Source organism: Gigantopelta aegis, chromosome 5, assembly GCF_016097555.1.
Source record: "Gigantopelta aegis isolate Gae_Host chromosome 5, Gae_host_genome, whole genome shotgun sequence".
Classification (NCBI taxonomy): Eukaryota; Metazoa; Mollusca; class Gastropoda; order Neomphalida; family Peltospiridae; genus Gigantopelta; species Gigantopelta aegis.
The window spans coordinates 16882960-16955048 of NC_054703.1; the positions used below are offsets into that span (position 1 = coordinate 16882960).

The 72089-nt window shown below is 40.7% G+C and overlaps 4 protein-coding genes across 5 annotated transcripts; 3 read left to right on the plus strand and 1 right to left on the minus strand.

Annotated features, from left to right (window-relative positions):
- Positions 1 to 4059: 4059 nt before the first annotated feature.
- Positions 4060 to 8956, minus strand: LOC121373854. The gene is made up of 3 exons (XM_041500635.1): positions 8878 to 8956; positions 7492 to 7744; positions 4060 to 5619 (listed from the first exon to the last, which is right to left on the minus strand). The coding sequence occupies exons 2-3, from the start codon at positions 7513 to 7515 to the stop codon at positions 4444 to 4446; spliced, it is 1200 nt and encodes a 399-aa protein (XP_041356569.1). The 5' UTR covers positions 7516 to 7744; positions 8878 to 8956; the 3' UTR covers positions 4060 to 4443.
- A 16526-nt stretch (positions 8957 to 25482) lies between these two features.
- LOC121372855 lies at positions 25483 to 36326 on the plus strand. 2 transcript variants are annotated; one of them, XM_041499293.1, is made up of 2 exons: positions 25483 to 25613; positions 33381 to 36326. In XM_041499293.1, exons 1-2 carry the CDS (start codon positions 25605 to 25607, stop codon positions 34551 to 34553), a joined length of 1182 nt encoding a protein of 393 aa, XP_041355227.1. In that variant the 5' UTR covers positions 25483 to 25604; the 3' UTR covers positions 34554 to 36326. The 2 variants fall into 2 exon arrangements, with proteins under 2 accessions (XP_041355227.1, XP_041355228.1); XM_041499294.1 differs by lacking the exon at positions 25483 to 25613 and adding an exon at positions 27202 to 27275.
- Positions 36327 to 42236: 5910 nt separating this feature from the next.
- LOC121373308 lies at positions 42237 to 53811 on the plus strand. Its single transcript, XM_041499864.1, has 2 exons — positions 42237 to 42387; positions 53121 to 53811. The coding sequence occupies exons 1-2, from the start codon at positions 42374 to 42376 to the stop codon at positions 53701 to 53703; spliced, it is 597 nt and encodes a 198-aa protein (XP_041355798.1). The 5' UTR covers positions 42237 to 42373; the 3' UTR covers positions 53704 to 53811.
- A 7229-nt stretch (positions 53812 to 61040) lies between these two features.
- LOC121373811 (gastrula zinc finger protein XlCGF71.1-like) lies at positions 61041 to 62500 on the plus strand. Its single transcript, XM_041500587.1, has one exon. It carries the CDS (start codon positions 61488 to 61490, stop codon positions 62229 to 62231), a length of 744 nt encoding a protein of 247 aa, XP_041356521.1. The 5' UTR covers positions 61041 to 61487; the 3' UTR covers positions 62232 to 62500.
- The last annotated feature ends 9589 nt before the right edge of the window (positions 62501 to 72089 follow it).

Genomic DNA, 72089 nt, shown 5'->3' on the forward strand with positions numbered 1-72089 from the left:
CGTGTGAATTACGAATGCCTTAAAACATGTTTTATTTTATAAAATAAATAATTTGTAATGTAAAACTGAAGACTGATTTAGTTGGAGTTTTTTTTTTATAAATAAATAAATAATTTGTAATGTAAAATTGAAGACTGATAACCCACCCCGTACGTATTGGTATGGTTCGCCTTACTGCGGCCACTAAAATAGACTCGCCCGATATTTTTAGAATTTGTATGCTCCCAAATAACGTTATAAAAGGCGAAGTGTGATTGGTCAATATTTAAATTATTATTTACAGACGAAATGTTACCTGGACATTGGGGACTACGCAGTGTTGTTAGTTTTAAATCACTGGCAGGATTCTGCAAGTAAGGTTTTGATTGGTGGACATGAGCTCCAACGGGCTGGTGTTAGATCCACATGTAATAGTGGTGCTAATTTTAATTAGATTGGTATTTGTCTTTTGCATCAGTTAATGATGTTGTAATATGGTGAGGCTTCGTTGTGCTTTTATTAAAACTAGTAGTTTTTCTTTCTTTGTTCGTTTGCTTGTTTTTTTTCCACTAATGAATGACGTCATTATATAATGAAAGAAAAAAAAAGAAAGAAATGTTTTATTTAACGACGCACTCAACACATTTTATTTACGGTTATATGGCGTCAGACATGGTTAAGGACCATACAGATTTTGAGAGGAAACTCGCTATCGCCCCTACATGGGCTACTCTTTCCAATTAGCAGCAAAGAATCTTTTATTTGCGCTTCCCACAGGCAGGATAGCACAAACCATGGCCTTTGCTGAACCAGTTATGGATCACTGGTCGGTGCAAATGGTTTACACCTACCCATTGAGCCTTGCGGAGCACTCACTCAGGGTTTGGAGTCGGTATCTGGATTAAAAATCCCATGCCTCGACTGGGATCCGAACCCAGTACCTACCAGCCTGTTGACCGATGGCCTAACCACGACGCCACGGAGGCCGGTCACATCATTATATAATGAGACGAGATTAACACTTTAAAAACATCTTCGGTCCTTAACACTTTAGTTAAGGTAGTTTGTTCAAATAAACATCGATACATCGATGTTTCGAAGCTTGTTTTAATGAATTATTCAATAAAACTGTTTGTTACTTTGTATTTTGAATATTAATCATAATTTATATTATTCATCCACATAACCAGTTCAAATATTCTTTAGTTAAAAACTGCCAGTATATACAAGCATTCTGGGGCCTAATTCACAAAGACCTCTTAGGCTCTGCTAGACAACAACGTATCAAGTCTTTTAGCACTGCACTGCGAGATCGCAAAGTTACGAGAGTTTAGTCAATTAGGCCCCTGGCTCCGTATTCATAAACGTACTTAAGTCAATGTATGATACCTAAATACATACCTAAAGTACATTAAGTCAATGTATGATACCTAAATACATACCTAAAGTACACAACTAAGTATCATACATTGACTTATGAATACGGAGCCAGGGGCCTAATTCACTAAACTCTCGTAACTTTGCGATCTCGCAGTGCAGTGCTAAAAGACTTGATACGTTGTTGTAAGACTTACGTAACGGGCAACGGGCAACTCTATTAACGTGCCCCTATCCACAAGGGTTCAGGCACGCCCGCCCCGGATCTAGCCTCTGACTTCGCCAGTGACCACCTCCGGGGCGGGAGACTTAAGTACGTTTATGAATACGGAGCCTGGTTAATAAATCGTTACTATCATCCCATTACAACAAGGGAAATAAATCTATATAGCAAGAAGCGTTTACCGAATAGAGTGGTCTACCTTAGTTGATTTTTGTAATGAAGGAAAATAATAACATCTCGGCAAATGTGGTTGTTTAGTGTCTAACATATTAGGGTTATTTTGACATATGGTTGATAGATATAGAGAGGAACCCACTGTCGCCCCACAAGGCTACTCCTACCGGTAACTGATCTTATTAATATATACTTTTGCACAAACAGGACAGTACATACCACTGTCTTTTAATACACAAGTGCTGGAGCATGTGGACTGGATTGGATAACATATTAAGGTTCAAGCACGTCTCTCCCGGGCACAATATCTGACTTCGCCAGTGACTGGGTCCGGGACAGAAGGGATGGGAGGGGTAGAGCTGAAAATGGCCAGCATTTTGAAAATAGCAATTAGTAAAAAAGTTAATAGAATTTAAAGGAAAATAAAAATAAAAAGTTACAAGCCAAAAATAAAAAGAATTGACTGCTCGGCCGAATATTTATATAATTTGGAGCATTTTAGAAGAACAGTTAAAAAAAATAAGGCCAAAAAAACAGAAAGAAGAGAGTTGGTGATCGTCCTTTTGATCACACAAATCAGAGGGGGGGGGGGGGAGGTTTTTTTGTTTTGTTTTTTCTGTAAAAAAACCTTTATAAAACCCTGGAGACCATTTTGTTTGCGGGAGTAGCAGCCAACAGCGCATGCGCCTGGATGTTGTAGTTCCTTCACTGGCTGCCAGATGGACCTGGTGATGGTTTAACCCGTTACGGTGCTTACGAAAGTTGAATTGCTGCTATCTCGGCGCATTTTTAAAAGTTTTTAACAAAATAAAAAATAAAATAAATTCAGGGGCGGGCGCATATTTCAGGTACGGGCGGGGACGATCACCAACTCTTCTTTTTTTATTTGGCCTAAATAAGAGAAAGAAGAGAGGATCGGAACACTTAAGGCCGTTAAGGTGCACAACTTGTAGGGACGAGATGGGTTGCATCCCGTCAAGAAAACCCCTAGATTGACAGTCATTAGACGTTGAAGGTGTAGTGCTGTGCTGAAATACAAATCTTGAGAAGCCGGATCCGTCTGCGGTTAATCTTCCAGTGCTGCTAGGACAGGCGCGAACAACCGTGGCGTTCTGCAGAATGGCCGTCATACGAGTCACGAAAAAAACAAGTCGACAGTGAGACGGAGAAATGACGAGGAGGCAAGGAATATCGGTAAAAAAGAATCCAACCTGGTGGTGCAGACTGTCGAAACGAGAAGCGTTCCAGCGTTCAATCAGTTCCAATGGCCGCATACATCCCAGTAGAAAACTTCATTTAGCTGACAAAAACAACGAAATGAAAGACCCCCAAGTCGAGCACACGAAAGCACGTGCAGTGTGCACAAGCGAAACAAACACGTCTTACCGCGTGGAGCTCCAGACTGGGAATGGACATGTAGAGACTAATAACCTTGGTGTTCTGCAGAATGGCGGGGACGGGACATTGGATCAATCCCCGTCGGTGGGCCCATTGGCTATTTCTCGTTTCAGCCAGTGCACCACAACTGGTATATCAAAGGCCGTGGTATGTACTACCCTGTCTGTGAGATGGTGCATATAAAAGATCCCTTGCTGCTAATCGAAAAGACTAGCCCATGACGTGGCGACAGCGGGTTTCCTCTCTGAATATGTGTGGTCCTTAACCATATGTCTGACGCCATATAACCGTAATTAAAATGTGTTGAGTGTGTCGTTAAACAAAACATTTCTTTCTTTCTTCAGAATGGCCGTCATACGAGTCACTGAAAAACAAGTCGACATAAGTCAGCCGGAGAAATGATGTGGAGGCAAGGAATCTCGCTAAAAAAGAATCCGACCTGGTGGTGCAGGCTGTCGAAACGAGAAGCGTTCCAGCGTTCAATCAGTTCCAATGGCCGCATACATCCCAGTAGAAAACTCCATTTCTCTGACAAAAACAAAACAAAATGAAGGATTCCCAAGTCGAGCACACGAAAGCACGCGCAGTGTGTACAAGTGAAACAAACACGTCTTGCCGCGTCGAGCTCCAGACTGGGAATGAAGCATGGTAAAAAACCCGATATCAGCGAAGGTGATCGATCCTGCGACTCACAGCACCCCAGGCAAGCGCTCTACCACAGAGGTGCTCACCGCCCCTAAATGTGTGGAGTGAATAACTTGTTTGGCTACTGGTTTAATTAATACGTAAAGATCCACACATCCCACACGTATTCACGAGTTGTGTTTATCAAGAACATAGGCGTTCAGGATCCCATTTATGTAGGGGGGAAGGCTGGTTTTTGCCTGAATTAAACAAAAATGCCGGAATCTGGATAACAACATTTATTCACATTAGCATTACTACTAACGAGCTATGTAGGGTTGCACACGAATCACTGCGCATTTTTAGGGTAGAATCATAGAAATACAGGATAAAAAGATATCAGGTTAGATAATTTTAACCGAATATCTGTATAATTTTTGCCCGATTTTGTCTTTTTTCCCAGGACTGGGGGTGGGGGTGGGGGTGTGTGTGTGGGGGGGGGGGGAGCAGTTGCGCTTTTGATCAAGAACATGGTAAGTCGAATAACAAAACTGTCATTAACAGTTATTTCTGTTTGACCCTCGGATGAATGCTGTTCGAATGCTCGATCTACTTCCCGATACCCTCAACCATGAGGTTGATAACCCATTCCAAACCCGCAGGGATGTCTACGGTAAGACAAAAGGCGACACTTTGCCGTTCTTGAATATAAACAAATTTCTGTTCGACCCTCTGATGAATGCTGCCCGGATGCTGAAGTTACTTCCCGACACGACCAACAGATGGCACTTCGTTAAGATCGTTTGGTCAAGAATCGCGCATTCGAATCCCTCACACGAGTCAACCCTCTTCCTCTGTCTGTCAATATGGAGAATTTTTCCTCCAGTATCGAGCGATTTCTTTCCAAAGCGCATGCGCGCCATGTCTCTAACGGATGTCGAATCTGTCGCTACAAAAATGTTTTTAGCATCGTCAACATATGGCTGCAAGAATTCCCACAGCTTAGGAACAGACGATATTCCGTTTCTGTTTGGTGAATCGTTCGGCATATCCGGGTTCTTTCCTATTCGTATATGGGCACAGACAAGGGAATTGTTGCTCGAAGATGTTACACCAACTAGTAACTTACGAATTTGGGTTTTCAGACTCGTCGATGGCTTAAATAAAATGTTCCAACCTATTCTGAACGCTACATATCTCTTGCCGACTACCCATGGAGGGAGTTTGTCTTTGTACAGCTTATTGCTTCTGATGATGTTCACAAGATCAGCGTTAGATCTTAGAAAAATAACGTCTTCTGGAAAAAGTAGGTTAAAGTCTTCAAACCTAATCTTCTTCTGATAATCTCTCCTTCTCACTCCACCAATAGTCTTAGACGTCTTTCCACTCAGTTTGAAATTAGCCATATCCCATCTATATTTATTTGGAACCAGAAATCGGTTCAGGTTACACGGTGACGTCATGTTAATCAAAAACATCCGGTTTGTCACATTGGCCAATAGAAAAGCAGATACAATTCCCTTCTGCCTGTCTCCCCACCCTCCGCATGCGTGCTGCCCATCGCATTGAAAAATAATATATTTATTACTTCCTGTTCCGGTCATCGATTTGTTTTTAACATTTGAAATTACGCTTGGATAATTCTTTACAATCGTCCTTGTTGACCTGGCAGACGATTTCGCAGTCTTGTAGTGATGCCCATACTTCCCTTTAAATGTCGAATCTACTAAAATTTTATCCAAATTAGAAACCGTGTTCCGCTTCACATGCGTCTGGTACACGAACACTAACAATGCCGATCCAAAACACATCAAAGGTAATAGCTTTCGCAGAGTTAGATTCATCTGAAACAAAATGTAAAGACATCAGTTGAATAATATTGATACCTATTTCTTATGTAAATAAACTGTACAAAGAAAGCTATTTGTTGAATGATGTTATACCTATTTCTTATGTAAATAAACTGTACAAAGAAAGCTATTTGTTGAATGATATTGATACCTATTTCTTATGTAAATAAACTATACAAAGAAAGCTATTTGTTGAATGATGTTATACCTATTTCGTATATAAATAAACTGTACAAAGAAAGCTATTTGTTGAATGATGTTATACCTATTTCTTATGTAAATAAACTATATACCTATTTCTTATGTAAATAAACTGTACAAAGAAAGCTATTTGTTGAATGATGTTATGCCTATTTCTTGTGTAAATAAACTATACAAAGAAAGCTATTTGTTGAATGATGTTATACCTATTTCTTATGTAAATAAACTGTACAAAGAAAGCTATTTGTTGAATGATGTTATACCTATTTCTTATGTAAATAAACTGTACAAGGAAAGATATCTGTTGAATGATGTTATGCCTATTTCTTATGTAAATAAACTGTACAAAGAAATACATTTGTTGAATGATGTTATGCCTATTTTTATGCAAGTAAACTGTACAAGGAAAGATATCTGTTGAATGATGTTATGCCTATTTCTTATGTAAATAAACTGTACCAAGAAAGATGCTTGTGAATGATGTTATGCCTATTTCTTATGTACAAACATGTAAATGTTCAAGAATAGCTCTGATTTATTACGAAACAGAGAGAGAGAGAGAGAGAGAGAGAGAGAGAGAGAGAGAGAGAGAGAGAGAGAGAGAGAGAGAGAGAGAGAGAGAGAGAGAAAGAAATGTTTTATTTAACGACGCACTCAACACATTTTATTTACGGTTATATGGCGTCAGACATATGGTTAAGGACCATACAGATTTTGAGAGGAAACCCGCTGTCGCCACTTCATGGGCTACTCTTTCCGATTAGCAGCAAGGGATCTTTTATTTGCGCTTCCCACAGGCAGGATAGCACAAACCATGGCCTTTGTTGAACCAGTTATGGATCACTGGTCGGTGCAAGTGGTTTACACCTACCCACTGAGCCTTGCGGAGCACTCACTCAGGGTTTGGAGTCGGTATCTGGATTAAAAATCCCATGCCTCGACTGGGATCCGAACCCAGTACCTACCAGCCTGTTGACCGATGGCCTAACCACGATGCCACCGAGGCCGGTCAAGAGAGAGACAGAGACAGAGACAGTGAGAGACAGACATCACACCTTTTCTCCCCCCCACCACCTTTTATACATGCAAGTATCTCCATAACATCAATAAAACAGATTAATAGTGTGGTTACCACCACCCCAACACCTCCAATGTGAGTCTCCCCCAATATAAATCATGAATACGCAAAGGCCGGTCTTTCATTTTTCGAGCACAAACCTCAATTAGACCGGTGGGTAAACCACGTGACTCCGTGACCTTACCTTGTTTGACACCAATAGCCAATCTGTATTTTTGTGCTGGGGTGTCGTTAAACATTCATTCATTCATTCATTCCACATTCATGGTAGAAATAGTAAGCATCAATACAGGCCTCATAGTTAGACCATCGACCTTAAATCTCATAGGTACTGGGTTCTCATCCCAATACCGGCTCCCACCCAGTCCGAACTTTAAAAGCCCAGTGGCAAGGCACCAAGTACTAACCATTACCAGTAATAACCCCAGTCCTGGACAGACAGACAGACAGACAGACCAGATAATTAAAGAGTGGGCACAGTACCGGGTGCTTGGACTTTAATTGAATATAAGCACAGAAATAAATTAAAATGAATGAATGAAACCGTTATGAATCACAAGTTAAGAGAATTGACGTTAAAACATTACCTTGTCGTACGCCAGAATAGTCATGAAGTCAAAACTATCTTTACATCGGGTCGACAGATTTCTGTAATACCGGAGAAACTGGTTTCAAAGTGGTCTTTGTTTTCCATACAAAGAGAAAACAATTGTTGGCCAGTTTAGCATGCTATTTTGCAGGTCTGTTGAAATGTAAATGGGTTTTAAGGTCTTGAGACTGGCCGTGTTGACCAGCTTGGATGAACTTCGTCGTCAAACACCGGAAATAGCCGAATTTGATCTGGGGGAGCAAGACAGAAAACATTGCAGAAGGTGAAGGAGTTTTGCATTTTAGTCGAAGGTTGTTGGGTGTCGCTAATTTTGATACTTTCTAAATATAGTAAGAGAGAGAGAGAGAGAGAGAGAGAGAGAGAGAGAGAGAGAGAGAGAGAGAGAGAGAGAGAGAGAGAGAGAGAGAGAGAGAGAGAGACAGAGAGAGACAGAGACAGAGAGAGAGAGAGAGAGAGAGACAGACAGAGACAGAGACAGAGAGAGAGAGAGAGAGAGAGAAACAGACAGACAGACAGACAGAGAAAGTAAAGCAAAAAAGTGAAAAGGAAAGAAAATCGATTTTTATAAAGTAATTATCTGCAGTTTACATTAACTGTTCTTGTTTTGTGTAGCATCTGATTATAGCCCGGCTTAGAAAATGATTAGTTATTAGTAAAGTGTAGCGAAACCACTATCTACCAGTCTTTCGTCAGATGGCTTAACTACTTACCGGCATAGCTGAGAGGGGTGGTGGGAGGGTGTACCCATCACACCTCTCTCCCCACCACCTTTTATGCATACACGTATCTCCACAACATCTATGAAACAGATTAATAGTGTGGTTGCCACCACCACAACACCCCAAATGTGAGTCTCCCCCAGTATAAATTAATTAATTAATTAATAAACATTTTGTGCTTTTTGTCGAGCACAAACCTCAATTCGACCTGTGGGTAAACCACATGACTCCGTGTCCTTACCTTGTTTGACACCAATAGCCAATTTCTGTTTTTGTGCTGGGGTGTCGTTAAACATTCATTCATTCATTCCACATTCATGGTAGAAATAGTAAGCATCAATACAGGCCTCATAGTTAGACCATCGACCTTAAATCTCATAGGTACTGGGTTCTCATCCCGATACCGGCTCCCACCCAGTCCGAACTTTAAAAGCCCAGTGGCAAGGCACCAAGTACTAACCATTACCGGTAATAAACCCAGTCCTGGACAGACAGACAGACAGACAGACCGACCAGATAATTAAAGAGTGGCCACAGTATCGGGTGCTTGGACCTTAATTGAGTATAAGCACAGAAATAAATTACAATGAATGAATGAAACCGTTATGCATCACAAGTTAAGAGAATTGACGTTAAAACATTACCTTGTTGTACGCCAGAACATCGGGTCGACAGACTTCTGTAATACCGAAGAAACTGGTTTCAAAGTGGTCTTTGTTTTCCATACAAAGAGAAAACAATTGTTAGCCAGTTTAGCATGCTATTTTGCAGGTCTGTTCAGATGTGAATAGGTTGGAAAGTTTTGAATCTGGCCGTGTTGACCAGCTTGGATGCACTTTATCGTCAAAAACGGGAAATAGCTGGCTGGCTAAGTTTTAACATGCATATATGCCACGAAGGCTTCATGCACGCCTGTCACGGGCTTAAACTCTGACTTTCGCCAGTGACTAAGTCCGGGCCAGGAGGGAAGGGGGGGGGGGGGGGAGTTTGAGGTGGGCGGAATTTGCAATAAAAAAAATTAGAAGTAGGTACTGAAACCTAAGTCAAAAGTAGCTGCCATATCCTGCTCATGTCTGGAAAGAAATTAAGCCAAAAATAAATTAGAATACTCGGCCGAAAAGGTTTTGAGGTGATTTGAGCATTTGAACGGACGACAAAGTAAAGTGCGTTGGACTGTTTACAAAAAAAATAAACATAAGAATTGTGATCCGCAGCCAAACAGTTTAAAGTCCAACTAAGCCCAAAAAAGGAGGTTACCTGTCCTAGGTGACGGTTGGCTACGGTGAACTGATGAGCGGAGTCGCAGCAAATCGGGGGATGAAGCGCTTCCATTTCTGGTGTTGTAGATGGCTGATGACGCTTCGGTAGTCGTCGTCGAAGAGAGCCTTGATGATCCGATGAATGGTGTGACTATCCACTTCGCTGATCAGGATCGCTTGGCGGTAGACATCTCCTCGGCGTTGGGTAACAACTAACCCCGATTTGCCGGTTGGGGACTTGATGGAATGGAACTCGAAGTCCCTTCCACCAGAGAGGTGCTGTAATTCCTCGTCCACTACTCCACCCAGCAGCGTTGCCTTGTCCTTGGTGTCACCCTGAATAAACTTGTGGAAGCCGGACCTGATCTTCCCGATCTGTATTTTCCAGACGGCTTCTAAGTCCACAGGGGCAGGAGCTGGCGGTGTCTTGGGTGTTGGAGGAGGCCGGGCCTTGTCAGGTTGGTCGCTCGGCTGAGCGACGGCCTTCCTCTTTCCAACGGCGGCTGAGGACTGGCAGTATCGGGGATACCGGCCAGTTCTGTCTGGGCCACGTAGTGGTCGGCGACGTAGGGCCTTCACGAGGCATCTCTCACACCGCGGTGTTGAGTATGTCCCTCTCGGTGGTCGACGGTTCCGGCGTAGCTGGTTTCCTCGACTCAGGCTGGGCTGGGGGCGGCGTCGCAGAAGGGACCGCCGCTGGCGGTTCATCCGCCAGTTTTGCCCCCCACCCCCAACCCCACCCCGTGCCGTCCCTGGCGCGCTTTTCCTCTTCCTCCATCTCCTCCTCTTCTTCTGTACGACCGCGTCGCCGTACACCAAAGTCACGGAAGCCCGTGACTGAACTGAAATGAACGTTATTTACACTCAGGCCGTAGTCTACGGCATATGAGGATATATATACATACAGCAGTCAATTGTAATTGTAACAAGATGGTGGGTGTACATAAATGTACATAAATACAATAAATACAAACTAATAAATACAAAACATACACAGAATATCAGCCAGAGGATTTGAAAGTATTCATAATTTGATTACAAAATATAGAAAGTTTTCTAAGGACACCAGCTTTCAAAGAGTTGAATAATTTATAAAATTTATATATATTTGGTTTAGACTGACAGAAAGATGGTAAGTAACGCTTTCTTTCATTCTTAAAAAACAAACATGTAAATATATAATGAAACTCATCTCCGATATCGTAATTATTACACAATGGACATATTCTATTTTGTAGTGGTACATTTTTCCATCTGCCCGTTTCAATTGGAAGATTATGGTTTGATAATCTGAAGCGTAATAATGGACACCAATGTTTTCTCTCTATAATTGTGATGTATGTCTCAAATTCAACAGTATTTTTAAATAAGTTATAATTTGAAGCTTTCGATGAATTGTCAGTATAAGTATACCATGATTGTAAGTATTGATCCGTAAGCTTTGTATTAATATACGTTTTCAACATGGAAGCACTAGTAATAGCATTGCATTGTGATAACCATATATATGTACAACCAATATCATCTAAAACAGATTTAACCTACATAATCCATTTGTGATTATAAAAGTTATTATTAACAGCATTCAGTAATAATGTGTACAAATGTGACCCGGTGTACGTGACGCGATACTCAAGCAGCTTCCCGTAACTCGGTAAGAGTCCCCCCAGGTGGGGGGTAACTCGAGAGTGCATGGCGAGACGTCTGTCCTCATAGCAAGTTAGCAAGTGGCGACGGGAAATAGCCGAATTTGATCTGGGGAAGCAAGACAGAAAACATTGCAGAAGGTGAAGGCGTTTTGCATTTTAGTCGAAGGTTGTTGGGTGTCGCTAATTTTGATACTTTCTAAATATAGTAATAGAAAGACAGAGAGAGAGAGAGAGAGAGAGAGAGAGAGAGAGAGAGAGAGAGAGAGAGAGAGAGAGAGAGAGAGAGAGAGAGAGAGAGAGAGAGAGAGAGAGAGGTGGGGGGGGGGGGGAGAGGGAGGAATATTAGTTATCAGTATCTTAGCACGTCAAACTACGGCTATTTTGTGTCTTAGAAACGATTATTTTGACACTGGGTCTAGAATACAAGGAGAGAAACACGCTCGTACCATACCTACCTACCTACCTGCATGCCTACCTACATATATATATATATATACACACAGTGAAACTTCTCTAAACCGAACACCCTTGGGACCGAATAAAATGTTCGGTTTAGAGGGGTGTTCGGTTTACTGAGGTTTTAAGAAACAGCCTTGATAACCATTTTTTTAATTTTTACTATTAATATTACCAAGGTACAAACGTGTGTTAACTTACATTTATAAACCAACAATAACCAAATTAAAGTGGAAACTCTTTATGTAGATTGTTGAGCTTTTGTGAACAAACGTTCGGACATGTTGACAATCGATATGGAAATGAAATGCTGTTGACGTACCTACGAAACATATCGGAAACAGAAGCCGACTTATTTGTCTAAATAAACAGTGGAACAGAAACAATGAGAATGCAATGAATTAAATTTATGGTTGCTTTGTCGGGTCCTCGTGTAAAATAATCAGATATAACCAGCGATAAATTTGTTCGGAAGAGGTAATAATCTCATTCCCAATAAACAAAGTGCACATGATTATTCCCGTTACAAACTTAAAGGAGTTAATTGAATGACAAGGCTTAACCGAAATCTAGGTAACAGAGACTAAGTAGAGCATTGTTCGACAAACGCCCAAACACGTCCCGGACACGCTACACCGAGCATGCGCATACCATCTGGTATAGTTAGTAACACCGCGACTTTGACAACGCAAGTAAATGTTATAAGAAATATATATTTAAATCTTATTCTCATTACAAATTTAAAACAGAGCAGAACCTGAGGCTATTAAAAACAAATGACCCCAAAGAATTCTATAAAATATTTAAAGAGACAAAAAGCAGGACAGAAAGTGTACCACCGGTTGAAAACTTCTTTAATTATTTCAGCGAATTAAATAAGGACCTATCGGCCGATACAGTGCCCGACATAAATATTGATGATCTCGTAGACCAAGTAAGCAACGATGATATCATAAATGGAAGATTCAGCGAGGACTAAATACTAAAATCAATAAAACAACTAAAAAACAATAAAGCAGCAGGTGTAGATAAAATAATTAACGAATATATTAAATCGACAGCCCACTTATTGCTCCCATTCTATGTTAAACTCTTTAATATACTTTTAGACCATAGTGTGTATCCAGGAGAATGGCTGACTGGAATAATTATACCAATCTTTAAAAATAAAGGTAGTAGTTCATCCCCTGAAAACTATCGACCAATTACATTACTATGTTGCTGTTCAAAGTTATTTACAACAGTATTAAATAACCGGTTAACTACTTTTATTGAAGAAAACGATGTTATGAGCGAAGCCCAGGCTGCTTTCCGCAGAGGTTATTCGACTATAGATCACTTATTTACACTTCATTCACTAATTGATATCTTGAAAAAAAGAAAAAAGAAACTATATATATTGCGCATTTGTGGATTTTGAAAAAGCTTTCGATATGATCCCAAGAGCACATCTATGGCACAAGTTACTAGAAAATAACATAAATGGTAAATTCTTTAGAATCATATATCAAATGTATCAAGGTATAAAATCATTAGTATTTGTAAATAACAAGAAATCACCATTATTCGCATGCCATAATGGTGTACGTCAAGGTGAAAATTTATCCCCGATTTTATTTTCCCTGTATCTAAATGATCTAGAAAACTATTTACTTAACCACGGTTGTGAAGGTGTTTCTTCCATCGCAGATAATAAAAATAACACACTAGACATTGGAATACATCTTATTTGCTTATTGTACGCTGACGATACTGCTTTACTAGCAACAAGTGCGGTCAATTTACAACACACGTTAAATATATTCGATCAATATTGTAATATTTGGAAACTTAAAATAAATACTACAAAAACAAAAGTCTTAATTTTTAATGGAAGTTCTAAAGATTATAAATATACTTTTAAGTTTGGAAAAACTACTCTCAAAAATGTCAAAGAATACAAATATTTAGGTGCCATTTTTACTAAACTAAATAAATTCAAAAATACTAAGATTAGACTTAAACAACAGGCGACAAAGGCTATGTATTTCGTTCTGGCAAAAGCAAAAGATCGTCATCTATCAATAGAATGTAAACTCAAAATGTTTGACTCGATGGTTCTGCCAATATTATTATATGGATGTGAAATATGGGGATTCGAAAACAACGACATCTATAACTGTTCAAATCAATTTTATTAGACATATTCTCCCTGTGAAAAAAGCTATCCCAATTTGCATGTTATATGGTGAACTTGGTAGAATGCCAGTCGAGTTGACTATCCACAAAAGATTAATTTGTTATTGGGCACGAGTTATCTCGGGGAAACAATCTAAACTATCTCTATTATTATACAAATCAATGATGAGAGACCATATTAGCAATGGAACTAACTATAACTGGATTACTGCTGTTAAAAATATTTTAGATTATCTAGGAATGAGTAATATATGGCTATCACAAACCTTTCTATCGGTAAAATGGCTATCACAACAAATTAGCATACGACAAAACGACCAGTATTTACAAACATGGAAAAATAATATTTCAGAATCATCGAGAGGTAAAACCTACGAATATTTCAAAGACCAACTAAATTTTGAAAATTATCTTAATATTATTCCTGAAATATTATGGACTGTTATGATAAAATTTAGGACTTCTAACCATTATTTACCTGTTGAGACTGGACGTTGGAATACAGTTCTATTAAAAGATAGACTTTGTACTATTTGTGATGAAAACGACATAGGAGACGAATTTCATTATTTATTTGTATGTAGTTTTTTCAATAATACCCGGAAAGAATGTTTACGTCCATATTATTATATACGACCAAATATATATAAATTTAGAGAACGTATGAGCAGTAAAAGAATAAGCACACTAAAAAAATTAGCCAAATTCATGAATATAATTTTTCAAGTTTTTAAACGCCCGTAACAACAACAATACCCAACAACAACCAAAATTACCATACACTAACCAGTTAATGAAACTAAAGGTCAACATAGAACTATACTTGATATATTTTAAATCGTATTACATTATTTTATGTCTTATTGTTATTTTATGAAAATTTAATTTTTATTATTATTATTATTTATTTATTTTATTTATATCTATATATTGTAATACCAATAATTATAAAGTACACAGTTGTAACTGAAATTTTCTGAATAATTATATTTTACAATATACCTCTACTTTGTTACATCGCAGAATGCATCTATATGGTTAATACACATATCTCTATAATGTAATATCATGTATTTATATTATTAATAGACATATCTTTATAATGTAATGTAATGTCATGTATTTGTATTGGTATTCATATATGTACCAAGCAATGTATTCCTATTATTTGTATCCTCCTGTTAACCATCTTGTCAAAATCAGAATATGCATGTTCCTCTTACGCCGTTGCATAACGGCCTGAGTTTAATAAAGTTCTGTTCTGTTCTGTTCTGTCGAGACAGGCGACGCTCCTTCAGAGTTTTTAATTGTTCGGTCTTCAGAGGTAAAATTTGTATTGAATAAACAAAACGGGACCCAGAAATTTGTTCGGTATTTAGAGTAGAGGGGTTTCCGGTTTCCAGGGGTTGTTAAAGCTGCGTAAAACGCAGGACCATGAAAAAAGTTCGGTGTTGAGGGAATTCCGGTTTACTGAGGGTCCGGTTTAGAGAAGTTTCACTGTATATACACACACACAGGAGTAACGTTAAGATGCGTCCATGCGTCCCTGAACGTATGGCAAACAGACCTGGACGCCTGCTCATCACCACAAGTGATAATAAAACCGTCCCAGTTTATTTTCAAAGACGCATTCCAGACGCATGTTTATTCCATTATTTCATCATCACCACGTCCTAAGTGATCTGGACGCATGGACTAAGTTAGCCAAGTCAAACTATCCGTCACTCATAATCCCGCCATGATCCCCGCTATCGTTCCCACTATAGACCTATTGTAAAAAATGAATGAAAATCACTTTCTTCTCTTGATCGTCTGGTGGAATTGTGAGAATGGCAAGACGAGTCTATATTTTGAAAGGTATACAGGACGCTCCGGTTGATTACGGTATATTCTCTCGGGCCGAAACGCCATCGGAAATCCTTAATGTACGTCATAACATTTAACGTCTGTCGATTAGTACAGCGCCTGTGATTAATTCGTAAAATTCATTAAATATGTTTGGAATGAACATTAAAAAGAATTGCCCAGGAAGGGGTGGCTAGCCACCCTATCCCCACCCCCCTGGATCTGGCACTGAAATGTCACAATAACTTAATAATTGCGGCCACCATATCAGCAAACTACATCGGGCAACGGGCAACTCTTTTTACGTGCCCCTATCCACGAAGGTTCAGGCACGCCCACCACGGATTTAGCCTCTGACTTCGCCAGTGACTAACTCCGGAGCAGGAGGGGGGGGGGGAGGGGTAAGTTTGAGGTGGGCGGAATTTGCAATAAAGCCATTTAGTAAGGTCAACGCGAGCGCGGACCAAATAGCAGACACTTCGTAAACTTGAAGTACACCGAGTGGGAGCCGTGCTCTGATTGGCTGAATTTCGATTCCTCGGTGAAGCCTGTATTTTACCTAAGTCTACAAAGAGTAACTGCATCCAAAACATGTCCGGACTCTAAAATTTAACCTAAAATAGTTAAGACTGCTCAGCCAAAAGGTTTTTAAGGTGATTTTGAGCAATTGAACGGGCGCCAAAATAAAATGCGTTAGACTACTTATAAAAAAATAAACATAAGAATTTTGAACTGCTTCCAAAACGTTTAAAGTCTAACTAGCCCAAAAAAGAGGTTGGTACTCACGGAGGTAAAGGTTGGTATCTAGAGGGTTCCGATGTAGTCGTGGATGTCAAGGTGCGGGAGGAACTGCCGGTAATCGGAGTCTGCTAGCGACTTGGTGATTGGACGGTAATGCGGACCCGCGACGGTTTTTAGGACACGATGTAATGTCGGGTTGTCCATCTCCGGTAGTAGCAGACCTTGGTTAAACTTTCCATTCCGGCGGATGGTTACACACACTGCGTTCTGTCCCTCCCGCATCTTGAGCCGGTGCACCGCGAATTCCCCCTCGTTGAGTCCGTCGGGTAAAGGTTGATATGACTGCTCCTTAGGGCGGCTAATCAGGTGGCGTACATCTGAGAGATTAGTCTTCACCAGCTGCTGGTAACGCTGTTGGAGACGGCCGGCCTGCAGTGACCACCATCCCTCTGGTTCTGTCCTCGGCACACGTCTCCTCTTCCTCCACCTTCCTTTCTTCTGAATCCGGTCTCCGTACACCAAGGTCACGGTTGCCCGTGACCCGGTGTACGAGACCCGGTATTCAAGCAGCATTCCATGGGTTTTCATCAGTCCCCCCAGGTGGGGGGGGGGGGGGGGCAGATCGAGAGAGCAAGGGCTAACGTCCGTCATCATCGCGAAACTACATCAGTATAGCACTATGCGTCTGGACATTGATATAGTTTAGATATTGTGTGGATTTGCTTAAACGCGCTCTGTCACGGATGGTTGACCTAATTACTGACCCAACAAAATATTATATGACAATATATACATTTGATTTGTACCTAAAAGTACTTTATTGAACCATCTACATAACCACCATATCACACTTATTATTGATATTTTATAAAAATAATTGAATTATGGGTACGGTCCATAATTCTGAGAAAAATAACGGCTATTTGGAGAGCAGAGGTGTGACATATTATTTTGAGTCACGTGACGGACATTCCCCGAATAACCGCAGTGCCAAAACGATTTACCAAGCTCGTGTAACGAGAACGCTTGACCGTCCTCTGCGACGTAGGGTAAATAGAAAGAAAAAAAAGCCCAATGAAAATAATTTATTAAAAATTAATAAAAACATGTACTGAATGATAATAAGCTTATACATTAATTTATTTTAGTAACAGAAGCATGTTAAACGTCGACAATCCCGACTAGTTAGGCCTTTGCATCTATAGGTAAATTTATCATTAGTCGTACGCGAAAAACTCTAAACATGTGGATCACAAACACCGTCATTTTCCACCTTGACAAATTCATTATTATACAAAATATGCCATAACAGCTGACTTGGGATAGGAATTGTTACATTTTTAAAGAATACTCTGAACTAGACGGTGTTTATATACGATGTGACTATATATACGAAGGCCGTGTCTATAGCCTCCATTAACGAAGGCTGGCTATATTCACAGCAAAACTGTATATAGGCGGTAAATAAGTACATGTATTTGATGTACATCTGGAACAGGAGGAATACATACTAAGTACTGTACGAACAGTGCAGTTTCTGAACAGGGGACGGGGTGGGGGAGTATATGAATTTAGCGGATCCTTTTGTGTACGTTTTCCATAGATATATGAATAGCGGCATATTGTCCCTACAGTACTAAACAAAATAATAATAATAATAAAAAATTATTATTATTATTTAGTATATAAGTATTTAGTCACATTTCAAATGCTCAACATTGCAACGGCCAATAAAACTCAAAATACATTTTTTTATAGGCTACTAGTAAAGCTTAGACCACTCCCGGGTCCCCCTCTAAATTTATGTAACGTTTCTGTTACAACCGCCCCCACCCACCCCACCCCACCGCGACGTGATTTTACCAACATTATAATACATGTAATAATAATAATAATAATAATAATAATAATAATAATAATAATAATACACAATTATTATTATTACTACTACTACTACTACTACTACTACTACTACTACTACTACTACTACTACTACTACTACTACTACTACTACTATTATTATTATTATTAGCCTACTACTACCTTTTTGGGGTGGAGGGGCGGTGTTTTATCTGGAGGAATTTTGGCTATAAAAATGCAAGATTAACGTGCGTTCACACACACGCACAAACGGCAGGCTGAACTTGTCCCTGCACGTAGAACTGGATTCAACTGGGTTAAGTAATAATTAGCCAACCTTTGGACGACAAAACATGCAACAGTACACTGTTTTTTTACGCTATACATTAAAACCGAAATACCACTTTGCGAACCAGTCAAAATAATTTGCACACGCGCCTAATAATAATAATAATAATAATAATAATAAATGGTGAGTTCATTATCCGACTGTTTATTATTTTATTTCAGCGTATTCGCGGTTATTTTCGTCTTGAAATAATATATTTTTTATTATTTGCCATATATATAGCCGGCCCTCATTTGCCAAGTCTCTATACATGGCGATCGTTTATATAAAACCCACAAATACATTTTACGGTTGTCGTATATATAGCCTCATCACTACGAGTCTGTTTTTCCGTATTTTTATGACTTTTTACAAGAAGACTGCCAAATTTTAAAAAAGAAGCGTGTCGTGGAATTCCCTCAATCGTAGTTCAATTAAAATGTTTTGGACTATACAGTTACTAGGTTTGGTATTCCAAATGAATGTAATTTCCATTTATAATGCATATTTAGAGAAACAAGGCCCACTAAATCCGTGATTGAGCCCCTTAATTAATTATTTAAACCATTATCACAACTATCGAAATTAAAGTCTACAAAATGACGTCATTATGACGTAGATTGACCACACTGATATTGGGCAATCGGAAATCCTCGTAACTTCTGTCGAAACAGAACCGAGTGTAGCTATACAGTTTATTAACTTGTTTGAATATTCCTACAAGAGGAGAGATTTTCCCTTACAAACAAAACAATCTAAATTAGATATGCATCGCTAATTGTTTATTTCGACAACAAATAACTAAACTATAACAACATAATATCAATACGATAACCAAGAGAGTAATAAGCATCGCAGAAAGTATGTGTAACTTTTTGACACTACAGTCATGTTGATCTATAATCCATGGCCCCGTTCCGCGAAGCAACCTTAGCGCTAAGATCACCGTAACTGTATAACTACCGTATGCACTTAAGGTGATCTTAGTACTACGATTGCTTCGTGGAACGGGGCCCTGACCAGTATTTGGTTGAACATTGAAATTTAACGTAACTTGATAATAATGACCACGAGCGTAGGAAGGTGCCAAAAAGTGGGGAAGGGGGCACACTTTTATATTTACACACTTTTACACTATTATAAAACAAACATAAAGCAAAATATCTGAAAAGTGGGGTGGGGTGGGGTGGGGGTGGGGGGCACATGACCCCCTTGCCACCCCCCCCCCCCCCCCCCCCCCCCCCCCCCCGTTTTCTACGCCAGTGATGGCCATTGGCTAGCTAGCGGCAGTGAGCCACTTACACTGAAATATGGCATGCACGTGTTTGGAGTGTTCATAGGCCCAATGGTGTGTACTATGTACTGTGTACAGTCTATAGAAATATAGTGATGTAACACAAGGCTCAAAATAGAAATTATAGGCCTACATGATCATGATTAAATAAAAATTTTGAAGGACTAGTAATCCGCCCCTCTCCTAAGAGAGTTACGGTTTTCTAGGTCAGAAGGCCTAACTGCGTGTGACGGGACATGCTCTTATCTTTTCGCCTGTGGCTATGTCCATTGTGTTGGGGGGCTAGTGCAGCTTGGTTACGTAATACCTCCGCGCGACCGTACCTCCTAATACACACCCAGATCAGTTGTGGAGGCCATGTGGCCAGTAGTTACGTAATAACTCCAGTAGTGCGGTTTATGACCTGGGTATTGCTGGCGAACTGGCGACAGTAAGACTGGCCATCTAAGAAAATATACCGACTCTGGGTGTTGTGGAACTATCACATGATAGGTGAGGTACCGCGTTGTGCCCCCAGGCGATATTCACTGTCTCTGAGATTTTTTGAATAAATAGATAGGATTTTAGATATATCGGGTGGGTTGTCATGCCACGACCAGAAGCGGTCAGGCCCTTTCTCAGGGCCCGATGGGCAACCTAGGGAGACACCACAGCAACACGTAGGTCTAATTAACGAGCTACTCTCGATATACTAAAGTCAAAACTTATACTAGCTCTACTACCCTTTACAGTTTAGACTGACCATTCAAAATTTGCGCCAAAATTCCTTCAAATCAAAACTGCGCACCTTTTCTCTTTGGCATATTAACTGCTCCATTCAAAATTCCATAGCACCACCACCCACCCCCGCCTGCTACCGATCCCGGTCGGACTGCTGGTGCTCCCTTGCACCTGCCAGTGCAGGCGGTCCCTCCCCCCCCCCCCCAACTTTCTGTCTTGGACGACAGAGCTTGCTCCGCAAGCACTTGCGCCCACGACAGGCTTGCACTACAACAGCTTGCTCTGAATGTGCACGTTAAACCCTATGACATGACATGACATGATATATCGGGGAGAAACATTGGAAGTATTCAGGGGCAAGGAACGCCGTCCACTGAACGATCTATATAAGTTCAGTCCGGACGTGGTAAATATATTTTTCTGCTCTGTTGTATAACCTTGATGTGATTGATGTGACTTTAAATATTTTAATACTGTATTATACCAATATTCTTTAGACAGTGTTTCCGGTAATCTAACGAAGTAAATTGTAGGCTTCACTGTTCTAAAATATTAAAGCTTAGCCGGTCATCCTAGAGGACCTAGGTAAACTGTAGGTTATTGTCTTTATGGTGATATGTACCAGTATTAATTCTGTATTACAAGGTTACTGAATGAGTAGTTAAGGGTTAATTAAAAATTAACCAGTTAGGAATAGAGTTGTAATTCCTTTATTAATTAAGTTCCCCTGGCAGCGTTTCTCAATTATCACACGCGTGTGGATTGTATCACCGTGAAGTGATTAGAATATTGTGTAAACTAGTCACCTAGTGATTAACTAATTAGGTTGTTATTATATTGTTGTTGCTAATTAACTACTGCGGCAAGTACATTTGTCAGCGTAGTGTTAATACAGATTCCAAAGTGTATTGTGTTTTCTAGTGAACTAAACGTGCTACATATATATATATATATATATATATATATATATATATATATATATATATATATATATATATATATTTATATAAGATCGTATCTCTGATTATACATAGAGCCGAGCCACTCGGGTATTAGACTGCCCAATACAGAGATATCTAATAGATATACAGTTAGGAGAGATATCTGGATAATCGTGTTTTATTCAGTTACGGGTATTATAGGATCCCCGTGACACTGCGCTATTTGTGTAACGACTGTATTCAGCGATAAGCCGTGACCCAGTTTCTCTTTGCGTATGGCCCAAACAAGCACGCGCCGCAGTTGCATAGCAAAAACAATCTAATTAAAATTAGCTCCACTATTACATGTGGCCTCAGACCACAATTAATTTCACTATGTATTCTCATGTAGCCCCAGTGGCTGTAGCACTTTTATTAATTTCACCAGGCCATTAGCATTTCACGGGAAACATTACCTGCCTGGGCCCATTGAACACTCGAAAGGACGACATCTGTTGTCCAGCTCTTTTCCGCGTTATATCAATGTAAACAAACACACGTGGGCTAAGGGACCGAATCACACCCATTTCTCTGCATTTTACACAAATTTTGCATGACTTCAATGTGCTCTGGGGGACATTATGCAGTATCCAGTGTAAACCAAGTGCACATATTCACTAACTGCATCCTCTTACCTGTCAAACCCAGTGTAACAATCCAGTATACTAAGCAGCTCCCCAGCCATTAATCACATCACAAGAAAACTATATTTTCTCGCATTAGTTTCCGTATTTTGGACAACCAAATGGGTGGATAACTTTAGTCTGAGGCCATGTGGATCTAACACCAGCCAGTTGGAGCTCATGTCCACCAATCAAAACCTTACTTGCAGAATCCTGCCAGTGATTTAAAACTAACAACACTGCGTAGTCCCCAGTGTCCAGGTAACATTTCGTCTTTAAATAATAATTTAAATATTGACCAATCACACTTCGCCTTTTATAACGTTATTTGGGAGCATACAAATTCTAAAAATATCGGGCGAGTCTATTTTAGTGACCGCAGTACAGCGAACCATACCAATACGTACGGGGTGGGTTATCAGTCTTCAATTTTACATTAAAATTTATTTATTTATTTATAAAAAAAACCCCAACTAAATCAGTCTTCAGTTTTACATTACAAATTATTTATTTTATAAAATAAAACATGTTTTAAGGCATTCGTAATTCACACGAAACATGTCGTATACCCTCAGGATAATTCGGAATGTTTTCTAATTATTTTTAAATCACTGGCAGGATTCTGCAAGTAAGGTTTTGACTGGTGGACATGAGCTCCAACTGGCTGGTGTTAGATCCACATGTAATAGTGGAGCTAATTTTAATTAGATTGCACTGGCATGATTCTGCAAGTAAGGTTTTGATTGGTGGACATGAGCTACAACTGGCTGCTGTTAGATCCACATGTAATAGTGGAGCTAATTTTAATTAGATTGATGCCAGTGATTTGAAAATAATTTGAAAATATTCCGAATTATCCTGAGGGTATACGATATGTTTCATGTGAATTACGAATGCCTTATTTAGACCAGTAGAACTAATTTTAATCAGATTGCTAACAACACTGCGTAGTTTCCAATGTCCAGGTAACATTTCGTCTGTAAATAATAATTTAATGGGAATGGGAACTCATTTAACGTGCCCCTATCCACAGAGGTTCAGACACGTCCACCACGGATTCAGTCTCTGACATAGCCAGGGAGTAGTTCCGGGGCAGAAGGAATAATAATTTAAATATTGACCAATCACACTTCGTCTTTTATAACGTTATTTGGGAACATACAAATTCTAAAAATATCGGGCGAGTCTATTTTAGTGGCCGCAGTACAGCGAACCATACCAATACGTACGGGATGGGTTATCAGTCTTCAATTTTACATTAAACATTATTTATTTATTTATAAAAAAAAACCTAACTAAATCAGTCTTCAGTTTTACATTACAAATTATTTATTTTATAAAATAAAACATGTTTTAAGGCATTCGTAATTCACACGAAACATGTCGTATACCCTCAGGATAATTCGGAATGTTTTAAAATCATTTTCAAATCACTGGCATGATTCTGCAAGTAAGGTTTTGATTGGTGGACATGAGCTACAACTGGCTGCTGTTAGATCCACATGTAATAGTGGAGCTAATTTTAATTAGATTGGTAGCAAAAGCATTTTCCCGCGACCCCTGACATGTTTTTTTTAATAGAAAATTTATATGGCGGCCACTGTTTCAAGCATGACTTCTGACGATAGTTTTAGGTATGCAGAGGCGTTTTAAGGTGCAAAACACTGAGGTGGTGGTGGTGGTGGTGGGGGGGGGGGGGGGGGGGGGGGGGGGGGGGGGGGGGGGGAGGGGGGCAAGCAATTTTTTCTTTATGTCCCAATTTGTTCTGAAATGCTGACACAGTGGTAACGCATTTCCTTGCCTCTATGTATTCTTATCCCTGGGGTAGGGATTCATAACCCGGGGTTAGTGGTGGTGGTGACGGTGCCGGATTTAGACAGGGGGAAAGGGGGGGGGGGGATCAGGGGCCCGGGGCACTTCAGGTTCGGGGGCCCCTCAACATAGAAATTAAATTACATGACAAATATAAAAATGACCTAATTTTATAATTACATGTATTACATTTTTGTTATAAAGGAAGTCCTTAGTCTGGGGGGTGGGGGGTGGGGGAAGCCCTCTAACAAGGGACCCCGGGGCAATTGCTCCCTTTGCCTCCTTAAAAATCCGGCACCTTTTTTTCATGCCAACTAGTACATGATAGAATCAATTTTGTTGACTGCACAACTGTTAAATACAACTGATGTTGTCCGTCTTGACTATAGCTATGGAAACGTTATTTCCGAGAAAAAAATATGGACTCATGGATTTTCAGAATGGACTCATGGAAATGAGCCAATTCAGGAGCAAATGAGTCCACTGGAAAATAACATGGACTCATGGGAAAACGTCTTTAATGCTACCCCTGATATATATATATATATGTATATATATATATATATATATATATATATATCGCCAGAGGCTCGCGTAATACAATTTTATTCCTAATACATGTATATGATATTGACGAAACCGAAAAAACACTGGTAATACCCTCTCTGTCTGTCTCTGTCTCTTTGTCTTTACAGGCCTCGGTGGCGTCGTGGTTAGGCCATCGGTCTACATACTGGTAGGTACTGGGTTCGGATCCCAGTCGAGGCATGGGATTTTTAATTCTAATACCGACTCCAAACCCTGAGTGAGTGCTCCGCAAGGCTCAATGAGTAGGTGTAAACCACTTGCACCGACCAGTGATCCATAACAAAGGCCATGGTTTGTGCTATCCTGTCTGTGGGAAGCGCAAATAAAAGATCCCTTGCTGCCTGTCGTAAAAGAGTAGCCTATGTGGCGACAGCGGGTTTCCTCTAAAAAAAACAGTGTCAGAATGACCATATGTTTGACGTCCAATAGCCGATGATAAGATAACATATCAATGTGCTATAGTGGCGTCGTTAAATAAAACAAACAAACAAACAAACTTTACTGTCTCTTTGTCTCTGTCTCTGTCTCTGTCTCTGTCTCTCTCTCTCTCTCTCTCTCTCTCTCTCTCTCTCTCTCTCTCTCTCTCTCTCTCTCTCTCTGTATGTATACATACATAGGCCTACATACATACATATATCTATATCTATATCTATATATACTGATATTCTAAAGAAGAAAATGCATTTACTGTTTTGTTGGTACTTAAAAAGGTTCTGTTAGCCGGAAACATGTTACTAATGACAAGAAAGACAGAATAGGTTCTTTAGAGAGCCCGACACATTATCAATGAGCGCTATCGCACGACTCGTTCAACGACTGCCAATTTACCATTATCGGCTGGCTCGTAACATTCCTTTGAACACGACCAATACCCGCTAATCTCAAAGACGGGGCGACACACACCCGGTGAGGAAAACACGCGGGTAGCTACACGAACTTCACTAGGCTTTTATCAGAAGTCGTCGTGACGGATGGCAGTAACATGCTTTATTTTAAAGGATAATTTCATGGAAAGACCTGCTGAAATATAATCGATCGATGGCTAAGGTATATATTTATGATCTGTGTGTCTGTTTTTAAGTTTACCGTATTTGCTGTAATAATGTTATTGTTTTTGCGTGTACATAATAAGCACGAACATATATTTTGTTTGTCGTTTCGGAAGGACTTTCCTTTGGCACTGTCACTAACCCTAACCCTAACCCTAACTCTATTTATTATATGTATTTCTAATGTTCTTTATACGTGACAGTGCCAAAGGAAAGTCCTACCGTTGTTTCTATTTCGATCTTTGCTTTTGTCCGTCTGATGCTGTCCTTCTGACATACTCTCTTACACACACACACACACACACACACACACACACACACACACGCACACACACGCACACGCACACACGCGCACACACACACGCACACACACACACACACATGCGCACACGCACACACACGCGCACACACACACGCACACACACGCACGCACACACACACGCACACACACACCCGCACACACACGCACACACACACACACACACAGGTACACACACACACACACGCACACACACACACAGGTACACACACACACACACACACAGGTACACACACACGCACACACACACACACAGGTACACACACACACACACACAGGTACACACACACAGGTACACACACACACACAGGTACACACACACACAGGTACACACACACACACACACACACAGGTACACACACACACACACACACACACAGGTACACACACACACACACACACAGGTACACACACACACACAGGTACACACACATGTATACACACACACACACACACACACACACACATAATGTTTTATTTAACGACGTACTCAACACATTTTATTTACGGTTATATGGCGTCAAACATATGGTTAAGGACCACACAGATAATGAGAGAGGAAACTCGTTGTCGTCACTTCATGGGCTACTCTTTTTGATTAGCAGCAAGGGATCTTTTATATGCACCATATACAGAGAGGGTAGTACATACCACGGCCTTTGATATACCAGTCGTGGTGCACTGGCTGGAACGAGAAATAGCCCAATGGACCCACCGACGGGGATCGATCCCAGACCGAACGCACAGCGAGCGAGCGCAGACACACAATTTTGTATGGGGCAGGCTGGTTTTCGCCCGAATTAAACCAAAATGCCCGAATCTGGATAACAACAACTATTCATATTTGAATTACTGTCAAACAGCTATATAGGGTCGCAAATTAATCACTGCTAATTTTTACATGGATTACAACTAATTTTGAGGGTAGAATGATGGAAATACATGGTAAAAAGGTCTCAGGTTAAAACGTTTTGCCCGAATATCTCTTATAATTTTTTGCCCAAATTTGATATTTTGCTCCAGCACAAGGGGGCAGTTGAACTCTCCCCCCCCCCCCCCCCCCCCACTCGTCCCCTGTCTCGTACGTTCATGACAGACACACACACAAACGCTTGCTCAAACATATGTAACGACTTGGTCGGTCCAAGCTTTTGTTCGTCAGTGTGTGAGTGTTTCAGCGCTCGAGTGTTGGACGCTCGCGCACGACATTTTTGTGTATCGTGTTTGTTGCACGTGCAGTGTGTGGCAATACGGAGCCAATGGCTATTGACTATGGATTAGGTTAGGGTATGAAAGCGAAGTGTGTGGTCTTTTCAGTGGGAACTCTGGAGGTTTGTAGAGGTAATTGGGTTAATGTGTTGGGGTTGCCGTTGACTATAATCGTGAATGTATACATGTTGTGACTTAATAATGTGACAACTGTTTACTAATCTAATCTTAATAATGTGACAACTATTTACTAATCTAATCTTAACTGATAATAAACTTAAAGAAACCAGGGGGCGGGACGTAGCCCAGTGGTACAGCGCTCACTTGATGCACGGTTGGTGTGGGATCGATCCCCGTCGGTGGGCCCATTTGGCTATTTCTCGTTCCAGCCAGTGCACCACAACTGGTATATCAAAGGCCGTGGTATGCACCACCATGTCTGTGGGATGGTGCATATAAAATATCCCTTGCTGCTAATCGAAAAGAGTAGCCCATGAATTGGCGACAGCGGGTTTCCTCTCTCAATATCTATGTGGTCCTTAACCATATGTCTAACGCCATATAACCGTAAATAAAATGTGTTGAGTGCGTCGTTAAATAAAACATTTTTTTTTTTAATGAAACCAGTGGATTACGCACGCACGCACACACACACCTCTCTAACACAATTAAGTTAAGTTTTTTTTTTTTTTTTTATCAGTTACTCTGGTAATTTTTGTAAGGACAAGTTTAACATGCACGTGCTGTGTATTATGTAAACGGGGACAATAACTCGTTCATGTTTCCGTCATAGTATAAAAATTAAAATGATCGAGTTAATCGAGAATCGCAATAGAACACCCGAGCGAAATATACGGAATAAAGATCACGTCACTGTTACTGTTACTTTATTAACGTGTCTATATCCAAAATAGCTTCAGACACGTATTACATCACTACTTAAATCTGCTAGGAATTATACTTAATCTTCGCTAGACTTTCACTGACAAGGAAAAGCAATCAACTCGGGAGTAACATAAACAAAATATGGTATAGCAAATTCAAGAATCACGCGATACAGAATATATATGTATGTATATATATTACAACAGGGCTTACGTCACTAGCCCACTCGGTCAACAACGATAAGAATAGAGCATGGGTTGCAAAGACGTCAGAAACTACTGTTACATATACGACACAAAGACACAAAGTGTCTAACGGGAAATACGTAATAATTTATTGAACAATAAAAAATCCACGTAGATAAATGCATAACCGATTGCGTCGGTCTATATAAGCAGCACTGGTCTCGGTGGCGCAGTGGTTAAGTCATCGAACTACAGGCTGGTAGGTACAGGGTTCGTAGCCCGGTACCGGCTCCAACCCAGAGCAAGTTCTTAAGGACTTAATGCATAGGTGTAAGGCCACTACACCCTCTTCTCTCTCAATAACCACAAACCAACTAACAGCTAACCCACTGTCCTGGACAGACAGCCCAGATAGCTGAGGTGTGTGCCAAGGACAGCTTGCTTGAACCTTAATTGGATATAAGCACGAAAATAAGTTGAAATGAAATACAAGCAGCGTATGGCTCTGATGCAGACACACACATCTGACTGAGAAATCCAACCAGTGCTCCACAACTGGTATAACAAAGGCTCTGTTATGTACTATCCTGTCTGTGGGATGGTGCATATAAAATATGCCTTGCTGCAGTTATCTTAGGTTTGCCTAATGAACAAAACAGTAGTGTAGTAAATTGGATGATTATTAATATAAAATATATTTATTCTATAAAAATGCAAAAACAAAAATTGAACTTATGATCATTACAACGGACAATTAAAAACAAATTAGAAATTCAAAGGAGCTTAAAAACTGTGAATACGAATATTTTGAAACATATTGGAAGAAATGGTATAATTTATTTATTGACAATTTTACATGAACTTTTTCAAGTGTAGTTTAACATACTGGCTTAGAGACAACCATTAAAAGATAAAATTTGCAACCAGTTATTCTTTTCTTTCACTTCTGATATTTCGTTTTTCCCCATTCTTCTTTCTCTTCTTTCTTGCTCCCAGAAATAATTAAAACTAATTACCGATGTACATGGATATTTGCGTGTGTGTGTGTGGGGGGGGGGGGGGGGGGGGTGACTGAGTAGGTGAGTGGATGAGTTTTTTTTAATGCTGTATGTTTTAAACATGAACATTGTGTACATGTAAATAGTCTGTATATACAGTGTGTATATATATATATATATATATATATATATATATATATATATATATATGAAATATAATTAAAATATGTGTACGTCAGTGAGCTCAGGGCACCTCAACCCTGACACTGCCAAATATTTCTGGGGACAATAAAATTTAAAAAAAAGAAATAAAAAAAAGATCCCTTGCTGCTAATCGAACAGAGCAGCCCATGAAGTGGCGACAGCGGGTTTCCTCTATAAATATCTGTGTGGTCTTTAACCATGTGTCTGACGCCATATAACATTAAATAAAATGTGTTGAGTGCGTCGTTAAATAAACATTTCCTTCCTTTCTTTCTGACTGAAAATAAACGATGGACCTCATCTGTGACTTATCTCGTTCTTGTTTCAGGTCAACTCCTGTTTGCTCCCTTGCTACATGTCCCAGAATTAGCTCCAAAGAAAAAATAGTAACCCTAAAACCAAACGGTTAAACCTCTCGGTTATATAAACCCAATGGTTAAAACTTTCACGGTTATATTTAGGTGAGGTACGAATACCAACCTTAACAGAAAGGAGAAAGGAGAGGTGACTGGGGAGCATGGCCCCATACCCGCCCCATCCCACCTCCCGCTAAGCCCGTGACACAAAATAATGAATATTGTAGAATGTGCCAAATTTTATGAGAATTGTTTTATTTAGATTTCGAGTTACCGGGATTCACTTGCTCTCTCCGCGGGTCTCGGTGTGGTTAGGCTTTAAACTGAATCTCAAAACAGGGGCGGGAATTAGCTCAGTCGGTTGAATGCTTGATTGAGGTGCTTGCGTCACAGGATCGAACCACCTCTGTAGATCCATTCAACTGATTGGTGGTTTTCTCTTTCCAACCAGTGCACCACAGTCCGTGGTATGTGCTATCCTGTCTGTGAAAAAGTTAGGAAAAATGTAGCAGGTTTTCTCAGATGACTACGTGTCAGAATTACCAAATGTTTGATATCCAATAGCCGATTACTTAATCATTGTGCTCTAGTGGTGTCTTTAAACAACACAAACTTTTAACTTTTAACTGAACCTCCAAACAGGCCTGTTGTGGGCGATTTGGTGAATTTGGTCCGGAAATAGTTTCAATTTGCGAACATCCAAAATTGACACTCCTTAATTCTATAAAGTACGCAATTTTCGAAATTGCTTTTTGGCGAATAATAATAAAATAAATTTGCCAAATACAGCTTTAATTCTTATTTGGATATTGACAAACACTAACTTAAAAACTACGGACCGAATTTAAGAAGTTTCCTTTTCTTACACGCAGGTGGTACATTGTAAATGTGTGGAATTGACATGCGTGTAAGACGAAGAACAAATTACACAAAACAAAAACAACCCAAAACAATCAAACAGGCTTTGTAAAATCAGCTGTGTGTCTGGTACCACGCCAGTATATATAGAATTAATAACATGCGCAATATCGTGACACGACACTAGCGCTAATCTATGGATTTCCACGCAGAGAAGCCATTTATCACAATCCAGTTGAAGAAAGTTTGACTTTTATTACCCGACTAGTTTCTAAAGATAGGCGTATTTCTGGAACACGAGGGTGGAATGTATGAATAGAAACAAGCGGTTTACAGAATAGCCTCAGTACAGGTTGTCAATGGTTACCGTATCGTCGAAGGAGCTATGCAAATATTTCCACCCACAGCCAGCTAGACAAGTTATGTTCCCAACCAGATACACATGTATAACAACAGTGGCGGGCCTAGCAAGGACGTACCTACCGGGTGGGGTGGGGCGGATAGGGGAATAGGCTGGCTGGGGGAGGGTTCGGACGAACACCCCCCTACCCCCCCTGCCCGCTGAAGCAAATGGTCCGCTTTCAGAAAACAAAAACAATAGAAAAAAGGTCCACTTGGTGCATATTCTGAACCCCTCCCCCCCCCCCCCCCCCAGGTCTAGATCACGCTACGCCCCTGGGTGAAGGGAAATGTGATAAAATACCAGGCTTATCTTTAATATTGCCGTTTGTCTAGCTAGACAAAACCCTATATTACATTGCCTTGATTATTGGGTTGGTTTTGTTGGTTTTGTTTGTTTTTTTGTTTTTTTTGCACCCCCACCCCCACCCCATTATTATGAGCTGGGCACGGCCTTATCTAGAGCAAGGGTTCGGATCCTTGGACATTTTCGTAAATACTAGAAATCCCACGCATGCTGTATATTTGACAAAAGTTGTATTTAAGCAGTTAAAAGCGGGTCGGGTTAAAAAGTCTGGATTACCGGTGTCGTGGTTAAGCCATCGTACATAAGGATGGTAGGTACTGGGTTCGCAGCCCGGTACCGACTCCCACCCATAGCGAGTTTCAGCGACTTAATGCAGGTCATAGGATTTCAAACTTCATGGGAAACACTTTTTCGGTTCCGTGTCTTGTGATCATGGGAACCTGTCGGAAACTGTTTATATTATTTTTGTTTAATAGTTGTACTCGATATAATAATCATGGAAAACGAAATTTCGGTTTCGTGATTTTACCGACACGGTATCGGAAACGATCGGTACTGTGAAATCCAAAGGAAGAGATTTTTTTTTTTTAATTTAACGACGCACTCAACACATTTTATTTACGGTTATATGGCGTCAGACATATGGTTAAGAACCACACAGATACTGAGAGAGGAAACCTGCTGTCGCCACTTAATGGGCTACTCCTTTCGATTAGCAGCAAGGGATCTTTTATATGCACCATCCCACAGACAAGGTAGTACATACCACGGCCTTTGATATACCAGTCGTGGTGCAGTGACTGGAACGAGAAATAGCCCAATGAGCCCACCGACGGGGATCGATCCCAGACTGACCGCGCATCGAGCTGGCGCTTTACCACTGGGCTACATCCCGTCCCTATTGGGTAGGAGTAAGATCACTCCACCGACTTCTCCTTCACTAACCACTAACTACTTACCCACTGTCCTGGACAGCCAGCCAGGATAGCCGAGGTGTGTGCCAATGACAGCGTTCTTGAACCTTAATTGGATACGAGTACAAAAATAAACACACTCATTTTAAGCTTTTGTGCGTAGCACAAGAAAAAAGTAAAGGTTTTCGGCCTCAAATTAGTGGGTGGGGGTGGAGTGTCACAGTCTGCCCACTTTCTACGGACATGAAGCTGAGGTGTGTCCAGGACAGTGTGGTTGAACTTAATTTTTTCTCGTTCCAACCAGTGCACCACAACTGGTCAACGGCAGTGGTATGTGCTTTTCTGTCTGTGGGAAAATGCATATAAAAGATCCCTTTGCTGCATTAGGAAAAAATGTAGCGGATTTCCTCTTGTGACTACATGCCAGAATTACCTAATGTTTGACATCCAATAGCCGATGATTAATGAATCAAAGTGCTCTAGTGGTGTCGTTAAACAAAACAAACTTCTTCTTGAACGTTAATTGGATATAAGCTTGAACCTAAATGAAAGTGAATGAAAGTCACGCTGAAAGCATGACACTCGGATGACCACGAGGACAGTGTGGCAATGGATTCGTATTAGTTACTATATATTACTCATTCATCGAGTTAATAATGAAAAACATATGAAGCTAGTGTAATAACAAGGGTAATGACGCAATTTTGGGAAGCGACGTCATAACGTAAAATGAGTACTCTGCACAAGCTCGTTTAATAATATATCTTTATCACTGGTCAGGTCAGGTCATTGGGTTTCATTCTGAGCAGGCTGTTGTAGTGCACGCTTGTCATGGGCACAAGTGCCGGCCTTGGCTGGCGCCTCTTTCCAGGACAGGAAAAGGGTTGGGGTGGTTGGAAGAGAGGACCGCTAGCACTGGCAGATGCAAGGGAGCACCAGCAGCCCGACCGGAGTTGATAGCGGGCAGGTGGGGGAGTAGTTTTGGTGCTATGGAATTTTGAATGCGACGTAGGATTAAATCAAAAAGAAAAAGTTGCGCAGTTTCTATGAAGGAATTGAGCGCATATTTGAACGGTTCGTCGAAATCTAAAAGGGAGCGTATTTATCACTCTTGTTTTGCTTCCCTTTCAGTCCGCCATGAACAGAAATTCCCTGATGCTCGTCCTGGGCTCTCTGTCAGTGATATCGCTCACGAGTCTGCTCTTCGTCAGTTACACCATCAAGATTCGGGACCTGACGCAGATCGATGACATGCTCATAGAGACTGAATATATCCAGCATTCAGAAGCGAAGACTTCTACCAAGGGCGCAGTTCATATTGGCAAACGACTTGCGGCTGCAAGCCTGAAACCGAAAGTGCAACCAAAAGCAAAGATTGAGAATAAAAATAAGACGAACAGAAGTGGGTCTTTTAAGTATTTAATTTACCAATGTGATCGGTCAAGGCTCTGTGGGGGTTGGGGAGACAGGCAGCGAAGCGTAGTATCCACCTATATGTTAGCTCAAATCACCAACAGAACGTTTGGGTTGAACGTGACGTCTCCATGCGACATTCGAGAGCTGTACGTTCCCAATAAAGTAAACTGGGTCATAGACCCAGCACAGCTCAAAGGTCTGTCAACCGAAACCGTGATCGGCATGGACAATAACTTTTCGCCAAAAAACTTCCACAGACTCCACACATCTGACGTCATATATTTAAGAACCAATCGGGATCTGTTTTACTTAATACGGCAAAACAAAGAGTACTCGAAGATGATGCCGAAGTGGGCCAAGGGCAAAGGCCGGGCACAGGCATTCAGAAACGGCTGGGGTATTCTGATGAAGCATCAAGGTCACTTGCAAAACCGGATAGAGACATTTCTACGAAAAATCCCCAAAGGTGATTTAATCTGCGCCCATATTCGGATAGGAAGAACGAAGAGATCGAAAGACTCACTGGTGTTTAACAAAATGTCTGATGTGTACATGATCTGGGAATTTCTTGACCGTTACGTCAACAACGCCAGTAAGATCTTCATAGCCTCGGATTCGGAGGAGGTGCGCCGGATGGCACGTGCTCGCTACAAGGTCAAGGAAGTGGACACTGGCGGGACAGTGGTGCACGTGGACAGGGAGCGGAATGCACGGACGGCCTGTGAGGGGCTTGAGCTGGCGATCCTCGATCAAACTGTGCTAGGCACGTGCAAGGTCTTGTTAATGTCACAGAGTAACTTCGGCCAGAGGGCGGCCATGTTAGGTGGTCTGTATGACAACCTGTTTATGTGGCACAAAGGGACGATTACAAAATATGTTTTGTCTTAATATTAAATGGACCATGAACGTTAAAACTGTAGAATCAGTTATGTGTTAACGGACCTGTTAATAGGACTAGGAATACTGTGTTAACGGACCTGTGAATAGGATAAGAATAATGTTAACGGTCCTGTGAATAGGACTATGAATACTGTGTTTTAACGGACCTGTTAATAGGACTATGAATACCGTGTTAACGGTCCTGTTAATAGGACTATGAATACTGTTGACGGACCTGTTAATAGGACTAGGAATACTGAGTTAACGGACCTGTTAATAGGACTAGGAATACTGTTAACGGACCTGTTAATAGGACTAGGAATACTGTGTTCCCGAACAACTTAATAGGACTAGGAATACTGTGTTAACGGACCTGTTAATAGGACTAGGAATACTGTTAACGGACCTGTCAGTAGGACTAGCTAGGAATACTGTTAATAGGACTAGGAATACTGTTTTAACGGACCTGTTAATAGGACTAGGAATACTGTTAATGGACCTGTTAATAGGACTAGGAATACTGTGTTCCCGAACAACTTAATAGGACTAGGAATACTGTGTTAACGGACCTGTTAATAGGACTAGGAATACTGTTAATGGACCTGTTAATAGAACTAAAAACAATGTGTTAACGTACCTGTTAATAGGATTAGCTAGGAATACTGTTAACGCACATGTTAATAGGACTAGGAATACTGAGTTAATGGACCTGTTAATAGGACTAGGAATACTGTTAACGGACCTGTCAATAGGACTAGCTAGAAATACTGTTAATAGGACTAGGAATACTGTGTAAACGGACCTGTTAATAGGACTAGGAATACTGTCAATGGACCTGTTAATAGGACTAGGAATACTGTGTTAACGGACCTGATAATTGGACTAGAAATACTGTGTTAACGGACCTGTTAATAGGACTTGGAATAGTGTGTTAACAGACCTGTTAATAGGACTAGGAATACTGTGTTAACGGACCTGTTAATAGGACTTGGAATAGTATGTTAACGGACCTGTTAATAGGACTAGGAATACTGTGTTAACGGATCTGTTAATAGGACTAGGAATACTGTTAATGGACCTGTTAATAGGACTAGGAATACTGTTAATGGACCTGTTATTAGAACTAGGAATACTGTGTTAACGGACCTGTTAATAGGACTAGGAATAGTGTTAACGGACCTGTTAATAGGACTAGGAATACTGTGTTAATGGACCTATTAATAGAACTAAGAACAATGTGTTAATGTACCTGTTAATAGGATTAGCTAGGAATAGTTAGGCACATGTTAATAGGACTAGGAATACTGTTAGGCACATGTTAATAGGACTAGGAATTCGTTGCTAACGGACATGTTAATAGGACTAGGAATACTGTGTTAACGGACCTGTTGATAGGACTAGGAATACTGTGTTAACGGACATGTTAATAGGACTAGCTAGGAATACTGTTAATTGGACTAGAAATACTGTGTTAACGGACCTGTTAATAGGACTTGGAATAGTGTGTTAACAGACCTGTTAACAGGACTAACGCAGACGGTGTTCTAAACGATAGTGCTGGGGCTGCGCACCATTCCCCGAACTTCAGCGTCAAACTACAAAGCTCAATGCGTGGAAATAAGGAATTTGTTGTGCTTTTTAGAAGAACAGATGTAATATCTTTATCAGCTTGGAGAAAGATTGCTTTCGATATTCTCAAGTATTGTAGATACCGTTGTTGTGACGATGTACCTTTGCTAAAAAAAAAACCCGTAAATAAAATGTGTTGAGTGCGTCGTTAAATAAAAACATTTCTTTCTTTCTTTGCTAAAAAAAAAGCCTGCGGACGACCATGTAACGAGTCATCAATATGTTAGGAATTTACTCCAGTGCAAAGGGTCTGTGAATTTGTGTAGTAAAAAGACACGACGAGGAAATATACCTTGTTGTAATGGTCAGTGAAGCTCAGACTTTGCAGAATATATTAGAATACATTACCACTGAACAGTGTAGAATATATTGAATACATTACCACTGAACAGTGTAGAATACATTGAATACGTTACCACTGAACAGTGTATAATATATTAGAATACATTACCACTGAAAAGTGTATAATATATTGAATACGTTACCACTGAACAGTGTAGAACATTAGAATGCATCATCATTGAACAGTGTAGAAATTATTGGAATAAATTAGCACTGAGCAGTGTTCACTAACATGTACCAAACAAATAAAGTCCTGTTAGAATCTTTAGGTAGGACAAGCATCTGGTATTAAATATATTGTGTCATAATCAGTTACATGTGCCATATTTCACCTTTTTTCTACATCTTATTTGTGATAACTAACTACAAATAAATCGATCTCACATAATATTATATTCTTTGCATAAATAACTGTGAATGGAACAGCATATAGAGCTGCCAAGTCTGCTTTGGATACCTTTGTGATAACTACAAATAAATCGATCTCACATATATTCTTTGCGTAAATAACTGGGGGGAAATCGAAATTGTAATGTGTTTGCACGTAGAGTGAGTGGTCTGTACGAGTTGCCCACGACGTACAGGAATTTCCCATACTTGAGCCTGCCACCCGTATTGAAGTCAATGGGCGTACATTCTGATACTATTTTCAACAGGAATCTCCCATAGGCTACACATATGATATCGTATTTACTATTAAAAACGGTAGAAACGTTTTACTAGAATTAAGATGCATTTTCATAGTTGCAAATATCATATTTCGCGATCTTTAGTACATTATATATATATATATATATATATATACTCTTCAAAAAAAGAAACGCAAAAGGGTACAAATGGGTTATAACTCCGATTTTATGTTTCCTACCGGTTCATGCTTTGTGAATATAAGGTCATTGCATGTCCCAAACACATTCCCACGGTTACATTCGATAAAACGCAGCTACTGTATAATAAAGTTCCAAAATGTGAATATTCGCAAAAACGCAGCCACGTGCAAACCATGTCACCACTGCACGTGCGTTGTCTGCACGTGCAACATGAACACCGACAGTATAAAAGTGCAGGGTGTTCGCTTGCCTGGCCTCTGTATCTGGCCGACAGTTGACAATCCAGGACATGCCACGTCTCAGTGAACCGCAGAGAAACAATGCCATCGGCCGACTAGACGCAGGCGAATCCAGAACGGCCGTTGCCAGGGCATTCCATGTGTTCCCAAGCACCATCTCCAGACTGTGGGACCGTTACCAGCAACATGGATCAACACGTGACCTCCCTAGATCCGGTCGACCACGGGTCACTACCCCCGGGCAGGACCGCTACATCCGGGTACGCCACCTTCGGGAACGATTGACTACTGCCACCTCCACAGCCGCAGCAATACCAGGTTTTCGCAGGATATCCGACCAGACCGTACGGAACCGCCTACGTGAGGTAGGAATTCGTGCCAGACGTCCAGTTCGAGGTGTCATCTTAACACCACAACACCGTCGACTCCGACTGCAGTGGTGCCAGATTCATCGACAATGGCCTCAACTGCGATGGAGACAGGTGTGGTTCAGTGACAAGTCCCGATTTCTGCTCCGACGTCATGATGGAAGATGTCGCGTGTATAGGCGTCGTGGTGAACGTTATGCGGCAAACTGCGTGCAGGAAGTGGACAGATTCGGCGGGGGTAGTGTCATGGTGTGGGCAGCCATCTCACACACTGGCAGAACTGACCTGGTCCACGTGCAGGGCAACCTGAATGTACAGGGCTACATTGACCAGATCCTCCGGCCACACATCGTTCCAGTTATGGTCAACGCCAACGCAGTGTTCCAACATGACAACGCCAGGCCTCACACAGCACGTCTCACAACGGCTTTCCTACAGAACAACAACATTAATGTCCTTCCTTGGCCATCGAAATCACCGCATTTGAACCCAATTGAGCATCTATGGGACGAGTTGGCCCGACGCCTCCGACAGCGACAACCACAGCCCCAGACCCTGCCCGAGCTGGCAGCAGCCTTGCAGGCCGAGTGGGCCACCATCCCCCGGGACGTCATCCGTACTCTGGTTGCTTCAATGGGCAGGCGGTGCCAGGCAGTTGTCAACACACGCGGAGGCCACACCCGGTATTGACTCCAGATGACCTTGACCTTGGTGGTGTGTCCTATCACTTACTCACAATGGACTAGAGTGAATTGTGAACAATCCTGCAACATTTGGTAATTATCGGACTCGCCATTCAATAATTAAATCAATTCTCCAAATGTTACGACAATGTGGTTTTGCGTTTCTTCTTTTGAAGAGTATATATATATATACTCAACAACGAAAGTTTAGCAAATATCTTTTATGACCTCTAAATTTGCCATGGTTGAATAAACTTAAAAGAAAACAAGATCCTCCTGTTGTCTTAAGGCAAAGGTTGATGAGTTTATGTTATTTGTAAATGGTAAACATTTCAGATGTGAATACTAATTAATAAAAATAGGTTCATTTATAAATGTTATGCCATTTCTTTTAAGATTAGCTAAACTTTCGTTGTTGAGTATATATATATAAAATCTACGCGCGCGCGTGTGTGTGTGTGTGTGTGTGTGTGTGTTTACGTACTTAACTAACACGATAATGTAAAAAATGTAATGTTCTGGCAATTGTTTCGCCAAGAACCCTCAGCTAATTTAAGCAGACATGAAACAAAGAGTTCTATTCATGTGCATTTGAAGCACTTTCAGCGGCCTCGGTGGCGTCGTCTTTAGGCCATCGATCTACAGGCTGGTAGGTACTGGGTTCGGATCCCAGTCGAGGCATGAGATTTTTAATCCAGATACTGACTCTAAATCCTGAGTGAGTGCTCCGTAAGGCTCAGTGGGTAGGTGTAAACCACTTGCACCGACCAGTGATCCATAACTGGTTCAAGAAAGGCCATGGTTTGTGCTATCCTGCCTGTGGGAAGCGCAAATAAAAGATCCCTTGCTGCTAATCGGAAAGAGTAGCCCATGTAGTGGCGACAGCGGGTTTCCTCTCAAAATCTGTGTGGTCCTTAGCCATATGTCTGACGCCATACAACCGTAAATAAAATGTGTTGAGTGCGTCGTTAAATAAAACATTTTTTTCTTTCTTTGAAGCACTTTCCTCTTCCCTTTTCTCAGCTATGAAACTAAGGTGGCTGGGATGTATATACGTATGCATTGGATGATTGCTCCTCAATTAAAAGTCGAATTAATAAATGCTCCTCTGATATTGAAACATAAATAGCATGTGACTAAAGTCGTCATGAACGATAATTATTAAGTGCTCCGTCTCTATCCTAACTTTATTAATTTGTCTTTGTCTTTGTCATAGTATATATCATTTTCAACTTCTTAATTTAAGAGCTGGGCCTAATTTCAGATAAAAGTTTGTTTTCTCGCAGATGGTATTTTCCGTACTTAAACCCGGGCTTAAATACAGGATATCCAGGTGATACAACTTATGAAATCGAAGGATTCATAAACTCTGGCATCTCCACAGCTATGACATCCAAATATATTATATTTACATACTTTCGCGTCTATAAGTTTTGCAAAATATGAAGCTGGAACATTTAATTGGACCCCGCCCCGGAGTTGGTCACTGGCGAAGTCAGAGGCTAAATCCGGGGTGGGCGTGCCTGAACCCTTGTGGATAGGGGCACGTAAAAAGAGTTCCCATTCCCATTCTAATTGGGATGTCGATACGAAAGTGTGTCTTTTTATCCAGTGCCAATAAGGATATTGTATTGTGTTGGGTGCCCAGCCATGCTTGCAACAGGGGTAATGGAACCATAAGCGTACAGACTCCCATTTTTGTAGGCTGGCTTTTTCCCGAATCTGGTAAATATCATTTAATCATATTAGCATTACTACCAAACAGTTATATAGGGTTGCAAACGAATCACTACACATTTTGCCATGGATTACAACTAATTTTGAGGAAATACCTGGTAAAATGGTCTCTGGTTAGCCAATTTTTCCCGAATATTTCTAAAATTTGTGTCCGAATTTGAGGTTTTGCCCCAGCACTGGGGTGGGTTTGGGTGGTTGGGGAAGGCAGTACCCCCCCCCCCCCCCCCCCCCCCCCTCCCCCCCCCCTCCCTGCATCCTTGTCTCGTACGCTTAAGAATGGAACGGCATATAGAGCTGCCAAGTCTGCTTTGGATTTGTCTCATGTCAGTGTTGGCGTTTCAACTTGGCAAGATGATTGGAACAATGTGGTTGCGAACAAACTTAATTCTATTCTGTTAAGCCAGTCCTGGGAGAGTGGCAGTCCTCTTATAGGCGGTGCAGAAAGAATGAAGTGGTCTTGTGTCGTGCTCGCATCGGCCATACATACTTGACCTCGGTGAACATTGTCAGTGTACACCGACTGTTCACCACATTTTCGTGGAGTGTAATCATTTTGGGTCAACGACAACCGATATAAATGTGACAGAATCGTTTAAGTACCACCGAGAACTTATCTTGAAATTTGAATATACCTACCTGCTGTGATATTTATATTTGTGTACAGCTCTTTACACTGTGTTTGAACTCAATACTAGAATCTGTATACTGACATTGATCATGAAGTCATTTATATATTTACCACTGTTTGACACGCAATAGCCGGAAAACGGAAAGGACGGAAATGTTTTATTTAACGACGCACTCAACACATTTTATTTACGGTTAAATGGCGTCGGACGCAATAGCCGATGTACAGTATATTTTTGTGCTGGAGTGTTGTTATACATTCATTAATGGTGAGACGTAGCCCAGTGCTAAAGCGCTCGCCTGATGTGTAATCAGTTTGGGATCGATCCCCGTCGGTGGGCCCATTGGGCTATTTGTCGTTGCAGCCAGTACACCACGACTGGCATGTCAAAGGCCGTGGTATGTGCTATCCTGTCTCTGGGATGGTGCATATAAAAGAGAATGGAAAAATTAAGCGGGTTTCCTATATGTAAGACTACATGTCAAAATTAACAAAATGGTTGACATCCAATAGCCGATGATTAATAAATCGATGTGCTCTAGCGGTGTCGTTAAACAATACAAACTTTCAATTAAGTTATACAGTTCGTGTGCAGTATAAACCAGAGGTTGAAACTAATGACGGGTACCCCAAAAAATGGAACTGCAAATTTCAGCAAAAATGACGGTTGCTAATAAAAACATTAATTAAATCACTTCATTGGTGTGTGCCCCCCCCCCCCCCCCCCCGATAAAATGTAGCGGGTTTCCTCTCTAACACTGATAAAATTACCAAATATTTGACATCCAATAGCCGATGATTAATGAAATCAATGTGCTCTAGTGGTGTCGTTACACAAAACAAACTTCTGGGGTTTTTTGTGATTGTCGGGCACTTGTCGTTTTGAGACGGCCCCTGGAAGACGGAATGGCTGAGAGGGCGATAAACGTTAAACTTATTGGCAATAGGAATTAATTTGGTCTATTAGAACCTGCACGATCGCCTGATGTGTTCGATATGATGCAGGAAAGAGATTAGTGTTGGGTCGCAGTATGCGAGAAAACCACGCGCATATTCACAACGTCCACAGCCGTAAACATAGGCTACTTCAACTCGTAAATGGATCTCTATTACTATTCCAGAGATCCACCGTCTCATCAGAAGCCTGGGCCGACGTACTGAAATAAAAGTTTAAAAGTTTAAAAGTTTCAGTTGCGTCACTATGCATGGTTCAGTGGTAAACCTATATCCTTGATGACGTCAAGCCACTGTTGCATTGCTGAGCTGCAGCATGACCCGGAAACACATGGTTTTGTGCAGAAAAACGCGCAGTAAAGAACGCATATTTTTACAACTTGCCGACTGTTGGATTAATTTAACTTCCCTGGGTGAAAATGTTCAAGCCAATGTAAGTACTGTAGCGTTACACAGCTCGGTAATTTGTATTCGACGAACGAGTTGAGATCTGGCTGTCATAATAAACGTAGACTATCCAGTTTTATCGATCCTCCAACATAAACACCACGCTAGCCAGCTCTGCAGTCTGGCACTTGACCTACACAATATGGTGTACACACGTAGCTCACAGACATACGGCGTGTATTGAAAACTACATTCGCTCACAGATAAGAATACGATAACCCGACGTTCCCGAGATGAAAATACACTGGAATAGTTTCCAATGTAGTGGTCAGCACTAGCGTAGGGAGGGAGGGGGGTACGAGAGGGCATGTGCCCCCCCCCCCCCCCCCCCCTCTTTTAGCAGCAAAGATATTTTTTATATATGTAATAGTTATACCCACACTTTACGAGGTGTATCGGTGAATATCCCTACAGTTTTGGTCGTGGGGCTCACGACCAAAACTTGGAATACTCACCGATACACCGAGTAAGTGTGGGTATAACTGATTTATACGCCATCAAAGGTCGAGTTAATTATTATATTAGTTATATGGCCAATAAGATAATAAAAAAATAGAAAGTAGTAAATAATGAAACGAAAATAACGTGGACCAAACGTCGTGAGCCTCACATTTTGTTCTGGCGTAGTGAAACTGTCTATTTTAGTTGCACGTGCAAATGCAGTTTTATCAGTGTGTGTTAGGGTTGTACTGGTATCGGAATATATTAAAACTCAGGGACGTAGTTTGTATTTCTCGGGATGGGTATAGTATGGAGAATTATGCACTAAAATGCTATTTCCGATAACATTTTTATATTTAGATCTTTTAAAAAACAAAACAAAAAACCCCAAACATTTTTAATGAATTTTTATTTTTATTTTTTAAGTTTGGGGAATTTACTGGATAGGGGGTAGTTGACACCCCTACCACACTAACTAGAGCTCCGCACATTGCATGGTTTTTAATAGACCGTCTGTTCGACCAACCTAATGGAAATATTTTCCTGGTATTTTTATGTTTTAAGTGCGTGAACGCCCCTTTCAAAACAGTAGTTTAAAGCACGCAAAAACGCCATTTAAAAAAAAACAGCGCCATTTTTGTCATATTTAAAAAATAACAACAACCAAAGAGATACATAACAATAAAAAAGTGTATTATTTATTGGAATGTTATGTATTCAATAATAAAAGTATAAATCAATCCACATTTAAAACTACATTCCCTGGAATATTTTTATTATTTAAGCATATAGAACAGAAAATCCAATTACGTTTGGTGCATATATGACGCCGCACTCCGCATTGGTTTCACTACGCTGGCTCATCCAGGTCAAAAACAAAGCCATGATTTTAAAAGTGGAACACTTTTGACGGGCTCGTACCGATCTCGGTTTTCATTGGCTTATCACAAGTATAGAATTCCCCAACAAGAGATCACGTGAGATTTCGCAATTTTTGAACAAAGTTAACTGTCTTGATTGAGGGGTCGTCTCATATCTCCAAAACATATTTATATCCATAGAGGTATGGTACAACGCCTTTCCAGGTGTCGGTAGGTGGGGGATTTGCCTTGAAATTTTGACAGTGGCCAGCTGTTGGCATACGCGTTACATATAAGGGGGTGTTACTAATTACGTAACGCTCTAGGGGTAGAGGAAGAGGGTACTGTGTTCGATTTACGTAACATTTTTCAAGACTATATGTTATTTTTATTCATTACTTAGACCTAAAAAGGTGTTTTTTTGGAAATGCGCGGTCAGTCGAGGATCGATCCCCATCGGCGGGTGTACAAAAAGACCATGGTATGTGATATCCTGTCTGTGGGATTTTACATATAAACAATCCCTTGCTAAAAAATGTAGCGGGTTTCCATGGCGCGCGTGCAGGGATTTCAGCGGGTTTGGGGTTATAGACTGTCTTAGCGAAGTTTATATGGGGCCATGCTCCCCAAAAAAATACATTTCAAATTTTTTTAAGCTTGGTCAAGTAAGGGTTTCGACCTCCAATACCCTCCCCCTGCACATGCACCCGATTCCTCTCTAAGATTATATGTCAAAATTACCAAATGTTAGACATCCAACAGCAGATGGAAGGAAGGATAGGATATGTTTATTTAACGACGCACTCAACACATTTTATTTACGGTTGTATGGGGTCGGATGATTATAAAATCAATATGCTTTATCTTTGATGTCGTTAAACACCCCCACCCCCACCCCACACACACACACCCCAACTTTACCCTTTCCAAACGAAATAATATTTATTTGAATGTGTCGATTTTTACACGTAAAATTAAAGCTGCAATGTCTGGTTTCAATCGTATACAGTCAAGTTCTAAGTTCAAATACAAGCATAACTGCACTTTTAATTCACTCGCAAGTTGTCATTAACGCATATCGTCAAATGCTTACTAGCCAGTTAGAACAATTCTCGCCATTTTGTAATACCGAGCGCATTCTAGCAGCCACTTCCTAGCAGGCAATTACGCTAGCAGCCAATTTCAGCAGACACGTATGGCGACGTTCTAAACACCGGACCATTACGCGTTTTATAATATGTGTTGTGGTGTGGGCTATACGATACTAGTTGGACATCCTATATTACCGTAGTACAGACGGATTTTTAAAGTGATACTTCAGATATATAAAAGTGCTTAATAAAACGGTTAAGTTGTATTTATACGGATATTAGTAACAATAAGACAGTGAAAATGAGTCTTGGTTGTTATTTTGTTTTTGTGTTGTTATTATATAAAGATACTCTTTAAAACTCTAAAATTCTTAAGTTGTAGTGAATAATTAAAAATTAGCATAACAGTGTGTATAAAAGTGTGTGAAATACAGGTAATAATCGAAAGGGGTTGGTTGGTAGGTACTGGGTTCGGATCCTAGTCGAGGCATGGGATTTTTAATCGAGATACCGACTCCAAACCCTGAGTGAGTGCTCCGAGAGGCTCAATGGGTAGGTGTAAACCACTTGCACCGACCAGTGATCCATAACTGGTTCAACAAAGGCCATGGTTTGTGCTATCCTGCCTGTGGGAAGCGCAAATAAAAGATCCCTTGCTGCCTGTCACAAAAAGAGTAGCCTATGTGGCGACAGCAGGTTTCCTCTAAAAACAGTGTCAGAATGACCATATGTTTGACGTCCAATAGCCGATGATAAGATAAAAAAATCAATGTGCTCTAGCGGCGTCGTTAAATAAAACAAACTTTACTTTAATCGAAAGGCGTATGAGTCCGGTGTTTAGATCGTCGCCATGAGGGTTTGCTGAAATTGGCTGCTAGCGTAATTGGATGCTAGGAATTGCTGCTAGAATCCGCTCGGTTTTTGTAATGCAACAATAGCCGAACCGTACTATTTTTAGCCCAGAGGGAGCCCGGCAAAAGTGTCCCATTTTCAAAATAGTAGGTTTATTTTTAACTTGGAAAAGCCAGTGTAGTGAAACCAATTCGGAGTGCGGCGTCTTATATGCACCAAACGTAATGGGATTTTCTGTTCTAAATGCTTAAATAATACAAATATCCCAGACATAGCCGCTTTAAGCAGTGAAAACGTTCATTGTCTACTTTAGTAGATTTTATTTTAAAAATATATACATGATTAATGTGTTACTAGTATACAAACTAAACTTTGAAAGTTCTACTAACACTTTATAAAATAACAATTCTGAAATAGGAAGGTACGACTGGCGATAATACGTTGTCAAGATCAAACCGGTTTTAACTACAGCGCAAGATTTCTCTTTTAATTTTTTTAGACGAACCCTACAATTTGAAATCGGCAAACGCACGTGTTAACTGAAACTGACAACAGGCTGTCGTTTGTGCTTTGCCGAGCTATGGCGGCAGAGGCGACGAATCAAGCGTATATCCGTTCATATCGAACACACACGACTTTTTTAAAAGTGCATTTGAGCTTGTATTTCACATTTGTACATGATGTTATATGGTAACCAGATAATGTAACTTTAAGTGGCAGAATTTTTATACTTCCTTTTTAGTCATAGGCCTACTTCAGGGCTTGTCTAGTAAAACATGCTAAATATATTCATCAGTGTAAATAAAGTTACTTTACCTAGTACAGCAGTTTACACGCGCGCGCGCACACACACACACAAACCAAACATCAAAAAAAAAAAAAACCCACCTGAAAACCCCACTTTATTAGCAAATAGTGTAGTACAGTTTCACTCCAACCTACAGATTAGTAATAAAGTGACAAACAAACGTGGGACCAATGTTATTTTTATGTAGGTACATTGCCACATTTGCATTATTTCATCAGTGGGCTCGAACTAATTTGCGGTTAACTGAATCGGGGACAAAACGTCTGGCCTCAGATTACAGTTATCTTCCCATTTGGTTGTCCAATATCCGGAAATTTGACCGCACAAGTAGTCTGCTGTGAAGTGGCAACTATTTGACTGAAGTGACAGGGGAGAGCCTGTAGTTTGTAAACATGTGTAACTTGTTGACATTGAAGACTTGTTTGTGGTACATCCGGTCCATGCAAAAGTAGTGCGTTTTGTGTAAAATGGGTGTACTCTGGCCTGGTTTAGAGGGTGTGTTCGTTTAAACCAATGTGCTGGGAGAAAAGAGCTGGATAACAGGGGTTGTCCTTTTCAGGGTATATGTCCCCCAGGCAGGCAAAGGTACATACAAAAATCCACGGGCCTGCTGATATTAATAAAAATGTAGGCTATATAGGAACATATAGCGAAATTAATTGTGGTCTGAGGCTGTCTGGTACCCACATTAAGACTGGCTATCGTTCTGCATTACGCTTACATTACTATTAGAGTAGCACTTTTGGGGTGCCAGTGTAAAGAAAAATATCGCGGCAAAATCTAACAATGGTTTGTAATAATTTACATTGTTTATAGTTTAACTTAATTGAATAAAACAAGATCGGTAGGTATATTAATTTCATGAATGTGTCACAGATTACTGGTAGCCAAATATTAATTAGTGAAATGTTGTATGTGAAAGCATACGAAAAGAAGATAATTGTGGATCCGTTTCTTTTGTTTTCGCACGATCGCAAGTGTTCTGTTAGATGTTCAGGTTTTTACACATCGTGGCGAAGTTGCATGCATCGCCATAGAACCGATGTTTGCCCCGTAGTAATTACTATATGATATTTGAAATATCTTTAAAATGAATACATAAACTACATAACAAGTAAGACAGATTTCATACATGGGATTGTCAAAAACATTTTAATTTTTCAGCTTTTCTTAGTAATAGCACAAAACTGTAGATAATACCGAGTTCCGGTTGAAACGGAGAATGCACAATGATAAACTCGCTTTAATAAACTCGGGATTTAAAAATATAGAAAATTTAAAATATATTCAGAAATGGTTGCTTCCCAAAAAATTAATGATATAGAATTTGGAAAAAAAAATCCGGAAATTCTGGAAAGTTGGTCGCCCTGCAGACGTATCGTGATGTAAATATCTCAAGAAAACTATTGTGAATAAATGCGCATGTGTAATTAGATGGCTCTTTCTATTGGTTGAAATATTACGAAAACATAATATGAGCTTTGGTATATGCAAATGATGTCACCCAGCAAACTAATTTTTGTAAATGGCTTGTTCTATTGCTTGAAATATTACGAAAGTATAGTTTGAACTTTGATATATGCAAATGATAAGTGTCACCAGAAAAAAAAAATTTGTCTTATTTTGTAACGGCGAATTGTGAGAGACGGCCGTGGGTGTGAAAATAAGCCAGCGAGAGAGAGAAAAAAGGACTTTGAAGGCCAGAATATAGATGTTTAATTATTTATTTTTTATTTTATTAAATGGACTTCATTTTCTGTTCATTTTAATTTGGACAATCAAGAATATTTTAAATTCTAACTGCAGGAGGAGAATGTTTTTGGAGACAGTTACACTATTGATTCCCACAAACACGTCTAAGAACATGTGGTGGTGTATAACACAAGTATACGACAGCTGGACGTGTACCACAAAGGAATATCAATCTGATTAAAATTAGCTCTACTGGGTCTAAATATCGACCAATTACACTTCGCCGTTTATAGCGTTATTCGGGAGCATACAAAGACAGAAACCGTAAATAAAATATGTTGAGTGCGTCGTTAAATAAAACATTTCTTTCTTTGTATGCTCCCGAATAACGCTATAAAAGGCGAAGTGTAATTGGTCGATATTTAAATTGTTTCTTTTTCTTTCCGACGGGCTGTCTTAGCCGTATAATTTTCCCTTTGCTGTCTCGACACGTCACTTGAGTTGCGTTGTAAATCTAGTTTTATATTGCGAATATGGAAAATAACTTTCAAACATCTTGTATAATATCTTGCATGGTATAATTTAATATAAAATATTGTATATAACTTTTATTTACCTTTAATTTTAATATTATTGTTTTATATTAATTATATGTTTGGGTGTGCATGTGGTTTAGCGACAGTTTGGCTTGGTGATTTGGTGGGGGTGGGTAGGGGGGGTAGGGGGGGTAGCGGGGGGAGGGGGCATCTGGCAGTGGCTCCAACATTTTGCTGCTAATCTTGAATCACAAAATTATGCTGCAACCTGCGCCACACTGATAAGAACAGCAACTTTATCAGTCAATTAGGGATGGGTTGTGTTGTCTTCAAGCTGGACAAATATAAATATGAGGGCACATTTAGCGAGAGCCAGTGCTCCACAACTGGTGTAACAAAGGCCGTGGTATGTACTATCCTGTCTGTGAGATGGTGCACATGAAAGATCCCTTGCTGCTAATCGAAAAGAGTAGCCCATGATGTGGCAACAGCGGGTTTCCTCTCTCAATACCTGTGTGGTCCTTAACCATACGTCTGACGCCATATATCCATAAATAAAATGTGTCGAGTGCGTCGTTAAATAAAACATTTCCTTCCATTTAGCGAGACTGATCCTGTTTTAGGTGTTCAAAGACAGATGCCTGGGCTACAGCCTGAGTTAGTGTGAACGGTGATCTGTAACGGTAGAGTCTGAGACAGGAGTGTGGAATCTGCACACAACATCAGACACATAGCCCTTGGGAAACTGGCCCCTTGGTGCGCTACCCCCTTGGCTTGTTCGTCCCCGACTAGAGCTCCCTTTTAGTACTCATTTTAAACATTAATAAGTATTGTATTTTAGATATTAGGTTACCAACATGCGTTTTTAATACTCTTTTTACTATGTTTAATATACATGATTTTAAAATTTTAATTAGAATGCCCCCCCCCTCTCTCTCTCTCTCTCTCTCTCTCTCTCTCTCTCTCTCTCTCTCTCAGAAAATGGGCAGAATAATTAGGGGGTAGAGTTGAAAATGGGCAGAAAATGCTGGAATACAGATCTTGAGAAGCCGGATCCGTCTGAACGAGAGAGAGAATCAGACTAGTGTATAGTCCAGTCGTCATGGGTTGGTATAGTGGTACGGACGGGCCCGATTCCGGAGTATACGAGATGGTATCACAATAAAACAAAGTGAAGTCTAGAAAAGAGTAGTAGGGGCCGACCCCGCTTCCTATTTCTTCTTAGAGTGGACCGGTCAATCTCCCAGTGCTGCTAGGACAGGCTCGGACATGTAGAAACTAAACGGCGACAACCGTGGCGTTCTGCAGAATGGCCGTCATACGAGTCACGAAAAAAACAAGTCAACATAGTAAGACGGAGAAATGACGTGGAGGCAAAGAATCTCGCTAAAAAAGAATCCGACCTGGTGGTGCAGGCTGTCGAAACGAGAAGCGTTCCAGCGTTCAATCAATTCCAATGGCCGCATATATCTCAGTAGAAAACTTCACTTCGCTGACAAAAACAACAAAAGTGAAGGATCCCCAAGTCGAGCTGCGAAAGCACGTGTAGTGTGCACAAACACGTCTTACCACGACGAGCTCCAGACTGGGAATGGCTAAGTTTAGATGCGGAGTTGCTCTTCTGAAAGTTGAAACTGGTCGATATAATAATACACCGCTGGAAGAGAGGACATTGTTTCTTAAACACATTGAAAACGAGTGTCCCATTCTTCTTAACTGGCCATTAAATGCTGTTATACCGTTAGAATTACTCACACACGCTACTTAGTAGTTACTTTTTAATTATGATGACTGCACCGACATGTAGAAATTGTGTTTTATCTTGTCCTGTCCCAATATTTGTATCTTGCCTTCGAAAACATTCTTAAATATCGAAACATCCTTTTATATACTATGAGATGATTTATGTATAATAGTTTAACTGTGTATATATATTATATATATTATTGTTTTATTTGTGCTGCCATTGTTTTAACTGTTGTCTATATTGGGTTGTTTACTCTATTTGTCTTTTAAATACTTCTAGCGAATACTAGTAGTCTGTCATAACTCCGTATAGTTTATAATTTATATTGCTTGTATTTATATGCTAAAGTTTATTATGTTGTAATGAGGTGAGACTTTAATAATCTATCTATCTGTCAGTCTGTCTGCCAAAGTTCGAAGTACACCGTGAAATATTTACAGAGTAAAACCAACTGTGGTTCTACTGGTAGTAGGCCTCCTATTTGATATTTGTTGTTAGTATTACACGGTGTAACATTTTGTCTTGTTATTGTCAGTGGCAGGGCATGCGATATATAGTTATTGCTCGGCTTGATGTCTTAGGGAGAACTATCATGTTATAATGCTTGCTAATTTGTACTTTTAAATACCGTATGCCATTTGTTAAATATTGCACCCAACTTTGCATAATGCAGGCTTCCGTTTTGAAATGTTGCACCCCTCCCTAGAAACCTCCTACATCCGCCCCTGTATGGTGAGGCATGGGTACGACTTTAATGACCTCCTCCATCACCATTCACAGGCAATACACAATACTGTAGTCCTGTTCAGTTATTTAAAGCTTAAGTAATGTTTTGCTAATATTATATTTAATTCCTCTTCAGTGTTGTTTTTCTTTACATACTCATGAAAACAAGCACAACAATTTTCATATATAATATTTCTTCTAAAAGACACTAAGTTTATTTTAATTTACAACAATTTTCTGTATGTTTTGAATGCAATTCTCAGGCATTATATTCGAAAAAAAATTCAACAGCATGTTGAGGTGTTTTTTTTTTTTTCTGAATTTGCAAAAGTTGAATGGATGAGTGAAAATTGACACCAGCATCTGACAACACATGCTTTAACAGTAACTAGTGTTCTTTAAAATGAAGTGTCTTATTGTTGGAATCTTTGTAATAAAGTCGTATCTTTTGTGTTTCTGTATATATTACAGATATGATTGTTTTCGTTATAAAATGGATTTTCGCTTTTTAAACATTCCGTTACCGATTTTTATTTTCCACTTGTTATAATTTTTAACGAGTGGTCATTCAGAGCACTTTGCCTTAATTTATGGTGCCAGAGAAAACGAAATTCGCCGAGATATACCGAAAGTAGCCGAATATTACAATCTGAACTTCTTGACTGTCCCGTATTGTGATTGGTCTGCTGTTTTCAATAGATCAGTGATTCGCTGCGTAACAAGTTGGCAGTTTGTCTTTTGAAAAAATGGCGTCCCGTTTTGTTACAGCACCCCACAAACCCCCAACTGGAAAGCCATCTGTCAGTCCGCATTAACATCGCCATGTTCGAGTAAAATCAGTTGTCGGTTTTTTTGGTAGGGTGCACAATCATGTCTGATATTATACATCAAATTAAAATCCAGTATTTATAGGATGTTAAATGAGCTTCCATTTCGTATCATGTTTATGTCCAGAGTGAAATAATTTTCAGTTGTCACGAGCTCTAGCGAGTGGCAATAAAAATTATTTCACGAGGGACATAAACATGATACGAAATGGCAGGGAGTTTAATATCCTATTTATTACCCATAATCTATCTTAATTTATATTACTCATGTCGTTTCGTTGACGTTCCTGTAAGGTTGTGCGCCAATTGATGACGTCGTGTGATGTCAAAAGTGATACGTCCCACTTGGCGTTCTAGTGAGACGTATCACTTTATGTACCAAGATATGTTTAAACATATGGGTAATAAATTGAAATATGAAAACTGGATATCCTCCTAAGCAAAAACAAGTACACCTCGCTGTAGTTATCTAATGCACGTGTTATAGATCCCTTTCCAAATAAATGCCCACAAAGTGCGTTGTAGCCAGGAGTGGAATTCAAACGTAAATGATTTAGAATACCAATAAGGAAAGGTTTAGACAAAGCACACACCAATATCAAATTCAACACATAGTTCCTTACAAGGTCGAACATTCTATAGAGAGCAAAACACTGTGAATTTATGAAAAGGTAAAATAGTTTAATGAATGAATGAATGAAACAATTTATTATTACATTTACAAGTTGATAAATATACTTATTATCCACATGGTTCGCTCGGGCAATACCAAAATCCTGACTCTCGGTTTCGTAAAATCAGTACGACACACAAGCTCGTATAATACTTGTAGGATATTAAACGAGCTTCCATTGCGTATCATCTTTATATCCAGAGTGAAGTAATGTTTAGTTGTCACGAGCTTTAGTGACATAAACATGATACGAAATGGTAGCGAGTTTAATATCCTATTTATTACCCATAATCGAACTTAATTTATATTTGTTTTGACGTATCTGTAAGATTGTACTGCGCCAATCGATGACGTCATGAAGTGTTACGTCCCACTTGGCGTTCTAGTAGGACGTATCACTTTGATATGTACCAAGATATTTTTTTATCATATGGGTAATAATATATAAATATTACTTTTTTAACAGGAAATACAGAACTCCCGTCTCAAGTGACGCAAGTGATGACGTCAAAGCAGCGATATGGGCGGGAAACGATGTGATGCAATCTATACCAACTATGTTGATATCGGCCAAAAGTAATTACGGCGAGTTTGGGGAAAAGGACTTTAAGAGCAGATATCGTTCTCTGGAACTCTCCATCATCAACGGAACTGACCGATGTCTACATTTTAAAGACGAATACTTCCGAGAAGGCACCTGGTTCGTGTCTCCACAACCGTTGATCCTTGAACCAGGTGCCGGAAGCATAGCGTTTGTCGCAACCAAACAGCGAGGCCTGCTCACAGGTGTAGGCGGTGGGTTAGAGTATCTGCTGGAGGGAACCGACTTTTGTCTTTACATGGGCTTCACCAATCCAGTCATTGGTTGCTACAAAACCTTTATCCAGTTGGAACAGGCGAAATCCGCGAAGTGGGCTTATGACAACTCCCACAATGACACTGTCAAACGTCATCGTAACCATGGTTACTTCGTCACCTGCACTTTGAGACCAGCCCTCTATTCACCATTCAGAAAGATGGAGTACACCATTATCAAAGAACACGACTAACATACAGTTGCTGGAACTGTATTAAATGCAAAACGCAATAAATGTGTTAAACTAATTAGTAATTGTACTATATAATTGCTGTGGTATTAAAATATTTTTGCAATAAAATATAGACGACTTTTATCAGTAATATTAACAGAGCTGGAAATGATTTTAATTCAGTAACTGACTGAAACATATTTTATTGCATATATGAATAGGATAATTACTGACGTAGGAAGCGGGGTGCGGGGGGGGGGGGGGGGGGGGGGGGGGAGAAATGCATTTTGCGATATCAAAAACACCAAGATGACCAAAAACACTTCGAATGTACGAAAATTGATAATATAAAACATAAAATCTAAGTAAAGTATGATTTCAGTTATAAAAAACGGCTATAATAGTCAAAAATATGCCTTAGTGTTTAAAAACCAGGGTATGTCCATTTAACCGTTTTATCACTTCATTTCATTTCATTTTAACTTACTTTCGTGCTTTATATCCAATTAAGGTTCAAACACGCTGTCCTGTGCACACACCTCAGCTATCTGGGCTGTCTGTCCAGGACAGTGGGTTGTTAGTGGTTAGTGAGATGGGTGTTGTAGTCTTACACCTACCCAATGAGTTCTAGATGGGAGCCGATATCTGGCTGCGAACCCAGTACCTACCAGCCTTATGTCCGATGGCGTAACCGCGACACCATCTGGATCCGTTCCACGAAGCGATATCATGGTTAAGAGCACCTTAACATGAATTACACATTGACGGAATCACACCGAGCACCGACTTCCTATAATAATAGAAGTTATACACTAATGTATAATACATTAAGTGATCAAATTGCATTGTCTTTCGTTTCTGTTGAATCTTTAACTTCGAAAGGAATTACAAATCTGATTTTTAAAAATGCATTTAATGTGATTACATTTTCTATAAATCTATGGCCAAAGTTCAGTGACGGAATCACACGCTTGGACAAAGAAGGAAGGAAGGAAATAGTTTATTTAACGACGCACTCAACACATTTTATTTACGGTTATATGGCGTCAGACATATGGTTAAGGACCACACAGATATTGAGAGAGGAAACCCGCTTTCAACACTTCATGGGCTACTCTCTTTTTTTTTTATTAGCAGCAAGGGATCTTTTATATGCATCATCCCACAGACAGGGTAGTATATACCAAGGCCTTTGATATACCAGTCGTGATGCACTGTGTGGAACGAAAAAAAAACCCAATGGTCCCACTGACGGAGATCGATCCTAGATCGACCGCTCGGACAACGGATTCCCATCATGCGACGAGTCCCATACGTATCACCACTGGCGTGGCCAGGATTTTATACGAGGGAGCAACAAATATTGGGCTGGGAGCAACACACACTGAATGTATGTATGTATGAATATCTATACAATGTATGTATGTCGAGGTTGACTATTACATATATAGATATTAACGCACTGGCGCAGGGGATAATTAAATCCTTTCTGGCCTCACAAATTGGCCCATGCCGTTGCTGGAACTCGACCCTATGGCACCGAATCACCCGCAACTTGAAGACTTGCCACGATACATTCTAAGCTATCGAGACATCCATTGGACCATAAAAAGGATGCTCTTTAACTCGACCATATGCATGGGGCCTACAAGCTACGCGGTCAATCTCGATTACGTGCATGAAACAGTGGGTACACCTGGCAATGGCTATTTTAGTCGAACCTATGACACCGACTCGCTCGTAACTTACCTACCAATTGTTTAGCCACACCACTACCGAAGCCACGCGGCTTGTGTGCGTGTGTTTATGTATGTATGTGTGTGTGTATGTTTGTGTCCGTGTTTGTGTGTGTTTGTGCTTGTGTAGATCTGTATCATGTATGTGTGTGACTGTGTGGTGGTGGGGGTGCGTATGTGTGTTTGGGGGAGGGGGCGGGGGAGTGTGCGTGTGTGTCTGTGTGTGCATGTGTTATTGTGTGTTTGTGTGTGTGTGTGTTTCTGTCAGTGTGTAATTTCTTTGTATTAATGCGTATGCTGTAGCCGTGTAGGGTCCGCTAGTGTTCACCTGTACACTAGTGTAACAATGAACACTAGCGGTTGCAATGTTGACCGCTAGTGTAACAATATGAACACTAACGGTCGACAATGCAACCGTTAGTGTTCACAAAATTGACGTTAACACTAGCGGTTGCAATGTTGACCGCTAGTGTAACAACGTGAACATTAACGGTTAACTATGTACAATGTCGACCGTTAGTGTTCACATAACTGGTTTTGATGTTGGACATTATTTTGATTTAGTCAATTTATATCAATGAAATGCGAAAGAAACATCACATCGTATTCAATATTGTACTGCAACAAATAATACAAAAATAAATTTCATTATCAAAACCTATTGTTGAACAAGAGAGAATTTAAGGGTGTTTTAGTCAATAGCCGATGATAAGATAACAATCAATGTGCTCTAGTGGCGTCGTTAAATAAAACAAACTTTTCAAGGGTGTTTAGTAGTCCTCTACCAGCCTAACCGGAGGGGACTATAGGTTTTGTCTCCAACATCTGTCAGTCTGTCCGTCAGCCTTTTCCTAAACTTTTCTTTGCAATGCGTCAAGATATTGAGATGGAAGTTTGTATATATCATGTGGAGTTACAGACACAGTTTGAGTTTCATGACAGAATTATGGTCCTTGAAGACAGAAGATATTAGAATATTAGAATATTTGTGAAAAGGACACCCCAGCGTACTGTTTTTCCAGAGGTTGTTATGTGTCAAACATATAAGGCAAATCCCCAAAAATTCTGTACGAAAGTAATAATATAGACACAGTGCAAGTATCTACTGGTTTTGAATCCAGTTATCTATCCAATACACGGACAAGAATATTCAATAATTAAATTAATTAATAGCTGTTCTAATCGTTGGCGTTGTTACACTAACGGTCGATGTAGTAAAATTAGTCGACTGTGTTGACTGTTACTGTAACATTTTAAATTATTACACTAGCGGTCAACACTGCAACCGCTAGTGTTCATTGTTACACTAGTGGACAGGTGAACACTAGCGGACCCTACACGTGTAGTGTCCGAACCAACATTTCGACTAGCTATCAGACATGTCATTTCCACTTTGCCTCTTCAGAAAACGGACCTATTGGTTTTTAGTATTTCATAGGTTAACTACCAAAAAGTAAATATGCCATAAAGAAAAGGTAAGCAAAATTAAAATAACTCCATGTGTGTTGAGCGATTATTATTTAAATGGTGAAAACTGTTTAAGTTTATTTTCGTAAATGGACGGATGTAAATTCGGATTAGAACATCGTATCGGACAAATTCAGTTAACAGAAACGGGATAGGAATCAATATTTTTTATGTAGAACGATACATTTGTTTTAAACTACTGACGGAACACCCTTTAAAATACATATTTAAAATAAATAAATACATAAAAGTTGCCCTTAATCCCCCAAATTTGGGAATAAATGAAAATTGTCCATTAAGGGGAAATAACTCCGCTGAATCATGGTCATTTCGTGTCATACTGACTGGTACAAGTCATTTTGTACCATTGTGGAAAGTTACTTCATAGCATAGTCATTCCGTACCACAGTTATTTTGTACCGTAATCATTTCGTACCATAGTAGTAAACTTTCCAACCCTCAAACTATTTTACTTTCATTGAATCAAAGTAACTTTGGGACAATCTAGGTTGAAAATTGTGATGTAATTTCTGAAAAAGCCCTCTCATAATAATAATGGTTTTAAGCTGACTATTTTTGGTGAATTTCGAGACCAACCCATTAAATGACCATTTACCAATATGTTTGTTTTGTTTAAGGGCATTTCATGGTATTTAAACAGCTACTATGAAAATAAAAAGCATTACATTTACATGGAAACTTTACACAATATGAAAGTAAACATCATAAGTGTCTTGAATATGTAGAATTTAGACATGTACCAGGGAGACGTTGTAAGGATTCCACCCCCACCCCCAACCTCCCGAAAAAAAAAAAAAAAAAAAAAATTGTGATGGATGTGATATATTTTGTTTTTTTTCAATATCTTTATTAAAAATCCACTGCAGAAAGTTATGACCATAGACATGTAAACCTTCATAGCCTTGTAACCTGTGCATAACATTTTTAGTCATGACTTGTGTAATTATTTAATTGATTTGATAACTCATTTGAAATGTCACATTCATCACATTTTTTTATATTTTTTTTATAAAAGTTTAGTTTTATCTAAAAGTTATAAAGTTAAAAATAAAACAGTGTATTTTCAACTTCTTTATCTGTTTTAAAAGATTGTGAATTTAATTTTAAAGAATCTCATGTGAAATTGATGAAATTGTAAAATAATTTTTGTGATGGATGTGACAAAAGAATATAAATTTCCAAGATTTTGATTGATGAAACATATGTATTGTTTTCAGTCACATTATTCATTGCAAAAGTGGGTGGTATCATAAGTTTAGACTTTTGTATTTTTATGTCCATGGATTGACTAGAAAAAAACAACAAAAAAACTACTAATTTAATTTTACTTTTTCAGAAAATTAGCTGTTAATACATTGTAATACATTTCAGCCAGACCTTGCCTTTACACAGTAAGAGATATTCTACTAGTATAACATATAGTTAAGATTTTAAAAAAATTTTTTAATTATAAAGTTTTAATCAGTTCATTATTATCATCTTTGTGTTTTGTATCAGGATTTCTATAATTTTATGAGGTAACTTTGAATCTTGACAAAATGTCACATCAGTCGCATTACTGTTATTGATTAATTACTGATTATTAAATTATATATCAACTGTTTATTTATTATCTTTCCATGTCATTGTTAAACAACCTAGTGACCTAACAAACTGATTTTTGGGATATAAAATAGAAGATATAGGAGAGCAGATTTTATAGGTGGAACTTGCACAAAGATTTCTTACATCCAAATGATGTCACGTCCATAACACTCATTAATATGAAAATTTATCCAGAAATACAAGTACAAACTATCTTTGTTCTTGGTTGAAGTAATCATCACTTATATGGTTTCCATTAATACAAAATATAAATAAAAGTATGGTCAAGTTTTCATGGAAACCTAGTTTTATGGTGTCAAAATGTCACACAAAATTACAATGAAATGCCCCTTTATCAATGCCACTATACCACATTGATTTATTAATCATTGACTAATATTGGATGTCGAACATTTGGTCATGTAGTCTTAGAGAAGAAACCCGCTATATTTTCCCATTAGCAGCAAGGGATTTTTCATATGCACCACACCACAGACAGGATAGCACAAACCACAACCTTTGACATGCCAATTCTAATGCACTGGCTGGAATGAGAAATAGCTAAATCTATAGCCCATTGATTTATTAATCATCGACTACTGGATGTCAAACATTTGGTCATTTTGTTATGTAGTCTTATAGCGAGAATAACACATACCACAACCTTTGATATGCCAGTCCAGTTGTTAATAACCAAATCTCAGCGGCAAATGACCATTCATTGCATTAAGCATACGGTTTAATAATCCTTTTAAATAGGGTAATTATTATAACTCTGATAAACAGTGGGATGTGAATGAGAAGGTAAATCCAAACCGAAACATATTGATTTTGACACATATTTGTATTTGGAATATGACCACGTAGCTGCTTATTTAAACTAATTTTCAGGATCAATTATATGCATGTATCATATTCTCTGTGTCTCTCTCTCTCTCACTCACTCTCTCTCTCTCTCTCTCTCTCTCTCTATATATATATATATATATCTCTCTATCTCTCTCTCTCTCTCTCTCTCTCTCTCTCTCTCTCTCTCTCTCTCTCTCTCTCTCTCTCTCTCTCTCTCTCTCTCTCTCTCTCTCCAGGCTTGCAAGCGGGCCCTTATTTTCCTAATTTTCCTTATTTTTTGACAGCAGCCCTAATATTCCTTATTAAAGCTTCAAAATCCTAAAAAGCCCTAATTTTTTGGTGAAAATCCTAAATTTTGAATTTTTTTGATAAATGCAACATAAAATAAGTGTTGGAATTAATTAAATCTAGCCTTAGTATACTTTCAGATAATGAATATGTTGAATTAATGTATTTCTCAGAAGACATCTTGGTGGTTATCAGCATCATATTCAGCATGGATTTGCACCATATCAGATTACATGTACTTTAATCTGGTTGTATTGATATGCCGAATATCGCTGTTGATGACCATTGGCATGATCTTCTGAGTTGGTAATTAGCTTTTGTATTTATGTTCTCCCTGGAGGTGAGTACAGAATGTTTTTCTTTTATATTGAATATTGAATTTCAGTCCTTATTTTTGTCAAAAAATTCCAAAAAGATCCTAAAAATAGCCCTTATTTTTTAAGAATTTTGCCCTAAAAAAAGCCCTTATTTTTCACAAAATCTTGCTTGAAAGCCTCTCTCTCTCTCTCTCTCTCTCTCTGTCTCTGTCTCTGTCTCTCTCTCTCTTGTCTAAAAGTTATATAGTTAAAAACAAAATTTACATATTAATAAGTCAACTACCATATAACAGTATTTTTAATAAAGGTTGTAAAAAGGATTTTGATGTTTTATATTGCAGTCAACAGACTATTAAGTAACATGAATGTCAGAATCGAACAAACTCTAAGTTAAAGACACACGCTGACAGTTGAAGATAGAACCAACTCTAAGATAAAGACACACGCTGACAGTTGAAGATAGAACCAATTCTAAGATAAAGACACACGCTGACAGTTGAAGATAGAACCAATTCTAAGATAAAGACACACGCTGACAGTTGAAGATCAAACCAACTCTAAGATAAAGACACACGCTGACAGTTGAAGATAGAACAAACTCTAAGTTAAAGACACACGCTGACAGTTGAAGATCAAACCAACTCTAAGGTAAAGACACACGCTGACAGTTGAAGATAGAACCAGCTCTAAGATAAAGACGTAAGCTGACAGTTGAAGACAGAACTAGCTCTAAGGTAAAGACACACGCTGACAGTTGAAGATAGAACCAGCTCTAAGATAAAGACACACGCTGACAGTTGAAGATAGAACTAGCTCTAAGATAAAGACACACGCTGACAGTTGAAGATAGAACCAATTCTAAGATAAAGACACACGCTGACAGTTGAAGACAGAACCAGCTCTAAAATAAAGACATACGCTGACAGTTGAAGCGTTCACATTTGACTGGAGAATACTTTGCAGCTACCAACAATACCTCTGCCCATTCATGAGTGATGCATCAATGGACGACATGATCAAGTCTTGATAGATGCAGACAGGGTTTTTTTTACTATCTGGACACACCCCCCCCCCCCCCCCCCCCCCACCCCGATACTAACAGTATAACTCCTAGTCAGTTACCATGGCAACTTTACCATCATTTTGTTAGTTTAGCCTGTGCATTTGTCACTGTGCTTAACGTATTGTTGAACTATTTGGTTGCTGTAAAACGACATTTCGGTGCATAACTATAAGGGATTGAAGGATATGGCTTTGGTTGATACATTTGAGAAAAGAACGAAATAATTCATAATTGGTTAATCAATGTGTTCCAAATCTAACATTAACAACATTCGACATTTGTCATTCAGAAGAAACCCCAGTTTTCTCTTTGTAGCCTTCTGCTACATCTTAAATGTTATGTCAGATTTGATGGCAGTTTTTCTTTTTAAAAACAGTCTAAAGCTGGTAATAAAACATTTGGTTTTTTGGGTAGAAAAACCTTCGCTCTAAAATCTTTTTTACTCTTTCTTTTCTTTTATAGCTGCACACGTCTTTAACAATGGAGTCCCAGAACGGGATGTGTTCCAGTGAGAAATTGTTTACATGTGGTGTTTGCTCGAGATGTTTTTCATTCAACTCCCAAATAAAAACACACATGCGTGCTCATACTGGAGAAAAACCCTTTAAATGTGACGTCTGCTTGAAGTGTTTTTCATACAGCTCTCAGGTTACAACGCACATGCGCATTCACACTGGCGAAAAACCTTTCAAATGTGACGTGTGCTCGAAATGTTTTGCACAGAGTTACGCCATGAAAGTTCACAAGAAAACGCACACTGGCGAAGAACCTTTCAAATGCGGGGAGTGCTCGAGATGTTTTCTACGGAAATACCAGTTAAAATCTCACATGTTGCTGCACACTGGCGAAAAACCTTTTAAATGTGACATCTGTTCGAAAGGTTTCACGCAGGGATCTTCTCTAAATAAGCACAAGCGTGTCCACACTGGAGAGAAACCATTTAAATGTGACGTATGCTTAAAGAGTTTTGCGTACCACTATTCTCTAAGTCAGCATACGATGACCCATAGCGCCCAGAAGCCATTCAAGTGTGAAGTGTGTTCGAGATGTTTTACTCGACGCTATCTCAAACACCATATGTTGATGCATACCGGTGAGAGACCCTTTAAATGTGAAGTCTGCTCAAAATGTTTTACGCTGCAGACTTCACTGAAAAACCATATGTTGATTCATACTGATAGGAAAAACATTTTAAATGTGAAGTCTGCTCAAAATGTTTTATGATCCTGAATTCAATTATTTCGGTTTTGAATTCGCTTAATAAGAAAAGGGGAAGTGTTTTGAAAATATCAAAAATGTGTAATTTGTAAAAAAAAGAAGAAAGCTGGACAAGATATAAATATATAGTAATACTTTGTAGCCATATTGAAATCGGTGAAGAATGTAAAGTAAAGTTTGTTTTATTTAACGACGCCACTAGAGCACATTGATTTTTTTTATCTTATCATCGGCTATTGGACGTCAAACATATGGTCATTCTGACACTGTTTTTTAGAGGAAACCCGCTGTCGCCACATAGGCTACTCTTTTACGACAGGCAGCAAGGGATCTTTTATTTGCGCTTCCCACAGGCAGGATAGCACAAACCATGGCCTTTGTTGAACCAGTTATGGATCACTGGTCGGTGCAAGTGGTTTACACCTACCCATTGAGCCTTGCGGAGCACTCGCTCAGGGTTTGGAGTCGATATCTGGATTAAAAATTCCATGCCTCGACTGGGATCCAAAACCAGTACCTACCAGCCTGTAGACCGATGGCCTAACCACGACGCCACCGAGGCCGGTCGGTCAAGAATGTTGTCTTCCCCGTGGAATTGAAATATTTTATAGGTTTTGTTTTACCTTACAAAACGATTTTTAATTAGTAGAGACAAATTAACAAAATTATGATCATATACAGTGTTTAGTAAGATAAACTAATTAAAATAATACAATATTAAACATCGTGTTGCCATTTTATTTATATATTTACAAATATCAGATAAAACTGGAATATTTTTATAATTTCAAAAACACTTCTTTTTATTTTTACGCCATATCAAACTGAAATTGTAAACAGAGAAACTCATAGCATTTGTAAATATTAATTAAACTGCAATACAACACATTTAAGAATATCTACTGTTGCATTAGTTTATTCAAGTGGTATTAATTGGTCATGAAGGCGCAAATGATCAATGTTAATACTGAGAGATTTCAATAACTCACACGAATTGGAACACCCAACTTGATTTAATACCGTGTTTCCTGACATTAGTCGGTTCTGTTAATCCGTGACTTAAACCACCTCTAACTACAAGAGAAAGAAATTAATATGAATGCTTGGAGGGTCCTTAGCATAAGCATATACTAAAATATAAGGAACTATGACCAAAGTCGTGGTTTAAACAAACCCAAGGGTAACGCTTACAAGTTTCTGAAAAATCCGAAAGGAAAACGTTTATTTGCACCTCACAGAGAGAGAGAGAGAGAGAGAGAGAGAGAGAGAGAGAGAGAGAGAGAGAGAGAGAGAGAGAGAGAGAGAGAGAGAGAGAGAGAGAGAGAGAGAGAGAGAGCGCGCGAGCGAGCGAGGGAGGGAGGGAGGGAGGGAGGGACAGAAAGAGAGGGAGAGAGATTATTATCGTCAATATCATATATTAGGAATAAAAATTGTATACATTAATACATTATTTTTATTCCTAATATATGATATTGACGATACCGAAACACACGAGAGGGGAGAGGAGAGAGATATAATTATCTTTAATATATTAATTAATAAATTTTAGATAGAAATATCACACTATTGTAATTGGACTACGTACCTTTAATATATTAACTAATAAAGTTTAGACAGAAATATCACGCTGGCCAATATTACACTAGTTAGATATTAAGTGATTGTTATGACATGAGCAATATCTTACACGGGTGTGTAATATATTCAATGAAAATTACACTATGAAAATCGATTACACTGTGGTGTATAGTTAACCTGACAATCATGGGTATATGACGGGTAAGTTAGCTACAAGTGCAACGGCTGTAATAGTCTTATTCAACTTACTGTACTAGCACAACAACTATGCTATACAACCTGAGTCATCTCCTCCACTGCAGAATTGTCTTCCCTTGCCGGATGTATATCCATATCCGCGCATGGGCAGACCATCGTTCTCATTTCTGCAGTCCTCCATTGTAGTCGTTTATTACAAGCTCTGCAAACTTTTCGGTTTTTTCGTAATTGTACTTACGTGAAACGTTTATTAAAGTGTATTTTTGTTTATTTATTTCCTTAGCCCTTACCAAGGCATACGTTGTTTTTGGGATAATTGGGTTACGAATTATTTCGGTATGTCTGACACGGCCTCATCGGGCTCAACCGCGAGATTGACCGTGTGTGCCGAAGCCGGCTGTGGCAAGCGGCTTCCCCGGTTCGACTCGCACTTTTGTGTCGGTCCTGTAGGGCTTTGCGCGACATGGCCTTCGTCCATTTGGACGAAATTTCGTCGCCAGGTCCGGGAGGCGGACAGGAAGAGAGATATTCGCAAAGGAAAGGGAGAGAAGAGCGAGGAGGCAACCGCGGGGGTTGTCCTCCAATCGGAGGTGCCGCCGGCTTCCGAGAAGTCCGGGGGCACTGTTCGTGCGAGGAAGGGTGGTAGACGTAAGCACGCCTCCTCTTCACACCGCCATTCGGATGGCGTTGCTAGTGGTTCAGTGACGCCGGCCGGCGCCACTGGTTCACTAAAGTTCTCTGTTTCGGCTGAAGCAGAGAATCGGTTACCTGTCGGGGAGGCTGTTCCGACGGAGGCACCTGTATCTCCGGCGGCGGAGGTGGCGTCAACACGGGTTGTGCGCAAGGAGGCTGTGGTGGCTTCGGCCGCCGCGGTTCCCCTTTTCCCCCATCCTGTGGATGGAAGCCGACTGGAGCGGCTCCAGTTTGGCGAGTCGGGTGGCTCGAGGGCGCCGTCTGTTTCGGACGGGGGTGTTCGGTTGACGGGGCCGGCGTTGGCTAGCGCCGTGTCAGCCTCGGTCGGTTCGGTTTTTTTTTACGTAATCCGACGTTCCGCCCGTTGCAGGGTGAAGCCGTGGGGATGCTGTCGGGGGCGGCGGATCCTCACGTTGCACACTGGGTGCAGGACTCGTTGAGTCCTCCCTATGTGTATGTTTACCCGGAGGGGCCGGTTCCTCCGGCTACGGAGGTTCCGCCATCGGCTACGCCGGGTGTGCGGGAGACGGCGGCTTTTTTAGGCGCTGCTTTGCCTACCTCGTCGGACCGAGGTAGAGGTTCACGGCGGTACCCTTCGCAGAGATGGCAGGAGCCGTTGGTTCCTGTAGATTCTCAGGGTCGGCCCGGAGGTTTTCAAGAAAGTTTGTTTGAAAACTTTCTCTTGTGGCTCCGCGCTACGTCGCAGGTGGGACTTGTGTCTCAGCCTTCGACCCCAGCCGTGTCGGCTGTTCCGCCGCTGCCTGGTTTTCCAGTGCGGTCGGTGCCTGTTTCCACCCATGATCGTTTTGGCGATGAGGGGGTGACGCATGGACGGAGGTTTGTTCCCGTCCCTTCCCTTCAGGGTCAGCCACGGTCTTCGGTGCCGCCGGTTTTGAGGGAGGACTCTTCCAAGGAAGATTTGCCTTCCGGTTCCGGTTTGGAGTCGGAAGAGGTTTCGGACGATCCGGATTGCCGAGCGGCGGGAGTCGACGCCTCTGTCCCGCCTGCAGAAGATTTCGATTATGCAACGGTTCTGCAATTCGTAAGTAACGAAGTCCGACTTGTATGCGCTGACGCTTCCCCAGCGGAGGTGGCTGTTCCCACTATTCAGGGCGTTTCTTTTGGAAATCGATCGCTGGTGGTGAAGGCTCCGCAGCCGGAGCTTGGTTTTCCGCTTGCCCAGGAGGCACACGAATCCTTACTGGAGATTGATACTTTGATTGCTGGCACCGATCGTATCATGGGAGCGGTGGTGGAAGAGTTTCCGGCGGCTTTAGCCATCGGGAAACTCTTACCCGGTACGAAGCTGGTGGCCCCCACTTCGTACCAAACGTTGTGCGCATCTTTCCTGAACCATGCTGCGGTTGTTTCTGCTCGGGTTAAGACTGATTGTCGTCCGGCGTCTTTCGTACGTGTCGCCATCGGAGACCTAGAGATGATAGAGAAGTTATCTAAACTTCTCTTTCAGGTGAACAACCATCTAGGTACCTTCCTTTTTGGGTTGGATAAGGCTGTGGAGAGTCTTTCCCCGATGGCTCGAGGTTGTTTGGCGGCTGCCGCGAAGGCGTCGCATCACATTGCCCAGATGTCTGGGCGTTTGTGGGCAGACAATCTCTTGTTGCGACGCGATCATTACTTGTCTGGGCTACGGGCTACCGGTGTTGTGAAGACGTATTTTCGCAGCCGGTCAGTGAGGGAGACCTTGCTGTTTGGGTCGGACTTCAGCCTTGTCATGGATAAGGAGTCTGTCAAGTTCGTTCCCCTGCCCCAGCCTGGTAACGCTCGGAAGCGCCGTTCCGGTGCTGCTGCGTTTCGCCCGCCTTCCTCCAAGAAACCAGCTTTTCTTGAGGGGGTTCAGAATCCTAAGGTTTCTGCTCCTATTTGGCAATCTGGGACGGCGCCACCCCCCGTCAAACAGAATCGTGCTCGTCTGAGGGCAGCACGTTTTCGGGCTACCGCTAAGGGCAGGGCACCTAAGAGTGGTAAGCCGCCGGGGTGAGGGTGTTGCGACGACCGGCAACTGTTAACGGAGGTGCCGTTAGCAGACGTTCCCGTGGGCGGCAGGTTACGTCATTTTCTGCCACAATGGCGTCTCTTGCCAGACCTGGACCCATGGGTTCTGTCGGTCGTCAAGGAGGGATATCGGATTCCCTTTTCTTCGGCTCCCCCTCTCACTTCTTCTCCCCAGATGCCTCCGATGCCGTCGTCCGACAGGCGGGTTCTGGTGGAAACGATGATTGCCGAGTTTCTCGGCAAGGGTGCCATCCACCAGGTGGATTTGGACTCCCGGGGGTTTTACTCCCATTTGTTCTTTGCCCAAAAGAAAAATGGCGAGTGGAGACCGATTCTCAACCTCAAGTCGCTGAATGCATTCGTGGTCGTTCCTTCCATGAAAATGGAGACGGTGCAGTCTGTCCGGGCTTTACTCCAGGTTGGGGAGTGGGCGGCGTCAATCGACCTGAAAGACGCCTACCTGCATGTTCCGATTCATCGGGATTTTTGGAAGTTCCTGCGCTTCCTATTCGACGGCAAAGCTTACGAGTTTCGAGTGCTGCCGTTCGGATTGGCCACGAGTCCTCATGCCTTTACTCGTGTAGTCAAGGCTGTGGTAGGCCGTGTACATTTGTTGGGCATTCGCATGCACAACTACCTAGACGACTGGTTGATTCCAGCTTCGTCTCAGCAGGCATGTCTGACGGGCGTGAGTCTTGTCATCGACATGATACTTCGCTTGGGATTTATTCCCAATTGGGTGAAGTCGGAGCTGGTGCCAGCTCAGGTTTTCACGTATCTCGGAGTTGTCTTCAACCTTGTAGAGGCATCCGTTCAACCGACGGATGCACGCCTCCACAAATTCACGGCGCTGGCTCAGCGTCTTGCTCGGGAGCAGCGCATTTCGGTGCGCACGCTGCACGGGTTGTTGGGACATCTCGAGTCATTGGCTGCATTGAATGTGCAGTTCAGACGATTCAAGAGACCTCTCCAGTGGCATCTCTCACGTGTGTGGGACGGCCGCTGTTGGGATACGTTGATTCCGGTGGGGCCTTGGTTCGTGCAGACGATCCAAGAGTGTCTGGTCGACAAGTGCTTGTCCCAGGTCATTCCCTTACACCCTCTTGCTCCGGAGTTGGTCCTGTTCACCGATGCTTCCCTAGAGGGGTACGGTGTGCATCTTGGGGATCAACATCTGTCAGGTGTGTGGAGTGCCTTCGAAAGGAGCCTCCATATCAATCTGCTGGAGATGGAAGCCGTTCGCCGGGCTTGCCTCCAGTTTCGGAGCATTATTCGACATCGTCGAATTTTGTTGAGGTGCGACAACACGGCCGTAGTCGCATACCTCAATCGTTGGGGTGGCACCAAGTCCGAGTCACTGAGTCGCAGGGCCTTGGAGATCCAGGAATTGTGCGATCAGTGGGGGATTGTGTTGACAGCAAAACACATTCCCTCTTCAGTCAACGTCTTGGCGGACGCCTTGAGTCGTCGTTCACCTGTCCAAACAGAGTGGATGTTGCACAAGGTGGTTGCGGGCAGGATTCTGCATTTGTGGGGGAGTCCACAAGTGGATATGTTCGCGACCAGGCTGAACCACCAGTTACCGGTGTTTGTGTCACCGGTTCCCGATACTCTGGCTCTGGAGTACGATGCGTTGAGCATGGACTGGACGGGGTTGGATCTGTATGCCTTCCCGCCCCCAGTCTTACTCAGCAAGGTTCTGGCCAAGGTTGGAATGCAACCGTGTCGAGTGACGCTCGTGGCGCCGGGTTGGGCAGCCCAACCATGGTTTCCTCAGCTTCTGTCACTGTTAGTGCAGGAGCCGGTGCACTTGCCACCCCTTCCGGATCTGCTCAGCCAGCGGCTGCAGCAGCCGGTGTGGCACCCGAAGCCGGAGGTCTTCCGGCTTCACGCGTGGAGGTTGTCGAGTTTTCCCTGCGAGGCAGAGGCTTTTCGGAACGAATTGCTGAACTCGTCTCCTCTTCAAAACGCCGGTCAACTGAGCGAGTTTACCAATGCCACTGGAGCGCTTGGGTTCGTTGGGCAGGTGAACAGGATTTCGATCCCTTATCACCTACTGTCAATGACTTAGCTGAATACTTTCTGGCCTTGGTCCAGGAAAGGAAGCTTAAAGTTCAGACAGTCAAAAGTCATCGTTCTTCCATCTTCACTACTCTCAGGCAGTGTGGTCGGACAGACTTTTCCACGAATCTCGTATTGCATGATTTACTCAAATCTTTGCAATCCACGGTTGAGAGGCCTTCCATTTTGCCAAAATGGGATGTCTTTCTGGTTCTTCATGCGCTCAAGGGTCCGCCTTATTAGCCATTGCGGTTTGCCACTCTTCGACTTTTGACTTGGAAGACACTTTTCCTGGTCTCTCTTGCGGTTTGTCGCCGTATTAGTGAGATACATGCTTTCTTGCATGATTTGGTCGATTTTAACTCTGATGGGTCGGTTACGTTGCGGTTACGTTACGTTTTGTGATATTTGTATATTTGCACAGTTCTTTACACTGTTTTTATTTAAATCTTGAATTTTTATATTGATGTTGATCATCACTTTATTTGTTTGCATTACTATGGTTTGACATCCAATAGCTGATGTAATTTTCGTGCTGGGGTGTCGTTAAAGCCGCACACCCTAGTTCCATCCAGCGAAAATAAATTATAATTTGGATAAATCTACAAACCTGTAACACACTTAGATCACGTTTTTATCAAATGGAGTGAAAAAGCAGGTTTTATATCGATAAATACCATGGGAATTCCCATGTCCCAATTGCTTGAAATAATTTTGAAAGTTAGTATTCTGATGTCACCGGTAGAAGCACAACAATGCCTACGTCACAACAAATTTCACAGACTTGGGGTGCGTTCGTTTCACCTCTCCTGGACATGTTCCAACTGTTCTGTCCTGGTTGTATCCCCTCTCCAGATATCGTAAGACTTAGCAAAATTATTGGTTTTAAGGGTTTGTAACGTTTTGTATTGAGACACTTACTTGTCTGAACTTTATTGTTACTGAAAATGTTCACGAACTGTGAAGAAAAATCTCACAAATGAACAACAACAAATCGGATGTTGATTGCGCGAACCGTGCACGAGAAAACAAACCGAACCAAAATGATAACGGTCACGTGATATACCAACGTCTGTGACATTAAAAATAGATTGGACCTCGCTTGCTTAACGGGTTTTTTCTCGACAACACGTTTTGTGAAAAAATGCAAAAAATGCATTTCGTGGTTTTACAAACATCAGTATTACCAAAAAGCACTTCAGGTGAATGGAAATGTGTATTCTAAATAATAAAATGTAAGTAAAGTGCAATTTTATTTGTGAAAAATGGGGTTTAATAGCGAAAAACAACGCCGTAATGGTTAACAAATAAACGTAACTAGGGTGTGTCCCTTTAAAACCTGCTCAAAACCTGGTTTTTGAGGATATGTAAGAAATAGAATAATACATTCGTGTCTGTTAGATACTATTTACCACACACGTATTTAAAAACGTATCAAACTCGTTAGATACATTTTAAAACAACTCGTGAGATAAATGGAATCTAACGGCCACTCATGTATTATTCTCTATATACACATCACCGCGGAGCCCCCTGAAGCGCGGGGTCGTAGCACGTGCTACAAGTGAGACTAGGATAAACCGGCTCTGTAACGAAGAGTAGTTATACCCTGTCTATAGGGTATATCGATTTCACTATTGCATCATCCAAGATGGCCGCCAAACTGCGCCGTAGGGGATGACGAAAGATGACGCAATGCTGACGTCACTAGGCCCCGCCCCCAGAAGGGTGTGTACACGTTTATTTTAAGAATTGGTGTAATACTGACGTCACTCTTACAGTTTTATTTTTTGTTTCAAGAACCGCTGTAATGTTCAGTACAGTAGTTTGTCCAAATGTGTATTTGAAGACAATGGTTACTTAAAAGACGTATGCTAATTAATATCCCCCACCCCCTTTGTTATTATATAGCAGCTTATGAAAGAGACCGTTCATCGCACCCAACATTGAATACAGGTGTACGAGAGAAGAAATAATGAAGGGATGTGAAACGTTAATAAATGATACATTGATATTTGTATTACACATTTATGAATGAACTGAATGCTGGAACGTTCGGAAGTCTTGCCAATGTTGTACTCACCTAAATTAGAATAATATCCACAGGAAAAACCACATACTTGTGAGAATTATTTTAGCAACTAATCTTATACGATGTAAAGCCCCACAGTCTGGGAGTCAAATTGAAATGTGATATCTGTCAGCTGTGAATCGTTCCGTTGATCCGCATCCTGGTAATCTAAACTAGGTGTGAGCCCACTTGAATTTTGTTTACTCCCCTCCCCACACACACATCTCGATGACGATAATATATATATATATATATACATATATACACAGTGTTGGATGTAGGGAAGGGGGCGGATAGGGCAGGGGGAGAGCGGTGTGCCCCTAACGTACATATTTATTTATTTGAAATATGATTTTTGTTTCTTAATATAATATATACTTACTTTTGAAGATGCATCTTTAAGTATATCCGTGTAATGCATTTTTAATCCACTCCTCAATACACTGTTTATCACAGTACATGGTATACACTTATGCTAACAGAGAGAAAAATGCAATTGAAACATCCGATTCTGAATGGGATCATATTATTATAGTGTTAACGTTCCAAGAGGGTCGGTAATGGAGGGGGTGCTAATATACAACACTTGTATAAGCTGATATTCATTACTGCTTGATGCTCTGGCCCTAATACTTGACCACTTAAAGAATTTGAGAAATGATTTACAGAGTGCGACTGAAACCGGATACGCACACTTGCGTTTGAACTCTTAGACGTGATAAAAACCAGAAGCAATTCTGAAGGGGAGAAAACGAAACAAAACAAAGACCCTGTTTGCTACATTGTACGTCCATGTAGGTTTCTGTTATGATACACTATAAGTGTATGGGCTTTAACAGGTTATTTCGATATAAAAACCAGAAGTAATATATTGATCTCTCTCACACACACACACACACACACACACACCTCCCCCGTGATCCCCCCCCCCCCCCCCCCCCCCCCCCCCCCCCCCCAAGTTTGAACTACTTGTAGTATGAAAATTTATAATATATTCCGTCAATGAATCACGTCTTAGTACAATGTTCGGCACCAACATTTCAAATGCAATCCGACTCCATAGTTTGTAAGTTTGCGGCGGGGGCGGCGGCGCGGCGGGACGGCTGCGGTAAGCGGCGCAAGGCAAGACCGATGGGATGTCGCGGCGGGACGGACGGGGCGTCTGCACGGAGGGGGACGACGCAATGGCGCGGGCGGGACGGCGGGGGTGGTACGGAGGGGGCGGGTCGTGGCGGAGGCGGCGATCAGCA

Bases quoted from the DNA above. Each gene is read 5' to 3' on its own strand.
- LOC121373854 (XM_041500635.1), bottom strand. From the start codon at position 7,515: ATGACTATTCTGGCGTACGACAAG. The intron at 5,620-7,491 runs GTAATGTTTTAA...ATTTTGTTTCAG, and splicing joins CTATTCTGGCGTACGACAAG to ATGAATCTAACTCTGCGAAA.
- LOC121373811 (XM_041500587.1), top strand. From the start codon at position 61,488: ATGGAGTCCCAGAACGGGATGTGTTCCAGTGAGAAATTGTTTACATGT.